The following is a 68,730-nucleotide window of genomic DNA, read 5'->3' as shown; positions in this document are numbered from 1 at the left end:
CTGCTGGGTGTGTGCTGTAGGGTGGTTGGTACTGATTGACACCCATCCCCAGTCCGGCAGCTTTGCCACGTCCTCCTGTGTGGGCTGTGTGCAGGACGAGGCTCCCTGCCACAGCCCTGACGTGGTCTCCCTTCTCTCTGGCAGCATCGTTGCCGCCCAGCGCTCGGATAACGGCTCCTACGTCTGCAAACTCAACGTCTCTGGCGTAGAGGTGGTGTCGGATCCGATCTTGGTGCAGCTGGAAGGTGAGCTGGAGGAGGGCTAGGGCGGATGTACCGGAGAGGTGGAGCACTGTGCCCTGGCTGAGTGAGAGCCCCAGGGACCATGACGCGTGAGCTGTCCTCCAGAAACGGGGAGTCCTGGATGGGAAGGGGCTTGTTGCCAGAGCTGGGCATAGCCCCGGGCAGGAAGTTTGGGGTTGTTGATAGAGCTGTGTTGCCAAGCTCTCTGAATCTCTTGCTTGTGTCTGTGCAGGGCTCCCGCACTTCATCCAACAGCCCGAGAAGCTGAATGTCACCAAGAACAGTCCCTTCAACCTCACGTGCCAAGCCGTGGGCCCACCGGAGCCCGTGGAGATCTACTGGTTTCGCAACAACGTCCAAGTCAACGAGAAGCCCCACATCTCCCCGTCAGTCCTGACCGTGCCAGGTGAGCCCAGCAGCGTCCTTGCCACGACCAGCTGGGACACCTCTGCGTGGCTACTGGGAAGGGCAGGGTGAGAAGGCGTCTTGTGCCATCTCGCAGCCTATCTCCTTGGCTCGCACCTCCTCTTGGGCAGGAGCTGTGCTCCCACGCGCCGTCACCGGGCTGGTGCAGCCTGCTCTGGTTTTGCGCGGCACCGTGCATTGCTGACGCTCGGCCGGAAAGCTCAGCACAGATACATTTCCCAGGAGGTTTGGCGTAAAATACGGCCGTCAAATTGTATACCGTGGGACACGGGCGTCCGGCTTTGCAAAAGAGGTACCCCAGAGGTACCGGTTTGCAAAAATGAGTCCCAGCCTGTTACTGCTCCATCCTCAGCACTGGGAAGATGGCTTTGCCCGGCACTGTCTGTGCCGCTTGTTTGGCAGCCCTGGGGACCGCTCTGCCGGGGATGATCTGGGGGCAGGAACTCCCATCCGACCCTCTCCGGCTGCTGCTGGGAATTTCTTCCTTGCAAGAGGCCGGACGCTCAAACTGCTCTTGCCTAAGCGGGAAGCAGATTTTTCCTCCAGCCTGTGGCTGTGCCAACAAGTACACTGCTGCTCTTACGGGCTGCGTTACTGGTGGTCCCCTCTCAACGTCTCTGGGAGACCTCGGCTTGGCCCCTGCAGCGTGTCTCCGTGCCTGCCCCGTGGAACACAGGGAGAAAAGTCCTTCACGTAACATAAAACCCGTCGTGGTTTTGCTGCGGAGGCAGAAGAGAGGAGGGCTTTCTTGATTTGCTCATGAGGAGAAGGCCACTAGCTAATTAGCAGCCAAACTATAACTGACTCGTCTTGGCGTCCAAAGGCAGGCTTTAAAAGGCAGCGAAAGCCGGAAGAAGTGACTCATTCCTCTTGGATGTTCTTGCATCCGGCTGGCACAGGCTAGGTCGGGTCACTGGAACCGTCCCCCTCCTGGCCCAGGAGCCCCGTCGCAGCGAGAGGCACCGCTGCTGGTGTGAGCAAACGCTCGGCGTGTCCCGCGCACCGTGGCGAGCCGTTCGCCTCGCGGCAGCAGCAGCAAGCGGCGTGCCCGGGAGGTGCCCTGCATCTCCAGTAGAGTCCTTTGCAGGAGATGAAAACCTTGAGCACCGTCGCTGCCCGGGGTCATCTCGCATCGGCCGTGCCAACCCCCTTCACCCCCCCCTCGGGGGAAACAGGCAGCCGTCCGCACTCGGGTATTTCCAGTGGCCCCCAAAAGCCGTCATCCTCCATTATCAGCTGGGACATTTGAGCAATCTGCGAAAAGCAGTCAGTCATCTGATTCGAGCCCTGCTGGTGGGCTCTTCTGCTTTCTGCCTTTCCCTTTTCGAACGCGAAGCAAGTGCTGACTCAGGAGGTTGTGCAACGGCGCCGTGGAAACGTACAGCCCTGCCCGCTGTGCCGCGTCCCGCGCTGACGGCACGCCGGCGCTCGCGGCGCGGAAGGTGGCTGAGCCGGATCGCGGGGGTCACCCCTGGGCAGTCAGCGCAGAAACGCTGCGAAGGGAAGCGATGAGCGCAAAATAAAAGCTCTTCTGTGTTGCTGGAAGAAAAAAAACGAAAAAACAGAGCAACGGCGCAAGAAGGGAAGCCGCAAGGGTTTTCTGTGAGCAGCAGGTGGGGAATTGGTGCGATTTGGGCATTTTGTGCCGGTCCAGTGAGCAGCTCCTTGGTTTTTTCCCTGGCAGGTCTTAATGAAACGGCGCTGTTCAGCTGCGAGGCTCACAACAGGAAAGGGCTGACCGCGTCCAACCCGGGGCAGGTCAATGTGAAAGGTAAGAGGGGACGTGGTACTCGCTTTACCCGTCGACTACATGTGTCCAAGCAGGAGGTTTTTTTCCTGGTGTCCGCACTTCCAAGCACTCATTTTACACGAGCGGAAGGAAATGTTTTTAGGGGCTCCCATACTTATTTTTTCTCATTTTAAACCTGTATTTAAGATCAAGCGGGATGCACGCAGTGGCACGGTGCCCCAGTGCGATTCTGTCATCCCAGTATCGCCGCCGTGGGAGGAAGCACCAAAAAGCACATTTGAAAGCAGAACTGTCGGCCCCAGAGCGGGTTTCGGAAGGGCTGTATCACTCTTTTCCTTCCTTCGCAACCAGGGCGGTGCTCGCGATTTTCCATAGGAAATGGTGAAAATTCTCGACATTCCTGACGGGAGCCGCTCCGGCAATGTGAGGAAGGTGTTCCCCAAAATATGCGATTGCCTCTAAGCAACACAGAGCGCTGTTTCAGCTCACAAATACGGAACGTGTTCAAAACAGCCCCGCAAACGACTTTTTTCTCCTTCCCTCTCCGGTGGTCTGCAGCATCCGCCGTACAGAGCTGAAGGATGCTGCTGCGGCTGCAGCCGGGGCGGTACCTGGGGGTCACACGCAGTTGGACGGAGCCCCAGCAGCTGCCAGGGGGAAGCCGGACGTGCCACCTTTGCGCTTAGGCTGACTGCCCTCGGCTTTTCCCTGCAGGAATACCGTCCGCGCCCAGCAGCGTGCGTGTCCTCAACAGAACAGGTCGTGGTATGGTGATATCCTGGGTGCCAGGCTTCGATGCATTCTCCGCCTTGAAAAGCTGCAGTGTCCAGGTAAGCGTCCATAACCCCTCTTTGCCCCCACAACTCCCCCCGCATGGATGCTCCGAGGCAGGTGGGAATCAGCGTTGCTTGGCATGAAGCGCACGCGTTTGACCGGGCTGTCGGTTTGGGCGAATCGAGTCGGACTTTCCCAGTGGCATTGAAAGGGGAAGCTGGTGTGCTGTCCCACATGCAGCCTGTGGTCCGGCTGACCGGGAAATCTGTGGTGGCACGACGTCGAGGAGTCCCAGTTGAGCAGTGAGCAGAGTCCCCCAGATGCTGGGAGCTGGGGCAGCTGGGGAACTGCCGAGGTGGGCAGGAGGCTTGGGAAGAGCTGCTGGAGACCAGCTTGGTGGTGTCTGCTCACAAAAAGCGACTTCGCTCTTCCCATTGCGAGGGGGGATGGTCGGCAGAAGAGGTCCCACAGTGAGACTGACGCCAGGAGCGTGAAGCAGGCTTTTGTCGGGGGGGGTGGAGGGTGAGGTGGTTGAGTGGGGGCAGAAACAAGGGGCGATGGGAACAAGTGAGCCACCGGCCTGGAAGACCCCATCTGGGGGCTCGTGCCTGTGGAGTGCGCGGGAGCAAGCTGCGAGAATCTCTCCCCCGGGCAAGACAGTCGGGTTGTCATGACTCTTCATGGAGAGATGCCCAGAACTGCTCCAAGTAGCTCTTGGGGACACTTTGTGAGCTTTGAGTTGCTGCAGGCACACGCTTGTCCCTAACTTTTACCTCCTGGTCAAACGCTTCCCAGTCAAGCAGCCTTCCTCGCTGGGGTTTGGAAGTGGAGGTTTCTCTCGGTTCTCCACTCCTTGCAAGCAGCGGGAAGGAGCTGAGGGATTGCCTGTTTCTCCTGGGCAAGTCAGGGAATGCCACCTCCGTAGGTACAGCCCTGCAAGTAGTTCCCACCTGCTCTTTCTGTTTGACATCATTGCTGGATTTCACAGTCCAAGCCCACTGCTTGCTCTCTCGTGGCTATGTTTTTCGTCGTGGCTAACCTATACTGAGAGAGAGGCGATGTTTGAAGCCAGGTAAAAGTGAAAGGAGTTACAGGGAGGAAAGGTACCGGAGCTAATATTAGCGCCGCATCCACTGCTGCCTTCCAGCTGGAGCTCGGGAAGCGGGGTGGAGAGCCAAGGAATTTCCTATGACTTAACGTTCATAGTCTGTCACTAGGAAATAGCCTTTCGAATTGGAAAACAAGGCATGATTTCTGGCAAAAACACAGCTGTGACTAAGCCTTTTTTTTTTCTCCTGTCCCCTTTGATAATCCCCTCGCTTGGGTAGCGTGGCCCACCGACCAAGTGACTCACTCCTGAGCACGCTGGTGCTTAAAAGGGAAGCTGTTGCCGTCACACCCGGCAAGTTCAAGCCGCTTAAATTCGCAAAAAGCCTGATTTTTCAAAAATACATTAGTCTGATGAATTGATATGCCGATGGATTGATATAACTGAGTGCTAGCTGAGCTGGGCTCGATGCTCAGGAGGACAGCCAGTCCCACTGGTGCTTTCAGAAGCGGCTTGCATGTTCATCTGGTTGCCGCTCACCTCCCTCAAAGCATCGAGCGAGGGCTTGGCGATCTTCTCAGCTTTATGAAGCTGAAGGCTATTCTCTTTCATTTTTTTGCTGGTGTTGATGCTAAGACCATCCTGTGCACCCTGAGCTACCCCAGAAGGTATGGTTGTTCCTCAGGCAGAAGGGCAGCTCTCCTGCCACCCCAAAACCATGTAGTGATGGGGTCTGATGAAGTCTGTGCTTGGTCCTGCAACATCTGACGGCGATGAGTCCTGCGGTCTGGAGGCAGGGAGGGAGGCAGGGCTCTGGGTCCTGTTTACAGGCGTAACATTCCTGCCGCGCGTCTCACCCCGCAGGTTGTTGCTGACTAATCCCTCTTTGTGGACTGATTTTTCAATTAAGGTCAAGGAAGCCGTTCCACGAAGCAATGCCTCACTTCTGCTCTTCAACACCTCGGTGCCGCCCCACGTGTATCACATCCAGCAGCTGGGGCCCATGGTGGACTATAACATCCGCGTTTCCTGCGGGAATGAAGTCGGCTGGTCAGCGTTTAGCCCCTGGATAACCGCCAGCACCACCGAGGGAGGTAGGAAATGAGTAGCGAAGAGCGAGAAGGGTTTCCCTACCTCAGTCACACAGCTGTGCTCTGTGCAGGACTCTCTGGATGAGATGCTCGTCCAGGGTCATGGTTGCTTACGGGGTGGAGACATCTCCACTCTGTTGATTGGGGAAAGGAAATTTACCCACGGGTGGTCACCTGCTGGAAATAGTAAAGGCTGGAGGAAATACCGTGTGCTTTCTGGTTGAGCTACAGCTCATTGTCCATCGGCCGCCCATGTCCTTGCACCCATCCACCCGGTTCCACCCACCTTCTTTCTCTTTGATTCCTGCAGCTCCAACCACCCCACCACTGAACGTCACGGTGTCATTCAATGAATCCAGCTCCTCCGTGGAGATCCGATGGGTGAAGCCGCCCCTGGGGAGGATCCACGGGGAACTGCAGGGCTACCACATCTGGTACAGGTGGCAGAACTCCAAGGGGTTGGTAAGTCACCGGGGGATGAAGAAAATGGCTAAAGCTTGGAAAAAAATCCCACCAGGCATCAAACAGAGATGTCTGGTTTGGTCTCGGTGCTTCCAGATATTCTTTCTGAGCTTATTTGTCTGCTCTCTTGTGCTTTCATCTGGGAGTTTTTAATACAAGTAGTCTCTCTCTCGCGCGTGTGGCAATGCCCTAATAAGTCGTTAATATTGTGAAGAAGCCGTTCTGCTGGAAGGAGACAAGAAGTTTGCTACCGTGGCTCCTATTCTCTAAAGTAGAAGTGAGATGCTCCTCCCGGTGTCGACAATCTTTGGTATGGCCTTGGAGGGGCGGTCAAGGTTTGGCAGTATCTCTCGGCACTTTCAGCAATGCAGTCAATCGTAAGGTGTTTGGAAGAATTTGTTTGCTGGGTTTTGAGTCATTCCGTGCTCAGATGGGCTTTATTCCATGCATTAACTCATCTGCAAATCCATGGCAGAGAGTTTCGTGGCTCAAGGAACATTTTGGGGTGGGGAGGCCTGTCCATGGGCGTACGAAGTCATCTGGCACCACCTTGCTTGCCTTTCCCAGGATTTGGGAAGTAGCCTTCAGGCATTTGCTAGGGCGAGGTTGGCCTGACCTCTTGGACGGTCCTCGCTCATCTCAGCTACTGGGCAAAAGAGCATCCCGTCCAGGCTCTGCCAGTGGTGGGGGAGCTCCTGAGTCATTGCACAGATGTATCCAGCTGTCGCCTCTGGGCTGTGGTTTGGTCTTCCTCTGTCCCAGGTCGAAAGCACAGAGAGGCACTGATGGCCTGAACCCGGCGTGGAAAAAGTGACTCACACCCTATTTTTTTTTTTTGTAGGATGCTGCATTTTCTGTTCTCCTTTTGCCCCTCTGAAAAAGAGCATGTATGGATCCAGACTGAATGAAGTCAGGGAAACCATATTACGGTCTTGTGACTAGCCTAGGAAAAAAAAAAAAATGCTGACATATTTGTCGTTTCTCAAGCAGAACGCAAAAAACCCATCCGGTGGGGAGTAAGTTCAGGAGGGAGGTAGCTGTGCAAGGGACCTTGGCTCTTTGCAGACTGAAGGAAGCAGTTGTGTTTGTCGCTGATTTGTTTCGTCACCCTCCGGGTTTTATAGAAGGCAAAAACGTGTGTTGGAGCCAGGCGAGGGCGGGGGCCAGCCTGTCTTTTGATAAGGGCTGCCGCAGAATTAGGAGGCACCATGCCACCCCCAAGGGTCTCCCGAGGTGATGGACGCGGTCTGAAACACAAGAGCAACGTGCTCGCCGTCGAGTAGAGCTCTCGTTTCTCAGAAATAAAGTCTCCGAGTCTTTGGTCCTGGAGAGGCTAAACATGAAATGCCCCAAAATAACCATCGGTTTAACAACCCCAGCACAACAAAGAGGGGGGGGTTGGGGGGGGTGTTCCTGTATTTCTGTGTCAGCAAGGCCACCTGCAGGCCTCTTCTTTCTCCACAACCGGCTTAAAAACTATTTTAGAAACTTCAAAACAAAGTTATTTTATTTTTCCTTCTTAAACCAGCGGTTCTTGTTTGAGCCAAGGCTGCCAGAGCTGGGATGTGAAGAAATTCCCCAACTACCGCAAGACTCATAAAAAAACATTAACTTGGGCAGTTGTGTCCCGCCGGAACGGCTGTCTGTGTGCTCGCGCTCTCCACGGTCTGTTTGATATCAGTTGGGCTCTGTCCTCAGATGACACAGCAGAGCCATCTGCGATACGAAAGGAGCCCGGGGCATTTTTAGGCTGGCGGCAGGGAAAGGATCTTGCCTGCGTTTCTGCCGAGGGATGCTGTGAACGCGAGATGGGAGGAGAGCAGGAGCGCGGGAGCAGAGGCAGCAGCGGGTATCAGCTCACGCCGGGGCTGGGGCGCGTTTCGTATCCATCTCTGTGGCTTTTTGATGACCGTGGACAGAAACCGGTTCCCTCCGAGTGGCTCCAGTTTCCTCCTCCTTGCCCACTGGTCCCCCTGGGCTGCTGCTTTTGCTCAGCCCCGTGACATTCAGCCAGGGTAAGGAGCCGGGATCTGCCGGCTGCAGCAGCCCACCAGATGTTTGGGATGCCGCTGGGCAGCTGTTTTGCAGCTGGGGGTCGGTGAGGAAAGGAAGCAGCAGCGCTGCCGCGGCTGAAGAAGACCAGGAAAACGATAGGGAACTTGCAGGGGAAGACTCCCTTGTGTTTTCACCAAGGGAAAAGGTCTGTGCCATGGGGCACGCCGACTCCTGCCTTGTTACCAGGCGAGGAAACACGCCCTTAAAACTGGAAATATTATTAGCTCGACACAAAACCACGGACCCTTTCCAGATCCCACCCGGCTCTCGCGGGCAGGGCTGTTATTCTCTGCGAATAGCTTGGTGCTGCGCTGCCCGCGGGCTTGGGGAAGCAAAGCGAGGTTTGACAAGGGGACAATTCTCAATCAATCGCCAGGTTTCCGTCCTGCTGTAGGGATGGGCCGCTGTCTCCCCCAGCCCAGGCTTTTCTTCCCTTCACTCTCTCCAGCAGAACGTCTCCGCTGAAGCCCGGCAGAACGCCAGCGTGGCCGTCCTGCCCGTGGTGGCCACCAACGCCACCTGCTCCGTCCGCGTGGCTGCTGTCACCAAGGGGGGAGTGGGACCTTTCAGCAGCCCGGTGGAGGTCTTCATCCCCAGCAGAGGTAAGGAGTTGCCCGTCCCTGCCTGTGCGGCGTGCCTGCAAGGGGGGGGCGATGGGGAAGCGTGCAGGGCGTCCCTCCATCCTCCTTCAGATGCTTTCCCCTATCGGCCAAGAATCTGGGACCTGCAGTGGGCTTTGGTAGCGGGGAGAGACTTGCCCTCCACACGCAGCCTGGGTGCTGGTGCCCTCTTCTCCCGTGTAACCCTTCGGGCTTTGCTGGGTTTGGTTTCACCCCAGTCCCCGGGTGCTGCGGGCTGACTCCTTCGCCGGCTCCATTAATGGGATGTTTTCCTAGGATTAATAACCTCAGCCCCCTCTTCGACTCCAGCCTCTGAGAGCGCAGACTCCTTCATCGTAGCCCTGGGCTTTATCTGCGGGACCGTTGCTGTGGGGTTGCTCCTCTGCTTGTCCGTGGTCATCCAGAAAAGATGCGTGGAAACAAAATACGGGTAAGCCCAAGGCAAGACAGCTTGCAGAGGTGCCCTGAGCTGGGCAAGCCGCAGGCACGTGGGGCACGGGCAGGCAGGGCAGGTGGCCAGCAGTCCCTGCTGGACACAGGGGGAAGGAAGACTTCTGCTCCCAGTACTGGCATCGTTCCCGCAAATGGCATTTCTTTATGCCCACGGTGTATTTTTACGGCAGCGACGGCGCTTCCCCTCCCTTCCTGAGCCCAGCAGTTCACCTTTCACTCACTATTCCTATTTTTAAGGGGAAGTAAACTTGTGCAACTTGGTAGGGGAGGGCGGCCTTGGCGTTTTGACACCGAGGTGAGAGAGCAGAGATGGATAATATCCTGTTTCCTGTGGCCTAGAGAAACCCCTCCTGCCTCATCACGCACCAAACCCGCCTTGGCCCCATGGCGCAGCGTGGCACCAGCCCCGCCGGGCAGACGGACTGCCGCTGGGCTGCATGAGTGGTGTTTTAACGACGTGGATGTTTTCCGCTAGAATAAGCCAACGCTACTCCTCACTAAGTGGCATTTAACTGCCCCGTGCTGCTGGTTTTTGTTAAACAATTGTGGTGCTAAGCAGCTGTTCTTTTAAGCACTATCACTTGGGCGTCCGCTGCCAAACTGGAAATGTGATATAATTAACTCCTTTGGAAGAGCGGGATTGCAGTAAGGGAGCTTATTGAGCTGGTGAAGGAATCCCACCTACTCCGATCTCACATGGCATCACCCCCACCCATCCCGGTTGGGAAACTGGTAGTATGTGAGGATCCCTTTCCGAACTGGTGTGGCGTTGCCACTCTTCCCTTGTGATGGTACCTCCCTGGGAGCTCTTGAGCGCTCGCTGTGGTTTGTGTCTCCCGGAGCTGGACCTCAACACAGTCCCATACCAGAGGGGTTGCACAGCATCTCTCAGCAGCGCGCCCGTCACCACCGTTTCGGGGCCGTGGTGTGAAGCTCCCTTTAGTTTCTTTTTGGCTAAAGGGTGGGGGTTGCACATGCTAACAGCGAGATCGCTTTAGGAGGTGGTAGGTCTGGGCACCATATTCCTACCGGTACAGACTGCGCTGCGAGTAGGAAATGAGTATCCCCTTTCCTCCCCCCAAAAAAAACCTCTGTGACTCACTCCTTGACAGATCAGCCTTCTTTATCAAGCGGCTGTTCTGCTCGGGCGTTGTAAGCAATGGCACCCGTCCAGTAAGAGGGAAATGAAAAAGATTAAGGGGAATGCGCGTTTCCTCCTTCGCTACCGATACCCCTGGTAGCGCCGTGGGCCACCTGCCCCTGCAGCGGCGGTTCCTTCGCTGGGGGAGAAGCAGCAGCACATGGCCCACCGGCGCTCTTTCTGTCCCTCCAGGAACGCTTTCAGCAGGAACGACTCGGAGCTGGCAGTGAACTACACGGCCAAGAAGTCCTACTGCCGCAGAGCCGTTGAACTTACGCGTAAGTGTATTTTTTTATCCCTCGGCGAGGAGGTTGACGGGGATATTGCAGCAGCGATATGTCTGCAGGTGGGAGGTGACCTGAGCTTCTGTTCTCCTCTCCCGCAGTGGGCAGCCTGGGCGTCAGCAGCGAGCTCCAGCAGAAGCTGCAGGACGTTGTTGTGGACAGAAATGCCCTCAGCCTGGGGAAGGTCCTGGGAGAGGGTGAGTGCTGAGGCTGGAAAGCTGGGGATGGACATATGGGGCAGGGGCTGCCCCCGTTGCCTACATCATCCACCAGCTCCAGGCCCAGGGGATGTGGGGGAGATGGTGGGTCGGGATGACCAAGTGCCAGGACCCCTGGGTCCATGTCTTCCTTCCAATGAGACACAAGCCTCCTTGCCGTAGACTTTTGGGGACAAGGTCTCCATCTTAGAGCATTTCGGATCTTAAATGACATAGTGGTGTCCTGAAAGGTGCTGCTCCGGCCTGCGGATAAAGCGCTTGCTTCTTTCCCATGGTGCAGGGGAGTTCGGGTCAGTGATGGAGGGCCATCTCAGCCAGCCCGAAGGTACCCCGCAGAAGGTGGCCGTGAAGACCATGAAGCGTAAGTCATCTCCCTGGCCTCGCAGAGCTTGATGTTGTTTGTCCCGGTGGGTGCCAGCGCTCATGCTGCCCATCTCAGGCGGTGCGCCCTCTGCGTCCTGGCACCGTTTTGCGGGGATGCTGGCCCGTCTGCCACAGCTCCTGCTGCCGGTCAGGAAGGGGCACTCATATCGGATAGCCAAGGACGGCAAAGACATCCTGGTGGTCCCTTCCCCCCTGCCCCACGCAGGAGCTGTGCTGTGAAGGGAGATGGCAGCAGCGATTTCGGGTGTTAAAGCTCTTGGGGTTTTAAACCTCCTCTTTTTTTCTCTGCTTCCCAGTGGATAACTTTTCCCAAAGGGAGATAGAAGAGTTCCTCAGCGAAGCAGCGTGCATGAAGGACTTCGACCATCCCAATGTCATCAAGCTCCTAGGTATGGGCTGTCACTCCTCGCGCTCCAGATGGGATTTGGGGTGGGGAGCCAGACCGGGGACTTCCCCACAAACGTCTGCGGGGGGAGTGTGGTGCCTTTGCCCACAGGACTGTGCAACCTGTCTGTGTTTTCCAGGCGTGTGCATCGAGCTGAGCTCCCAGCAGGTCCCCAAGCCCATGGTGATTCTCCCATTCATGAAATATGGTGACCTGCACAGCTTCCTGCTTCGCTCGCGGCTGGAGATGGCCCCCCAGGTAATGAGCGCAAGGACCAGAGGGCCCTGTGCCTGCGAGGAGCAAGGTGGGACCATGCCTCTTTTGGGGACAAACCTGCCTTTGTTTTTCGAGAACATCAAGAGGACTTGGTTGTAGTCCTGCTTCCTGCCTTTGTAAGGTGGCAGCAGTGGGATCCAGCTCCACGAAAGCCTGCGGGATTCTCACCTTGCCTTCTCCAGGCTGTACGAGTCCAACTATCTCAGCTTCTCCTTGTACACCATCTCCTCTAGCCTCACCTTAGTGCTTCCTCTGGGCTTGCCCCAACACGTCATTGTCTTTCTCCTACTGAGGAGCCCCCAGTGGGACACAGCGTCCAGATGTGGCCTCACCGGTGCCAAATTAAGGGGAAGAATAGCTTCTCCTGACCTGCTGGCTGCACTCTTGCTGATGCGGCCTGCTATGGGTTGGCCTTTGTTGGCACAAGGGCACGCAGCCGAACCACGGTCCGCTTGCTTTACGCCCGAGTCCTTTTCTGCAGAGCTGTTTTCTGGCCAAAAATATTTGATCTGAAGACAGCCAGTGGGGAAGGCAACAAGCAAGCAACGTCTAGTTGCCGGCTGCACTCCGGAGGTGTCGAAGGAGGAGGCGGAGGGGTGAGAAGGGTATCCACCGCTACAGCAAATCACAGCGAGGCAGCGCTCGGTGTTATTTCTAAAACAAGCGTCCCCACATCCGCAGCTTCTGCGGGCTTGTGTTTCGACGCCTTTTGCGGTCTGAGCCTGTTAGCCCAACGGGGATGAGAGGGTCCGCGGTGGCTGCTGCTGTGGGCTCCTTGTACCCTCCCAAGGCTAGTGAGACCGCTAGGGTGTCAGCTGGCAGCCCTGGACACGGAAGCCTTTCAGATCAAACGAAACGTGCCTCCCAAAGGGCTCACCCTGCCTAACCCTCACCTTCCCTTCCCAGTTTGTGCCCCTGCAGACGCTGGTGAAGTTCATGGTCGATATCGCCCTGGGGATGGAGTATCTGAGCAGCCGGCACTTTCTCCACAGGGATTTGGCGGCACGAAACTGCATGTGAGTTTGTTTTCCTTCTGCTTCGTCCTGGATAGATGAACACCAGTGGAAGCCCTGTGGTTTTACAGCACAACTTGGCTTCCTTCAATAAGACCTCCCTCCGTCTCGAGAGACATGGGAAGAGAGCTCAGCCTCAGGTTTCTGCTTCAGAATTTGGCACGCCAAAACTTTTCTACCTTGTCATCCCCGTTTCCACCTGACAGGTTACGGGACGACATGACGGTGTGCGTGGCAGACTTCGGTTTGTCAAAGAAGATTTACAGCGGCGATTACTACCGCCAGGGCCGAATAGCAAAGATGCCAGTCAAGTGGATTGCCATCGAGTCCCTGGCTGACCGCGTCTACACCACCAAGAGCGACGTGGTAGGTCCATGTGGCTGGGTAGCCAGGTGGCAGGAGGCGACAGCGGGGGACCGATCCCTGGGTTGAGTCACCCGCCTTCGCTGCACCGCCGTTACGGCGGTTCTTGTGCCCTGGAAGCGCAAAGCCAGGGGAAGGCTGTCGGTAACAGGACACACTGACCTTTTCCTGCCTGCCCAGTGTCCTGGAAGAGGTTTATTGAGTGGGCCGCTCGCCTCTTCTGTGGCATTGCTTATTATTTCCAATTTTGGGGAGGGCAGGACGGGAGCGACAACTCTTAGCATTGTGTGAGGGCCCCGCGGACGCTGGGCAGTGACCTTTCCACATGAAAAGACTCATTCATTCCTCCTGGAAATGTCCTTTCAGCACGCTTTCCCTTTGTCCTCGCAGTGGGCATTTGGCGTGACCATGTGGGAGATAGCGACCCGAGGCATGACGCCCTACCCGGGGGTGCAGAACCACGAGATCTACGAGTACCTCTTCCACGGGCAGCGCCTGAAAAAGCCCGACGGCTGCTTGGACGAGCTGTGAGTACGGTAACCCTGTCTCGGGGCTGTAAGCGCAGCCCCTCTGCTCTCTCTCTCTGCCCCCAAAACGGCCCGCGCGTCGCTGGCCCGTCGCTGGTGGTTAGGGGTTTCTGGGGAGGGCTGCTCTCTCTGCTCGGGGGGTTCTCGGTTGCTGATGTCCTTTCTTTCATTGAATCAATCATAGAATCATAGGGTTGGAAGGGACCTCTGGAGATCATCTAGTCCAACCACCCTCCCGCCAGAGCAGGGCCACCTTAGAGCCGGTTGCACAGGAACGCCTCCAGGCGGGTTTGGAATGTCTCCAGAGATGGAGACTCCACCACCTCCCTGGGCAGCCTGTGCCAGTGCTCTGCCACCCTCAAGGTAAAGAAGTTCCTCCTCGTGTTTAGGTGGAACTTCTTATACTCGAGTTTGAGCCCGTTACCTCTTGTCCTGTCACTGGGCACCACCAAAAAGAGCCTGGCCCCATCCTCCTGGCACCCTCCCTTTAAGTATTTATAAGCATGGATCAGGTCCCCCCTCAACCGTCTTTTTTCCAGACTAAAGAGACCCAATTCCCTCAGTCTTGCTTCATAAGAGAGGTGTTCCAGTCCCCTAATCATCTTGGTAGCCCCATGCTGCACCCTCTCCAGCAGTTCCCTCTCCTTCTTGACCCGGGGAGCCCAGAACTGGACACAGTACCCCCGGTGAAGTTTTAAGGACACAACAACTGCTTGTGCTGTGGATTTGTGGCTTAGCACTGAAACGTGGCCCGCAAAGCTGCGCATCGCGGCGCGCTTAAACACCGTACCAGTATTCCCGTGCTCCCACCTGCTGCAAACCTGCTTCTCCAAGTGGAGTAAGACAGGTCTGTAGCGGAGAGGGAGTCGCCTTCCGCCTCACCCCCTCCGTTTCTCCCACAGCCTCCGGAAACAACAGTTATTAAAGACTGATATTTTTTTTTTATATATATATTTTTTTTTTTAATGGCAAGGATCTAAACTTTTTTTTTTTTTTTCCTGGTGGGGTTGACAGGTAGGGAGCTTACAGGAAGGCACGTGCAGGTTTGCTCTCAGAGGAAAGCTGGCCAGAATAACAGGCTGGGACAAATTTTAAGCGTCGCACAAAGGAAAACTTCACACCCTTTCGGATTTGCACAATCTCCCGAGTTTTGACGTTCCCCAATAAAAAACCAGATCCCGGAGCAGCATGTCACCCAGGAAGGAAAAAGCATCTTCTTAACTGCAGGCAGACTGGCGCACCGAAATCCCAACCGGCATCCTGGGAGAAAGGGGTGGTTTGCAGGGCTGGCGCAGGCGGCTGATGAGCCGCGCTGTTGGCGGTGGGGCGGTGGCGGGCGGGAAGTGCCGAAGTCAACTCCCTGGTCCTGTGAGGACAGGAGCAGTGCCCTCTGCAGTTTGTGGCCTAGGAGCCAGACTTTTTAGTAATTTATTTATTTATTTTAAGATAGCACATTTTAGCCTGAAAGTCTTGGCTGGTGATGCTCTGCTCTGCCCCACAAAGTGCCCTCTTGTTAGTCAGGGCCCTTCAGCGCCTAAAATCTATTGATCTGGAAAGGGAAAACGTGGGAACCTCAAAAGTGCGTTTCCGAGCAGCTTAGCAAGGGTTTTGTGTTTTTTGTTTTTTTTTTTCTCTGGAGTTTTCTTCCTGAGTTTTACTCTGGTGCCATTCCAGCTGAAAATGCTTAACTCCTCCACGGCTAAGAGCTGCAAATACAAACCCAGCTAAACTAGCAAAGCTGCTCAGAGCGGCACAACGCTCCTACAAAGCCCCTCTCCAACCCCTTGTCCCTGAAGGAAGCAGCAAAGAAACCTTTTAAGGGATCCAGCCCGGGAGAGGGCAGAGGAGAAGGTGCTCACGGGGGGGGAGGCGCTGGGAGTGTCCAGCGTGCCCCGACGTCCCGCCTGGGAACAGGCACCGGGAACAGGCACCGGCAGGAAGGACAAGAGGAGGACTCCACGTCCTGGGAGTAGAACTGGGATGTTCCCGGAGGGGTGATCGCAGGGCTGCAGCTGCTGCCTCTTCCCAACCCCCAGTGAGTGCCAGGCACTGGAAGAGACTTCTAACAGCAGTTTGGGCTGATCCATCCCCGCCGTTGGGCGAACAGCCTGAGCAGAGGGGAGTTGGTTTTGCTTTGTATTAACGCGAAGCGGCTCAGGGCTTGCCCAGTTTGGAGAGGAGCTGGGAATGAGCCCCTGTACGTCCCGTAGCCCAGCGCCTGGGAAGATCCTCCGTCATAACCACGCTCCTCTCCCGATTTCCAGGTACGAAATAATGTCTGCGTGCTGGAGAGCCGACCCCGCCGCCCGCCCGACGTTCTCGCAGCTGAAGGTCCATCTGGAGAAGCTGCTGGAAAACCTGCCTGCCGTCAGGGGATCCGGGGACGTCATCTACATCAACACCAGCCTGCCCGAGGAGAGCCCGGACTCCACCCAGGATTCGGGCTTCCCCCAAGCAGACTCTGATTTGGACCCCGGGGACGTCGCTGAGCCCTGCTCTCCCCGAGCGGAGGCGGCGCTGGTGGCCGTGGATGTCCACCACAATGAACGATGGGGGACGAGGTACGTCCTGGAGGAGCAGCTCGGTGGCCTTGCGGAGGGGGCGTACGTCCCGCTGCTGCCGGACAGGGCGGCCGGCGAGGGCTCGGCGTGGACCCAGGCCAGCACCTTGCCCGCCGGCAGCTCGCTTGCACCCATGCTGCCGGGCGCCCGTAGCTGCGTGGAGGACTCCGAAGTGCCGCTGTGAAAGGGGGAGCCTGCACGGAGCGGGGTGTAAATGGGCTCTGAGAAAAGGACAGAGAGGGTATATTTTAATAAACAGTCGTCGGTTTTATTTCTTCCTGCATGGTTTTCATGGCGGAGTCCGGCCCTTCCCAGGAGCTCTTTCCTGGGCTGAGGGCACGGGGGGGTTGTAATTGAACGCTGTAACTATTTTTCCTGTATTGGGAGGCGTTGGTATTTGAGCTCTCCACGGCCCGCAGGTAAGGGGCAGACCCTGACCCCCCCCCAGGGGTAACAGCACGGCCGGGACGGACGGTGCCGAGGTGTGGGGGCACACGGTGGGCACAGGTGAGCTCCCCTGTGCCACCCCACGTGGGGTTGCCTTCCCACTGTCCAGGCTGCGCCAGCACCAAAAGGCAAGGGTGCATCTGGTCTTCGTGGCCTTTTTTGTTTGTTTGTTTGGTTTTTTTCCCCCACCATTTGTTGTGGCTTTTGTGATGGGCAGCCCTATGGGTGGTCTGGGCCCCTGCGACATAGCCCGCTGGGGGATTTCATGCTGCGAGACATCCCCATCGAAAATTGCAAGCGGAGCCCAAACAGGAGTAGTAGGTGCTTTGAAATCCCCTTTTCCCAGACAGCAGATTTCCGTCTGTCCACGCCGTGCGCTGAGAAAACCATCGGTCCTGTTGAAGCAACCGGGAAACAGGAATCTCTAAGGGGGTCCCGGGAGGGATGGAGCCACCCTGCGATGGCCTGGCCCTTCCCAGCTGCCCCTTTTCCTTTTTGGGGGGATCTCTGCTCTTTCCATACCAGGGGATGCTCTACAGCACCCGGCCGCCCCGCCATCCCCAGCAGATGGAGCCGGGACCCCACGCACCGCCTGGCTGCCTCTCTCCTCCCGTGTTGGGGTGCCGGGCTGGGGAGGGGGTGCAGGAGTTTCGGAGGAATGCAGGGATGAGGAAGCGGTGCTGGGCTGGCTGGGGAGGGGATGCAGGGGCTGGGGAAGGGGTGCAAGGGCTGGGGAAGGGGTGCAGGGGAAGGAGGTGCAGGGGCTGGGGAGAGCTGCAGTGATGGGGAAGGGGTACCGGGTTGGGGAGGGGTGCAAGGGCTGGGGAAGGGGTGCAGAGGAAGGGGATGCAGAGGCTGAGGAAGGAGGGTGCCGGGATGGGGAGGGGGTGCAATGATGGGGAGGGGGTGCAGGGGATGAGGAAGGGGTGCCGGGCTGGGGAAGGGTGCCAGGCTGGGGAGGGGGTGCAGGAAAGGGGGTGTAATGATGGGGAGGGGGTGCAGGGGATGAGGAAGGGGTGCCGGGCTGGGGAAGGTGGTCCCTGCCCAGCCGGAGCGGTGGGCTGGCGGTGGGCTTCTCCACGGTGTTCATTCGTCCTGGCAGCGGCAGAAACAGCTTTTCTGCAAAAAACCAAACCAGACCAAACCAAAACAAAAAAAAAAGAAAAAACCACCCCAAGACACTGCAGGAGAGCGTCGTGCCGGGGCGTTTGCTTTGCGGGGGGCTGCGCAGAGTGGTCCCACGCGTGGCCGGGGGATGCCCGAACTGGGAACCAGCGCTGCCGCGCGTATCCCAAGGGGATGCGGCGGGGGCGGCCGGGATGCCCGCAGCATCATCCCCTGAAAAGGGCCGGCGGCGGGGCGGGGGGACCCGGCTCCCCGGGGCGGGGAAGGTCCACGGGGGGAGCGCGGCCGCGCGTGGGGCGGGGGCGGCGTGGGAGGGAGATCTCGCCCGCAGCCGGGGCGGGGAGAGGCGGCTGCCGGCGCCCGGGAGAGCCCTTCCTCGGCGAACGAGAGCCGCGGCGGCCGCCGGACCATGCCGGGGGCGCGGGGCCGCCTCCCGCTGCTGCTGCTGCTGCCGCCGCTGCTGCTGCTGCTGCTCCCGGCGGCGCCGGCGCCCCAGGTGAGAGGGGGGATCCGGGGGTGGGGGGCTCGGAAAGGCTTTTGGGGGTGGGGGGGTGGGGGGAAAGGTCCCCTCTCCTCTCTCTCTCCCCCCCCGCCCCCCCCTCCGCCGTGCCGGTGCGCGGTGCCTCTGCCCGCCCGGAGCCCGGCTGTGCCGACGGCGCTCCTGCCCCGGCCCCAGCAAACAGGTGGGCAAAGAGCGGGGAGGGCGAAGGGGGAGCTTAAACAGGGTTTAAACCGGGGCCGGGTTCTTCTGGGCTGTGTTTTTCCTTCTTACCCAGCACCTGAAGTCACTACCGAGTACACCGGGGGCGAAGGACCCTCCCGGTTTTATGGGAGAGCGGGGGTTTACTACGCTTCAGCATCCCGCGGGGAGGTCACGCTGGCTCTTGAAGTTAAAACCAGCCCTAACAAAGAGCTGTTTATTAAAGCGAGCTACATGCCAGGCGTCTATTTGCTTTTGCCTCCCTCCCTCTCGGCGTGGGGCACCCCAGAGCTGCCGGCACAGATCGGCTCATCCTCGCCGGCTGCCCACGACCCCCCGAAACCGCACCGAGGGAAGCAGAGGACAGCGCGCCACTTGGGCTGGCTTTTATTTCTTCTCTGTAGACTCTCGGTGGCTATTCGGAAAGGAGAATAACTTCACCGCTGCAGAGCGTGGGGGGAGGGAAGAAACCCCTTGGGCCAGGTGGGCTGGAGCCCAGCAGCTCTGCTCCCTTCCCGGAGCTCCTTTGCCCCCAGCCTCGTGCCACCCAGACCAGACCCTATGTGCTCTCTCCTCCGCGCGCTCTGTGAACCTCTGAGCTCTGAAGCTGGATTGGCTTGGCTTTGCTCAGCCCTTGCTCTTTTTCTTCGGGTTTCAGTCAATTCCGCAGGAAACCTATAATAACGATGCCCGTCTCCTGCGTGAGTCAGTCCTGTGGTAGCGATCGGTTTGCAGGCAGGAGTCCCACCAGTGTTCCTGGCCCCAGCAGAACTCACAAGACAGCTGTTTTCCTCTTATTTTGTAATGTGGAAGTGGGACAGGGTTCTAGCTCCAGCAGGATGAAACATGAGTTATGGCATCTCTCCCAGGGCTAACAAAGTGATTACAGCCCTGCTCGTAGCGCTGTGTTACCCATTTAGATGTAGGAGAGCACGCCTGAGCTGAAGACTTCTTGCACAGGCTAAAAAAAGTCCTGCGTCTGGGTAAATGGGGGAAAAAAATAAAGTCAGATATGCCGGGGGACATCTGATGCTGCAAAGCTCCTGCACGAGCATCCCCTCCGTGGCCGGGGCAGGCTGCGTGCAGCAGGTTGGGTCCCAGCTGGTGTGGCAGTATGGGACCCGAGCGACGTCCCCCAGCTGAGCGGCCACCCCATCCCCGCAGAGCTGCCTCAGCAGGCAGCAGCTCCTGGCCGCCATCCGGCAGATGCAGCAGCTGCTGAAAGGGCAGGAGACGCGCTTCGCCGAGGGCCTCCGCATGATGAAGAGCCGGCTGAGCACCCTGCACGCCTCCCTGGCCAAAGCCACCCCCGAGCCGCCGGCTGGTGAGTCCGTCCTGGGTCCCAGTGGTTGCTTTTGTGGCCTTGGAGGATGCTGGGGTGGGCAGGTCGGGACGCTCAGAGCTGTGACGGGTGGAGGTTTGGGCATCTTCACAGATGGAGACACCTGTTCCCATGTTGGCAATTTGTGCTTGTGACTTCGGGCACTTCTCCAGCCCGGTGAACCACGGGGAAGCTCAAAAGCCCTTAGCTGCAAAGCAGAGAGCTCCTGGCACACCACTAGGGGTGAGTGGGCTGGAAAACCATGTCTCCTGTGCTAGGAGCATGAGAGGGGTGGCAAGAATGCCACCAAACCCCTTGGCAGTGATGCTCAGCATTCCTGCTGGGCTTCAACCGTGGGACTGGATGTTACCGATTGACCTCAGCAGACCAATCTTTGAGGAAAATAGCAGTTAAAGAGGAGGTGTTGGAGGAACTGGGTGAACCACGGCCCAGGTAGAGTTGGGGACAGGAAAGATAAGGTGGTGCTCCCCCAAAGCACCTGCCTGAACACTGACTCCCCCCTCTCCATCCCCCCCACCCCCCACCGTGTTGCTCTTGCAGCCTCCTGCCCTGCCCTGCAAGCCCCTGCGGACGGGAAGAAGTTTGGCACCAAGTATTTGGTGGAGCATGAGGTTCACTTCACCTGTGACCCGGGCTTCCAGCTCCTGGGCTCCAGCACGCGGACGTGCCAGGCCAACGGCAGCTGGACCGGGCAGGAGCCCCGCTGCGCAGGTACTGCTCCGGGCCGCCGCAGCCGCGGTCGTGGGGCTGCTTCGTGCCCGGGATTGCCCGCGGACATCATTTGCAACAGCGGGACGCGACTTGGGTTTATTTAAACATGGAGGATTATTGGGGTTCGCCAAATAGGGAGGTGTCGCAGCTATTGCTGAGTCCCAGCCAACAACCCATGGATGCTGCAGCTCCCACGGCTGTTGCTTTGGGGTTTCTCATCCTCAGGGAAAGTTGGAAATTACAGCTGGAGCCTGACCCGGAGCTCAGCAGCAGGGATGAGGGGGAAAAGCATCCATGCTACAATGGCTCCCTGCCTCGTAGCAAACCTTTGCACTGGGGCAAAGAGGTAACGGGCACAAACTTGAGCACAGGAAGTTCCATCTTAACACGAGGAGGAACTTCTTTCCTCTGAGGGCGGCAGAGCACCGGCACAGCTGCCCAGAGAGTCTCCCACTCTGGAGCCATTCCAAACCCACCTGGACGTGTCCTGTGCCACTGCTGGAGGTGCCCCTGCTCTGGCGGGGGGTGGGACCGGGGGAGCTCCAGAGGTCCCTTCCAACCCTGACCAGTCTGGGATTCTGTGTGGGGCACCGCAAAAGCATGGGAAACAGCCGGTGTCTAAGTTCAGCAAAATAAATGGTTACGATGTGCCGTGGGGTACCAAAGCGCCCCAGTGCACGCGGCAATCCTGTGGCTTGCTTCCCAAAATAAAATAAAATTAAATGGGGCTGCTTTTTTTTTTTTTTCCCCCCCACCCCCAGAGATCAGCGAGTGCTCGAGCAGCCCCTGCCAGAACGGCGGGACGTGCCTGGAGGGGCTGAACCAGTACAAGTGCCTCTGCCCCCAGCAGTGGACTGGGGCCGCCTGCCAGTACCAGGCGCAGACAGGTGGGTGACCCCCCTCGCCGGTGTGGGGGTGACCCGCCACGCTCCAGGCGTATTTCGGCACCTCGCCTCATTTCAAACCCCATCCTGCGGTGTGTGTCCGTGTCCCCCCCCCCCACCCTTTCCTCCTCCTCCAGCTCCCCCTGCCTGGAGCGTCACGGACGACCCGGCGTTCAGCCGCCAGCCCCGCTGCGCCCAAATCGACCGGACCCAGCACTGCAGCTGCGAGCCCGGCTTCCACATGAGCGGCACGGCCGCCAACGGCCTCTGCCAGGGTGAGCCACGAGGAAGGGAGAGGGGAGGGGGGCGGGCACGACGGGGTGGGCTGCGGGGTCTCGGCCGTGCACCCCTTCCCCTCGTCTCTCCGCAGACCTCAATGAGTGCGAGGTGTACAAGCGGGAGGGGGGTCCCCGGCTCTGCGCCCACGCCTGCGTCAACCTCCCCGGCTCCTACCGCTGCGCCTGCCCCAGCGGGTACGTCCTCCTGGGCGACGGCAAGAGCTGCGAAGGTAAGGGGGATGTTGTGGGGGGGGGCTGGGAACCCGCGGGTTTACCGCTTTTTCCCAACTTGCACAATTGCTTTTTTTTACTTCCCCACCCCCACCCCTATTTTTTTTTTTTTTTTTTTTTTTGTCTCCTCCTTGTTCGCAAGCATTTCTGCGTGCAAAAATCTCAGTGGGTTTGCAAAGAGAGGTGGTTCCCACGCCGGGTGCGGAGGGGAGGAAAATGATGGAGGTTCAAGCGCTGGCAAACCTGCGTGATGCTTCGGGGGCCGCATCTCGTGGAAAAAGAGCGCGGGAGCCCCGCTGCCACAATGGAGCTGTCCCCTGTGAACCGGGCAGCCCTGAGAAGAACCACAAACAGCATTAAAAAGCGAGAATTTAGACAGCGAGGGGTCAGCTCGGAGGCCAGCAGCTTTTCTTAAAACAGGGGAGTTGAGGTGCGGGGTTGAGAGCAGAGCAAAGCAAAGAGGCAGCAGGTAGGGATGGTGGGTGGCCAAAACTGCTGGTGTTAAAATCTCCTCCGGAAAAAAAAAAAAAAGAAGTGGTTTTTTTTTTGTGCTATAAAGTGTTGATTATTGCAGTTCGTGTTGAGAAAACTCACGCTTTCTCCTTTTCTGCCCGATTTCTGCGTGTTTCATAGCATCTTGCTAACCCTCCCAGCAAATATCTGCATTGAAAGCTCCCGATTTTATTGTCAGGTATCTTAGTGGTTACGTAGGTGTTTAATAAATAAGAGAGATTGTGTTTTCAAACAGCTTAGCCGCAAGTTAGGAAAATAAGCTGCCCTCCTGCCGTGAGAGCGCTGCCATTAAGCTCGCTGGCCCAGGGCAGAGACTGGGGGAGGAGAGCCGGCGAAGAACGGGATTTTGCCAAAAGGAACCCCTCAGTGGGGTCGGTTTGAGGTCTCCAGTGAGCTCGACCCGCTGCCCGCCCCTCTTTTGCAGACATCGACGAGTGCGCCCTCTCCCAGGATAACTGCACGAGGGGGACCACCTGCATCAACACGGGGGGGGGCTTCCAGTGCGTCAGCCCCCAGTGCCCTCAGACCACCGGCAACGTCACCTACGTCAAAACATCACCCTTGTAAGTGTGGCAGGCTGCAAAACCTGGCCCTGCTTCGGGGGTTTTTTTTTGGGTGCTGGGTCCCAAAAACATATGCCTATGCGCATGGATCCAATGCCACCGAGGGGGAGGGGGGGCACGGATCCTGCATCCCCGGGGTTCCCTGAAAACCTCCCCCCTGCTTTTGCCTCTGCAGCCAGTGCGAGCGCAACCCCTGCCCGATGGAGAGCCGGTCTTGCCACCAAGCACCCAAAACCATCTCCTTCCACTACCTTCCCCTGCCGTCCAACCTGCTGACGCCCACCCCGCTCTTCCGCATGGCCACGGCGGCGGCGCCCGGCCGGCCGGGACCCGACAGCCTGCGCTTCGGCATCGTGGGGGGCAACAACCGCGGCCACTTCGTGATGCAGCGCTCGGACCGGCAGACCGGGGAGCTCATCCTGGTGCAGAGCCTCAAGGGTCCCCAGACCATCCAGGTGGACGTGGACATGTCTGAGTACCTGGATCGCGTCTTCCAGGCCAAGCACGTGTCCAAAATCACCGTCTTTGTCTCTGCCTATGAGTTTTAGGGGAGGCGGCGGCTCGGGCGGCTTCCCTGACGGCGATGGTCCCTGCTCAGCATCCTCCACCCGAAAGCGCTCGCCCTGGAGGCAGGCGTATAATGGGAGCTCCAGGTGACATCCCACGCTGAAGCCTCTCTGCAGCCAACCATCCTCCCCTCTGCGTTGAGGTTTTATTCTGCCCAGGCGGCTTTTACACCCACCTATGTGGGGGAAAAAAACGCAAATGAGGTGCAAAAGAAACGAGGTGCAGGGGTTACCCGCTCGCTGGGGCACGGCAGCGGAGCATCATCCTCACCCAGGGTTCCAGAAGGACGATGTCCTGCAGCCTCAGTGCCTACCCTGCGCAGCAAACAGCGGCGAGAAACCACGGCCCTTATTTCCTTTTTAATTCCTTTTTTTTTTTTTTCTTTAGGAAAGAAGTTAGGCTGGTGCGTACAGGAGGAGGGAGGCTTGTAGTGGCTACCGCTCTCCTCCCCGCTGGCCCGGGCTTGCTTGCACCGATCCCAGCCCTGCCACAAGCACGCCTCCTCTCCCCTCGGGATGCCGAGAAAACCCACAGGAACCCACGGGGAGGGGGCTGGTCTGGCATCTCAATCCCCCAGGATTGACTGGGAGCAGAAAAATCCCCGAACATCCATCCCTGCAAAGAGCTGGCTGGCTCTCGGTGCCCTCCTCGGCAAGCGGGACGTTGCTGCCGGGCGCAGGCGGAGAACGAGCGCTGGTGATGGGCTGGGGCCACCCCGTGCTCCAGCCCATGGGCAGCAGCAGCGCCTTCAACCTCCTAAAATGGGCTGCACGTGTGCATCCCACCACCACCACCACCCTGCGACCTCGCTGGGGGGGGTGGGGTGGGGGGAGCGCTTGGGTTGGGCTCGGTGCTGGCGTCGAGGGAGCTCGAGGTGTGAATATTTCATTTTTCAATCAGCCGCAGCCCCCACCCCGCTGCGTGTGAGCAGCTCCCGGCATAGCTGGGGTTCGGCTGTAACATGTGCCGGAGGGGGACACTCACACACACACTCACGCACCACCACCACCCTCCCCCCCGGTGTTGCACCCTTCCCCGTTGGTACCCATCCCTCGGTGCAGCGCTTGTGCATGTTAACCACAACCCCCCCCTCCCCCATTATGCATGTTTTGTCCATTACGCTGGTTTTAGTACAATTAAACGATGATATAGCCTCTGAGCAGGTGCGGAGCGAAACGCCCGACGCATGCGCGGCCGGTGGGGGGGGGGGGGGGGCACGGTCACCACCCGGACGGAGCTCTCGCGGGGGCAGGGGGGCTCAGGGTCCATGGTTAGCTTTATTTTTTGGCTTTACGTTGCTCGGAAGGGGCTGGCTGGTGGCAGGGCAGCTCATCCCCAAAGCATCCTCTGGAGGTCTCAAGGAAGAGGAGCCGGCTGCTGCCCCCGCCCCCCCAAAAAAAAAAGGCAGCGGGGCAGAGTCCCCTCGGGGTGCACGGTGCGTGCGCTGAGCTGCACCCGCTAAAATCCTTCCCACTCCTTCCGATCCGTGCTCAATCCTTTGGGGGATCGAGCTCCCGGGTTTTTTTAGGGGGTACGGCTTATCTGTGGGAGCCCGGGAGGGGGGCAGGACCTCTCCCCGCAGAACAAGGAGGGACATTCAGTGCCTGCTCCTCGCCGCTGTCGGCACGGGGCTGCTGGAGCCCGGGCACGGCGGATGGAGGATGTTTGGGTTGGCGGACGCTCCGGCTGGACGGCGGAGCTGGGCAGGAAAACGCATCCCGGGGTTGTGCTGGGGGAGGGAAATGAAAACCCGACAGGCTCGCTCCTCCACCCCAGTGCTCGAAAAAAAAAACCAAAACAAAACAAACAAAAATATTTAAAATAAAATGCTTTTTTGAAAGTGTAGCTGCTTTCAAAAGCAGGCGGTGGTGGAGAGGGGTGGCCCGGCTGCAGTGGGAGCGCAGGTGCCTGCGGAGCAGCAGAACTGGGGGTTTCCCACCTTTAGATGGAGGTGGTGGAGATCTGCAAGGAAACCCCCAGCTGCAGGAGGACAAAGCCCAGGGGGACCCTCAGGAGATGTGAAAGGAGCAGCTGGTGGGGTGGCTCAGTGCTGCCTCCATCAAAGGGGGCTGAGATGCCCTCTCCTCTCCCAAGGCAGGAGGACCTCCCTGTCCTGCTGAGGACACCCCATTCATCTCGGGGTAGCATGGAAGGGTGTCACCATGCAGCTGGCCGCCAGCACGGGGAAGGAGAAGGCTTTTTGGACCTGGCTCGGGAAGGCCCCGCAGAAGGTTGTGCTGCAAGAGAAAGTGAGTTGCAATACGGACAGCAGGGGACATGCCCGGTTTTATTTCCGTAGCGTGCACAGGGACGGACGAAGCCTGCCAGGGGGAAACGTCCTTTAAAGCTCTGTGGCATAAGAGCAGAGGGAGAGGCATATGCACCGGCAGATGTACAGGTCTCCACCAAAGGCAACCCAAAGGGTCCCAGGATATGCTGAGAAGAAAAACACATGGAGAAAATATGGTCTGTGGGGGTACGCCTGGGGAAACCCACCCTTACCTCCCCCCCCGGGAGCCTGGGGGTGTCAGCTCAGTGCGGAGCCGGGGCCGCGATCGGAGGACGATGCCGGGCATCATCAGAGGAGGGACAGGGAACGGGTAGGACACACCGCCAGGCTGCCGGAACACTCTGCCGTGCGCCTGCATCCTGGGATGCCCCGAGCAGCAGGCAACGAGGTTTTCCTCGGAGCTACCCGGACCCCGGCCAAGTCGCATTTCATCCAGGAAAGGCAGCAGTTATCCTCGTGAACCCAGTGCTCGGTGCGTGTTTTAAATTAGCGCCTTAGATAAGACAGCAGCGCTGCGGGGCCAGCTGGCCGCGTCCTCGCGCGCCACTGAAAACCGCTGCTGGAAGACAAAAGCCATAACAGGAAAGGAGCTGAGATGAAATGAGAAGGAATATTGGAATATTTAATTTTTTTTTTTTTTTTTTTTTTAGGAAAAGCTGAGACTGGAAGGACAGCTTTGGGGAAAGAAAACAAAGTTAGGAGAAAGAAGGCTACCAAGAGGGCAGCCCCAGAGCCTGTGGTTTGCCGGAGGCACGGTCTGCCCTGCCGTGGTTGCCCAGCCTGGTTGGACGTGCTCCTGCAACGGCCGTTAAGAGTGTTTTAGGGACGTTAAAGAAATCCCTGTGCGTGGGGACGTGCTCCTCCACGTGATGCAGGAGACAAGGCTGGGGACGTGCCAGGAGCAGCTCCCGGTGCCCTACCTCTGCCACCTCTGTCACCCGCTCCTCGCTGCGGCACCTCTGACAGGTGAACGACGCGTTTGATCGTCCTTGCGCTGACAGCACTTCCCGCCCCCCAAGCCTTGCCGGGCTCTGGGAGCCGAAAAACAGGAGCCTGTAAAAGGGTAAGTCCCTGACGGGGCAGAATAGTTTCCGTCTGATGCTTTAACCGGCTAACGAGGCTGGAGACCGGCATTTGGAGCTTCGCACTGGAGGCTTTTCCTCACAGCACGACCCCAAACTGACAACATTTTCCTAATTCCCGAGGCCAGGGCGAACTGGTTTCCCCTCTCCAGGACGGGCTGGCATACCGCCGGCGCCTGCCAAGCTGTGCCCGTCCTCCCAGCCGCTTCTCGCCCTCCTCGAGGGCCAGGACCCGAGCCGGGAAGCTCAGCCGTCTCTCCCAGCATTAGCTGGCTGCAGATCTCCCTTTCAGCCCCAGAAACGTTTAAGGTCGGCTCTTCAGTGTCTGGACTGGGCTGCAAACCTCTGGCCAGCATTTGAGCTGACTAAAGGAGATTTTTTTTTTATTTTTATTTTTTTTTTCCTCCTCCAGCATCTCGCAGACTTCCCGAGCCTGGAATGTGCAGAGAGAGGCTCTTCTGGCCCTGGTAAATACAACTTCTCTTTGGGATAATAATATTTGGGAGCTCAAAAAATAGCTGGTTTGCCTCTGCTCCCCTTCTGCAGGCTGAAGGCAGGCGGTCCCCGGCGCAGCCGGCTCCAGATATGCTCCACGTGCCCCAGGAGGGGTTGGCCGCCCTGCCGGAGCCCCAAAGCCACCGTCTCTCACCCCAAATGGCTGGGGGGTGAGGAGGAAAAGGCTGAAGACCTCGCGCGGAGGTGGCCTTGGAGGGAGGCTACGCGGCGCCCACCGAGGTACAAGGAGAGAAATATGGTGCCTTTGAATCTCCGAGGTCTGTGTGGGAAAGCGCTCCCTCTCCTCTCCACCCCATGAGGGGTGACAAGCCCCTGCCTCAGGGCAGGGGCGAGAGGAGGCAACCAGGGGCTTCACGTCCTGTTTCCTCCTCCTGCTCATCCTCCTCCTTCCACAGTGCGTTCCCGATGGGCCTTTCCCTGCCGAGCATCCAAAGTCCTGAGCATCCCTGCGCTTCTCCTGGCCTCCAGCCTAATGAGATACATCCCTGCAAACAAAAGAATGGTAATCATCTCTTTAACACACAAGAGAACGTCAGGTTATTTTCAACTGCAGGTTAAAATTTGAGTTTTATCACCTAGCTAGAATCCCTGAGAAGTCCACGCTGGGTGCACGGCGCATCCACCACCGCTGCCGTGTCTCCTCCCATCCCACAGATAGGTATCACAGTTCGAATCCTCACCGAAGCAAAAGCACGAGCACACGGACCAAAATACTTATTAATCCTGTTACTGGCTTTAATGAAGAGCTGAACCATGACATTTTTGTTTGTTATGGTTGCTAGGTATGTTGCTACGCTCTCCGCACCAGACCCCAGATCCCAGTATATTTGTGATATCTGAGAGCGCGTACTGGGGAATTTAACCACTATTGCCAAATTTTAGTTACACTTTGGAAAAAAAAAAAAAAAAAAAAAAAGCGCCATTGAGGAGCTTCTCACAAGTGTACCTTTTTCCCTGACAACGCAAACACACGTAAGGATATTTAAACAAACAGCTGCACACTGCTCCTGCCGACACAGTTTTGTTTAAAAAGGATTTTTGCACCTGCACGTGCTGCAAGAAAAGTAGGAGCTGGGCTTTTATTCTGAATTTGAAATCCCTTTTTTCTGTCTGTTGCCTGGGGACCAAGTGCTGAGCCCTCTGGGCCTTGGTTCCCGGGCTGCGCACCTCATTGAGATGCTCACATGCTGATGAGACTAATTAGCCTTAATTAGCCCTAATGGCACTCCCCAGCTCCACCTGAGGCTGTCACCCAAGTCCCTCCCATGTTTTCTGGAGCCCTATTTCAGTCCCGGAGCTGCAGGGTTAGTTTCCAGGCTTGGCTTTGGACTTGCGCGATGATCTGGACCCTTGGTTGAACTTGGCCGTGATCTCCTGCTCTGCTCATCTTGCTCAGGTACTAGCCTGGTGTGTGAGAACGTGGAGAGATAGTGCTCTTTCCTCATGCATGTGAGGCCACGCTTTGCCTCTGTGTAAGGGGAAAAACATCCCTCCCAAATGGGAACCGATGTGGGTGTTCTCTCCTTTTTTTTTTTTTTTAAATTTTATATTTTTTGCTAGGATTGTTGGCACTGGAAAAAGAGAGTCATATGTCCTGAAAAGCCCTGCAAGCCAGGGAGACTAGCCTGTAAAGGAAAATAAGTTGATGTAACTGACTTGGGATTTATCCAGAAAGTTTTGACAAAGTCCCTCAAAAGACAATGTTAAAAGACAAATCGTTAAAATGGTTAGAGAACAACAAACAAGCTTCTCCTGGGGACTATGAACTGCTGAGAGTCAGCAGAACCGGGGCAGGAATAAAAGGCCAGCTCTCAGCGTGCGGAGGTCTAGCAGGTGGGATATGTCCATCTTAGTCCCAGTGTTGTTGTAAACAGACACATAAACTTTATGGAAGCAGCCATGAGCAATGAGGTGACAACATTTGCAGCTGATGCTATTTATTTGCGTTGGACAAGACCGTCCTGAGGTTGAGGGTACTGAACTTGGAGGTGCGGTACTGCAGAAGAGGGTGAAATGCACCGAAAACGTGCACAGAAAGGGGCTACAGAGCAGCGAGAAACACGGGCCTGCGACGGGCTGTAATCCAGCTGAAGGCGCGGGTCAGCCCTGCACCAGTTACAGCACACAGTCAAAATTCTATTAATAGAATTATCAACACAAACTTTACAAGTTTGTGGGGGTTTGTGTGGTATGTTTTTGTCCGTCCCCCCCCCCCGCCCTTGGCTTCAATAATGCTCTTCAGCATTTTGTTCCATCGCTCTGTGAAGGATTTCTTAATGAGTTTTAAATTTTGTGCTTTTAAATAAAAACGACAGTCACTGGAGTGAGGTGAACAAAACTGTATTTTCCCTTAATCTCTTACACTTTTTTTATAGGTTAAGGTTATCTCCTCTTAGCATCTCTAATACTGGGTTTTATCGCTCCCTGGCCGATAACCCTTTCTCTAAGCAACGATTTTATTACCCATTTCGGCTAACGCGCAGGTTTTTCTAGGCCCCTCCTTTTAAGCGCTCCCCAGCTGGAAGAACTGTGTGATGGTGGCCTTTATTTGGAGATGACAACATGTTTTATAACCACAGTGTGGGGGGAAACACCTGTTTTAATTAGAAATGTCGATCTCAGAACTAATTAATTGCCGGGGGCGGGCGGGCGGGCTCGGCGGCCTAACGCTCCCTGAGGCGGGCGGGAGGCCGAGTCCCTCTGGGAGGGGGGGGACGTTGAAGGAAAAGGCAGCGGCGGATTGAGAGAGGGAAGGGCAGGCGGGGACCGGCGGCTGAGGCGGGGACCGGGCTCCGTTCTCGGCTCTCGCGAGGCGGAAGCGGGGCGGGGAAGAGGGAGCGGCCCGGAAGCGCCATAACGGGCGACGTCCGCCATTAGCCGCCGCCATAACGGCCGGCGCGGCGCGCACGTGACGCCAGCCCGCACGCGGCGAGGCGGGGCGCCGCCCCCCACGCCCCCCCCCCCAGCCGCTGGCGCGCGCGCGCGCGCGCGCACGTCGCCCGGGGCCGGGCGGTGGGGCCCGCCGCGCTCTCGCGACGTCACGGCGGCGTGACGGGCGGCGCGCCGCCGCCAATGGGCGGCCTGGGCGGTGCGGTGACGCGGGGGGCCGCCAGCCAACGGCGGCGCGCGGGGGGCGGGGACGGCGGCGGCGGAGGAGGAGGAGCGTGTTGGCGGGCGGCGGCGGCCAGCGCGAGGCGACGCCATCGCGGCCCCGACGGGCGCGGAAGACGCTGCTGCTGCTGCTGCTGCGGTGGTGGCGGCGGCGGCGGTGCGTGCGGGCCGCGGCCGCTGAGCGAGCTGGGGGCGAGCGCCGGGGGTCGCCGCTGCCGCCGTTCTCCTCCGCCGCCGCTGCTGCTGCCGCCGCCGCCGCCATTTTGTGAGAGTGCCTCGAGCGGGCGCCATGTTTGTAAGGAAGAATTAGGGCAGCCATCTCCGGCCACCAGCACCTCCCTTCCCCCGTGTGTGTGTCCTCTCGTTCTCCTGTGCCCCGGGCCTGCTCCTCCGAGCCGCCGCCGCTGCCGCCTCCTTCCTCCTCCTGCCCGCGCGGGGCGGCCGGGCTCAGCCTGTGCAGCCTCGCCCTGCACTGAGTGCCCGTTAGTGTCTCACTAAGTAACCGTGAGTGAAACCTTCATCATCTCTCCTCACTGAGGGACCCGACCCTCCTCCTCACCGAGCCGCCCCCAGAGCGGCTGTGCGCGCCGCCGCCGCCGCCACCTCCTCCTCCTCCCTCCGCACCACGGGCAGCGGCAGTGTCCTGCCTTCCTCCACCTCCCTCCTCCTCACCACACCACAGCCAGCACAATGGCCTTTGAAAGCCTGTTCTCCAAACCCCCAAACCCAGTTCTTGACCCAAACATGCCCGACTCTGACAGGCAACATGCAGGGGACGAAAGGTCGAGTAACATTCTTCTCTCTCTCCGCTTCTCATAATGGTGATACTAGTGGGGTGATGATGATGCTGATAATGATGATGATGATGATGCTGTGTGTTAATGTGCCTAGGGGGTTAACGATGTTTTTGTGGGGGCAGGTCACCTTCAGGCTGGAAGACCGGGGTGAGGACTGGGGTGGTGGTGGTGGAATGCGAGGAGGGGAGGGGGGGGGGTGTCACTGAATTAGAAGTGCATTATTAGCAGGGTTTTATTTTTGGGAATGCATGCCTTTTACATCTTCATTTATTTATTCTGGCTGGGAAGGGGGACTGTTTTCCATTTCTTTCCATAAATTGCACTTTCCAGCGGGTGTCTGTTGAATGTCACCATTGTTCTTTTTCTCCCTTGCCCTGGCGCTGCTAGTCAGGTAGGAAAGGGTGCTTTGAGTTTTGGTGTTTTTTTTTTTTTGTTGTTGTTGTTTTTGTTTATACAAGAATCTCTCAATAGATCCATATTTAACGTCATTTTCTTGCCAGATTACACCTTACACATTTAACTGGATCTTTTTTTATGCAGATTAAGGTCTGACTGACGTTATCTTTGCCACCTCTCAATCCCCATGCGCAGAAAACCAGAGTCCTGTTCCTGGTGAAAGGACCTCTGTTCCTCCCTCCCTTTCTCTCCTGCAGCTGCTGGAAATTCAAATCCTTTCTCCAGGCAGTCCTGGCCTTCCTAACTAGTTCCAAAAATACTATGCCAGGGTGACAGCCACCAGTCCTTCAGTCTCCATCTACTTAGAGCGTTTGTGACACAACTGCAGGAGTTAAAAATGCTGGGGTTTGGCAGCTGGGCTTCGGTCTGTCCTCCCCACACAGCTCCACAACCGTGCTTGGTACTTGCTTCGGATGACTGCAAAACACTGGGGGGAAAAAAGGGCTTGTGAGCGAATGTAACCGTTCCCTCACTGGAGAAAGGGTCACTACTTCTGTGTTACAAATTGGGAAGCGGAGGGCCGCACGAGCTGACTGACTGGTCCAAAAATCGTACAGTGATTTAGTGACAGGTTCAGGGCAGACCCCAGAGCTGTGGATTCTTGTTTTCACCTTCCAGCTTTTAATTGTGAAACAGTGTAAGTTGTGTCATGCTGTATGTTCCAAACAGAGTTCTGTGTAAAAAGCAAACCAGTAATCCACCGGGATTGCTGAAGATAGGGCATAACTACTTACTAAAACTGTGCAGCAGTAGCTGGCAAAGTGTTTTAGAGTTGCTGGAGTTAGTAAGTCTGTGACTTTTTACTGTTTCAGGGATTGAAAATACTTTGTGTCTTAAAGTCCTCCTTGAGGACAAGCCCAAGTTACCCACTGTTCTGCTGGAAGCATAGTTTTTCTAACTTGGAGTTACTCATGCGATGTTGACAAGTAGAGTTCCTCTAACCAGCTGTTCTCACCAGTATGCCTGTTGTTACACTGGTAAATTACGAAATAGAATAAGTAAGTACTAACTAATAGTCCAATGTACTTTTAATGCAGGTTAATTTATAAGCATTGCTTTGTAATGTTTTACTTTCGGAAGAGCAGAAGACTCTTAACAGTAAACACGTTTACCTGTTAATACTTTTTGTAAGCAAGACTTTTATAAAACTTCTGCTCCCCTCTGATCCGAGACATCTACAGTAAAGTATATTCTTAATACATTGAGAGCATTGTTAAAAAAAAAAAAAGAAGCCCCAGATATAAGTCTTTGTATTATATTAGGTCTGCAAATGTAATCCTGTCAAAATGTTATATTTTAAATTTTATAAAAATTTCCCTACCAGCTAGTGACTGGGAAGGCCTAAAGTGAAGGGTATTTCTGTCCACAGAAAACATGGTTGACCCACCAAGGGGAGGGGGCAGCACAGCTTTAACTCCAAATATTTTTTAGTACTGAATTGGTTTTGTCCAGTCTCTGTTGTAGTCAGTTGAAAAGCCAGTTTGAAGTTACATAGAGAAGATGCAAGTACCTGGTATACTAGTTTTCTGAGTTACCTTCAATTGGAGTCTCACTGTAATACTAGTTTGGTATTTTAAAATTAAAATGTCTAGTTTTAATACGTTTTATCTTGCAATCATTTTTTTTACGGCATTGGTAGCTCGGTAGGACTAGTTTGGTGTAGGTACAGCCCATAATAGGAAGCTACTGAAATCCTTGCACAGATAATTGATAGCATTTCTGTTAACGTTTAGTTAGTTTGGTTTTGAACTGACTATAGAATTATAAAGAAGTTGGTTAGTGTTTTTGAGCAGTAGAAAATAGTAAAAAAACCTTGTCTGTCCAAACTTAGAATATTCAAAGTTGGAAGATTTTTTTTTAATCCAAAGTCTTTGTTTTCTTGGTTTATAGATGGGGCACCTGATTAAGTGAGGAAGGTTTTTCATTCTTTAAATATTTTCAGTTAACTCACGGTGGAGACCTTCTCTTTGGTGAAGTATTCGAGACTTCGTACACACAGATAAAAGGTGTCTCTTTAAAGTTTTTCCTGTAAGGTTAGGTTTTATTAAGGATTACTACTTATGTAGGTAATCTTTGATAGGGTAAGAAGTCTGAGGCAGGGTGCAGGCAAACTCAGTTACAGCAAATAAATCCACAAAAGCAAAATCCTCTTGGGGTGTACACAAACACAGCTCCCCCTTGCCATCAGGAAGGCGAGACTGTCTTGGAAAGAGGAGCATAACTCTCAGAAAGGAGCCCCAGTATATAAACGGCCGTATGTGCAAATTATCGCTCTCTAATGGAGGTCAGCAAGGTCTGATTACTCACGATAGCCTGTGGTTGCCGTTACCATCATCTACGGGACTGGGTGCTTCATGTTTTTCTTAAACTATTTTGTAGGTGTTTTCCTACCTCTATATCATGCTGTAGATGAACGTATGTGCCTAAGAGAAGAACTAAACGCTTGTCACAAATATAAAAGAATTCAGTCCTCGTGCAGGCTTCTGTGGACTTTGATTTTCTGACTAATAGTGAGCTGTTACAGGCATGAGAAGGACTTGTTTGCTGCAGTTGCTTCTGCATTTGAAATTGGTGCCAGATTTACAATTGCCAGGAACTTCAGAAAATAACTTGGAGTTCATTGTTTTTTTTTTTTTTTTTTTTTAAATTGCAAACGTTAGGTTGGTACTGATACTTTGTGTTGGCGCTCTGTGCTTTACTGTCATCTAATCTCCAGACCTGGAGATTTCTTACACCATTATCTGCTGTAAAAATAGCAGTGTCCTAATGATAGGTCTGAAAATTGAGATGGTAACTCCCAGATCACGGAGGTGCAAGTAATGCCTCTGTAACCAGCATGGTCTTGCAAGTTGCATTTCAAGTGTAAGTATCAGGCCCCTTTTTATGTGCTCATAGTACAATAAGGGAATTATACATCAGAGAGAGCTCTCCGACAGACACCTGAGTGGCCTGTGAACTTTCTTTAGAAAGTTGTCCCTATTTTTACAGAGGGTGTTTGGAAATGCCACTTCAAAGCTGGGCTTGTCTGTTGCATTTCGGGTTCCTTTTCCTGGGAACCACGGTAATCCTCATTCTACACTTTTTCATTGTCTATTTGATACAATTTTTACATTTTAAGAGGAAGTTGGTACAGTTGCTTTCTTATTCAAGATAAACTAATTTCAGTTTTCGGAAGCGTAGCTGAAGTGTTTGATTATGCAAGTCTGCCCACTTCTAGCTGTGGTGCTGCTCTGCCAAAGCCTCTCCTTCGCCAGGTATGTGTGTCTGGTGCACGTCCAGACGATCTGGGTGAATAGAGACTTCACCCAGTCACCCCTTTGGTTTTATTTTATTTTCCCAGTTTCCTCTTCCAGCTGTCTTAGGAATTGCCTGCTCCCTTTCCATGTACCAGTTTTGCGCTCCTGTCCTCGGCCAGCATGATTTACACTCTGCTGCTCGTAACAGGTCTGTCTGGTTCACTGTAATGGAGACCTGCTCTGCTAAATTACAGCCGGTGGCAAGTAAAGGGGAGAATGCAAGTGGTGGGTTGTGACCAAGATGAGTAACAGCAAATTGAAATCTGCATTATATACCTTAGTTGTACGTTTTCTCCGTTACTGCTTAGTCAACGTGATATTGCAAGCGGCTTTGCCTGTGTCTTGTCTCGATCCGGGTGGCTCCTCGGCTGCGTGAAGCACCATAGCGTTACAAGATGAGGGAAGCATTTGTGGAGCAGGAGGGCTAAAGATGTCTAATCCGCAGCTGCTGTTGTCCGGCCCGACTGCTGTCCCAGTCTCCCTTGCCGTAAGGCTTCCATCAATCTTTAGTTAAACTTGATGACTTCGATGCATCTCTTTTATTCTACCTGGTGCTTTAATACCCTCTGCCCACATGTGCATAGTTTGGTTTGAAAATACTTACTTATAGCTGTTTTTAGAGATTATTTTCTTTCGGCAGTAGTGAATCACCAAAGAATGTGTTCATGTTCAGTTGAAGTTGTTTGTGATCACTGAATGCAGCCTTGTAGTGATTTATTGTTTTTGAGCATGATTTCAAAACTTGCTTTGACATTAAGAAACTAGGAAGCAAAGAGATAATCACTCCCAAATATGCCCTTTGGGCAAACAACGCGGGCTTGCCATCCAGCAAACGTTGCAGGAGTGGCAAAAACGCAGCTGGCTGACATAGCTGTTACTCCGTGTCCTCCTGGGGAGGAGGAGGTGGCCTGTGTGAATTTCTGTAATTTTTTTTCTACAGTATTAAACCCCAGAGACTGGAGATGGTTCAGTGGCAGGGTGAGAAAGTAGGCTTTCCAAAAGTTGCTTGTTGGCCTCCAGTACCGCCACAGGAAGCTATTTTTTTGGCATGCCTCACTGCTGTCGTTCTCACTTCCTTCCCTCATTTTATGGGAACACAGTATCTGTTAAAGCCAGCCCTGCGGACAAAAGCTAAACAGAGGTTAAAACCCCCAAGCAGTCGGGTCTGTAAGTTTTCATGATGCAGTTTCTCCGCCTGGCTGTGGATTAAAATAACTTCACGTTTGCAGAGTGGTCAAAACTAACGGGCAACTGAAAAGGACCGTAAGTGACCTGCATAACATCGTCAAAGAAGCCAGTGCCAGTTCTGGTTAGACGCTGACTTGTGTTAACTGCAACACCACCTTCTAGTTTTTGTACTTCTTTTCCTAATTCCTTAATAAAATCTGTAGTGTAGCAGTGAGCTAGGACAAATTCATCTAGTGAATTTTTGCCTCTAAGGTCTTACTTTTGACATGTCGTTTTCATGTCATCTAGTTGTGTCTGAGGAGTTGTGCTCTTCATAATTTTGTAAAAACAAAACCTGACCCGTGAGAGTATTGCGGGTTCATCGTGTGTTAGCAAACGGGACAGAAAGTAAGCATGTAACGACGAGAAGTGTACATCCGTGCAGTCACGAGTGCTGCGTAGCACCATGTTTTTCTAGATGCATTGGATGTGGAAAATATGTGCAGGAGGGTTATTTGGAGCAGCAGGAATGTATGAGAAGCTAGAATGGAGGGGCTGAGGCAGAAAACTAGTTTGGGATACTAAGGAAAACATGCCCCAAGGAAATTAAGGAGGAGGAATATCCAGGAGGGGATGTAAGGCTTTTTCACTAAATGAGTCTCGACTGGTGTCAAAAACACTCAGGTAGGTTCCCATCAGTTTAAGCTCTCTCCCCTGCATTATATGTCCTTATCACAGATATTCAAAGCTCAGCAGAACAGGTGTATGATGCTCTTATCAGCCCCTGTAAATTAAGGGCTGTTAACGTATTGCTTCTATATGAGAAGATGAGGTTTTGGACATCCTGGATATTTTCTGATAACCTGTATCTTCTAGAACTAATTGCAGAACACATAGGTTAAAGGTTTAACCGTGCACTCACTTTAGGAAGAAACAGATTTCATTTTATTTTTGGACAGTAATACTCAGTTATCGCCAGAAATTAGTAGCTTCTTAAAAATAATTACTTAATGTGTTAGAGTTCTGCTCATGTATGAAGTTTGCATTCTTGTTATTGTGTCCTTTCTCTACAGCAAATCTCTCTGTACAAGAAGTAAAAGGGAGATGTTTGCAGCCTTTAATGTTTATCTGCTATATAGTTTTTCTATTCTTGGTAATGCTTTCAGACGCTCTTGGCTATTGACATTCTCTTTAAGGCTTATCCTAATAAATCGAGTCAAAAGCATCATATCGTGTAAAAAAAAAAAAAAATTAAGAGACCTTTCCACACCTGTGAATCAAACCTACCAAAAACGGACTTAACAAAAAATAATATTTAGTGATAGAGATTCACGTTTTGGTTGTACAAGTTCATTAATGTAAGTTCTTAAATATACAGAAGTATGATTCTTGTGTAGCAACTGCTGTAGCTGCAGGTATTCTAAGTACTTGTGTCAAGAAGGTTGGAAAAAACAGTTCCGCAGGGAAAACCCTTTTAGTTATCTTAAAATATTTCATAGCTACAATCGTCAGTGTACTGAGAAAATGCATCTCGGTTTTGTATCTTGGACTTAAGGAGCTTGAGTTGTAAATCTCCTTTGGACATAAAGAACGCTATTTTTAAAAATGGCTTGGACTAAAGGTAAGTTAAAGCCGAGTTTGAATGTCAGAAATTAAACTGTAAACACTAAAGTAATGGTGAGTTACTTTAAGCGTGGATTTCTATTTTCCCTAACCAAACATTTGCATAACTGCTGTTTCATGCTCTCACCAGACTGATTCTTCCTGAAAAATAATTTGGCTTCTGTGCCTTTCTAAGCCATTTTGGACACGCTCTAGAGATACGCTTGGGCCAGTGGAAGCGCTTTATGGTTTTGTTTTCACATAGCCATCAAGCTCTGAGTATCTGGAGATTGTGGAAAAGGGAGTGATCCGTCACCGATTTTACTTCTTTCTCTCGCATTTGGAGACGAACTGAGGTTTTTTTGTGCGTACCTAGCCTTTGTGCAGCGGCTGATAGGAAAGATCACGGCCAGCATGCTGCCCTTTGCTTCGTTAGGATTTGTTTAGCTTGTGGAGTCCAGGTGATGTTACTTCATTTTGCTTCTCCTGTGTTCTGGATTGCAAGACGGCATTTGCTGTCCCATGGGTTATGAGGAAATAGTAGTACCATACGGCAACTTGTTTTAATAATTTAATTTATCCAGGGCTCTTTTTTGATGGAGTTCCAGTAGGTCAGGCAGTGCTAGCCAAATACCTCTAAGCAACTTAAACTGGGTATTTAATGAATATGCTTTTGTTTCTCTTCCAAAAGGACTTTAAACGCACTAGGATGGGAAAGGCTTGGTAATGCTAGCTGAGATCACTGGTGAGAGGTGGATTAACCTCTCCTGCTGTTTTCTGTGCCAGAATTTTATGCTGCAGGTCTGCGCTCTAATAGGTCAGGGATTAATTTCTGTTAATCTGAAGATGCATCAGATTTAGTTCAGCCTTTGCAAATACGAATATAGAATCCAAGAAAATAACACATGGCAAAAGTTAAAAATTGCCAGTGTTTGTTCCTTCAGCACAGCACAGAGGCTGTCTTTTTGACTCCCAGGGTATGCGTTGTGGAGGCATCGTAAACTGTTCCCCCCATGGCTTGTTGGCATTATTTCAGCGAAGGTTGTTTTTGTGGTGTGTTGTTTTGTGGGGTAGGGTAATTGAAAGAGCAGTGTATCTTGAAAAAGACGCCAAATTATACTTCCTTGCTTTTCTAGATCAAGAAAATGTTGGGGTTTGTGTTTCGGGCATTTCCAGCAATACTAGAAGCGTACTAAGATATTCTGTAAGCGAGAAGCTGTACTTTGCAAAACAGAAGTTCGTATTTTCTCTTGTTAGATCAGTGTTCTGACTTGTTTGTTGTAGATACCGCCAATGGGAAAGCAACCTAAGACTCGGACCCGTTTCCTAGAAAATCATCTGCTCGCTGTGTTTTTTCCAGACCACATCTGTTTGTTGACTTCTATTACTCATAGTGGAAAAGGAGGTAGTCTTGGTTCACATCGCTGAAAGCCCTTCCCAAAGCTGCTTGCTATAGCCAACTCTGGAATAAATTTAGGAACTGAACTTCTAAAAGTGGTAGGTTCTGCACTCGCTCTCTAGCATACAGCTCCAGTCTGGATTTTAAATGGAGGAAAAAAAAAAAAGGCGCATATAAAATGGAAGGCAATTTCTGCCCTATCACTTCCTTTAAACTTTCTTTGAAGTACAATTAAATTATTTCCAAGAAATTATACTTTGTTACCGTTATATTTTCAAATCATATTTATCCAGTGTTTTGGGGTTTTTTTAAAACACCTTCTTGAAGTTCAGTGCTTGGAAAATTCTTGAATGTTGTGGAAAGAATTTAGGTATTCGGGGATTAGAGGACTTTTGTAATCTTACCTTTGAAATGCAATCCAGAGGGTAGTATTACTGAGATTCTGCCTGATTGTTTTACCTAGAAAGTTATTCAAGTCCTGGCTGCGTCCCAGAAGTGTAAATACATGACAGCAGTTCCCAAAGGAACTGGTAACTGGTAAATACCTTATTTCCCAAAGAGCATTTTCAGTAGGCATTTTACTTAAGAGGATATTTTAATTGAGAAGATGTTCTTGAAAGCGTGAGTTTAGCTCACGTTGTCAAAAGGTGAAATATTCTTTTTTCTAATAGCTGCAAGTATTTCATAAATTCTGCTTCATAAAATTCTGCTTCAACAGCTGTCTGCGTCAGCAAGTCCTGAACGTTCAATCGCTACCTGCCATGAACTTTCCTTTACTTCCCATCAACGTGAATCTTGGTCTTTAAATGACACCACCTTCTAATCAGCAGAACCTTCTAATCAGATTAAATCTTTTTATGCCAATTTTTTAATATTTTGACATTTGAAAGCTTCTTATGAACTTTCCTTTTCAGTCTTGCTATTTCATGCTACTTAGCAAAACAAAACTATCTTCAGTACTTGTCTAGATGATTATTTTCTCCCATATTCCAGAGTATTTATTTCAATCACTGGATAGACTAGCCGCCTTTGCGCATTGCTTAGCAATCTTCTTTGAGTCCCTTACTCAATCATGTAATACGGCAAAGCCTCTTCATGAGGCTGGGACGTATAGAACTTGTCTTTACATGGTTGCAGTGGACTTCACGAGATGATAGGAGAGTGTCACAGTTGATGTAGATAATGGATCCCACCAACAGTTGAGAATTAAAGGTGAAAAGGTGGTACCTTGAAATTGATGGATTTCCTTAGTTTTTCTCCAAAGCCTTTATGCAAGTTGATAATCTGAATGTGGAGGTTTTTTTTCCTTACATTTTTTGGTGGGTTATTAATCTATAATCATATGCTTTTTGTTTGATTTGTTGTTTTTGTTTATTTTTATTTTTTGTTTTGTGTTCTTTTTTGCATTGTTGCTTAAAAGCATTTAGTTCTAAGAAGTTTCAGGACACGAGGTGACAATACAGCAGTCATCTCATCTCCCCTTTCCTTCTCCCTGGCATATCCATTCACTCCTGTTACAAAAAGTCAGAATTTTGGGTTGCTTGTAACTTCTTAACCACTGTTTTTTGTTTTTTTTTTTTTTTTTTTTACTGTGAAGTCTCAGGTCTTGCGCTTCCCAGTGAGTTCTTTCCCCTTCCCGCTATTCACAGTCCCTTGAAGTAGACTGAGTTGGTCATCAGGTTAGCTAATACATTGTGAATACAGGACTGAAGTGGGCAAATTGTAAGGCAGTTTAGTATAGCCTAATTACTACTGCTGTCCTTATACTGCCCCCAGCACTAGTTTGGTCTTGGGTTAGGGGTTTTTGGTTTTTTGTTGTTGTTGTTTTTAAATATGGTTTCTAGTCTTCTCCATCTGCTGAATCTGGTACATTCACAGAGTGAGGGTTTCATACACCATAGGACTGATGGCATTTTTAAGCAATCTCCATGTGAAAATTCAGGACTGGGTTTCTGTAAGGTTCCACGATGCCTGTAAAGGCTGAATTCCTAAAGCAGTGGTAATGCAGCAATAATTATAGAGAGCCAATTAGAAATGTTTAAAAGCAGTAAATTCTTCCGCAAACCCTGGCAGATACCAGATAGTAGAAGGGGAGTTGAGATTGCTTCAGCAGTATGCCTGAAATAGGGATGAGAAATAGGTTAGCTGGTGTTTTGTTGAAATGTTTCATGGCAAAATATTTTCAGGGTGGTTGTTGTTTGGGTCAGGAGATAAAACTTTATGTAAAGTCTTACGTAATCATAGCCACTTGTTTGCCACTACTGATGAAGATAAGCAGGAAGCCTTTCTGTTACTTAGTGTACAAGCACTTAAAATGTTACATTTTGTGTTAGGTTTTTTTTTTTTTTTAATCATCTTTTGGTGTTATTCCAATTTGAAGACTTCCGAGAGTCGCGTTCGTATGCAGAAGTTACATTCGCATGCATATTGTTCCATTTACAGTATTTATTGATGTATGAAACAACGCTCTACAAATGTCAATGTTACAAATTTTAAAAAGAAAAAAAAATATCCTGGGTAGCTTAGAAAAATTACATCATCAGATGTTTGATTTCTGTCTGTTTTTAGGTTCTAGCAAATGAAATTCACACGTTAACTACACCTTTGTTGTCAACTACTACTAATTTCTTTTGCAGGATCCACTTAAGCACTAAATTAATTCTCCTTTTTCAAATTGCTCATGACTTTGGCCATTACACCCTAGATACTACACACCCGTCTTTAGTTCCAGGAGCTGGTGTGTTGAAGGAAACATGTTTGGTTTACTATGCATTGTTTTTCCTGCAGTGCCCAACTGCTTGTTTTCGTTATTGCTACTCTTTAACTGTATGGTTTTCAGGGACCTTTAATTGTCTCTAATTTTGACCACATCAGTTCTGCAAACACGGCAACATAAAGGCATGTAATAGCATTGTAGTAGAAGTACTTTATTACTAGAAATGATTAAACTATCTCTTCAGTTTGAAATGTGTCTAAGGGCAACAGAGCGCTGTATACTGAAGCAGTTGGGGTTTTTTTGTCTAGGTTGGAGAAAACTATGTAAGAAGAGAAGATCTTTGTTCTGAGAACTAAAAAAAATACATAGTTTTAAAACTTTTGTAAATTTTGCAGTACAATTCAAGGACATTTAATGGCTCGCATTCCATTTTTGTTTAGCTTTAAAGAAAATTCTGAAATCCTGTTAGTTCTTGGGGTGTTACATGTATTTAAAAAATGTATGCACGCGTATAAAAATATAACTGGTGGAAAGAAATGCTGGGTGTGTTGTTTTTTTATTGTACTGTTGGACAGGTGAAATGGATAATAACATGTAATTTTATTGTACTGATTGTTTTCCTCCTACAGAGAAGATGGAGAGCTAGAAGATGGTGAAATAGATGATGCAGCGTATGAAGATGTGAAAGAACATGGTTCAAAAGGTGATGATAAACAGAAAAATGAAAAAGGACATAGAAAATCACGGAAGAAACGCAAAAAAGAAAAAGAAAAGAAAAAATCAAAAAGGAGAAGACGGGATAAGCATAAGGTTAGGAAATACAAACCAAAATATTGGAGGTGCTTATTTTAATTCTAGGTTTCCAGGTTTAGCCGAGGATCCAGGGAATTGGAGAAGAAATCTAAAATTATTTTATTGCTATTTAGGCAGTCTTTGGAGCGGATTTTTTTGAGACTCCTGTCTTACCAATGCATTTCAATATTAAGGAATTTGTCTAAATAGACTTTTGACACATGGAAGTGCATATTCACGCATTTCAGTGACAGTTTATGTGGGATAAGAGACAATAAATCATTAAGTGATCCAGCCATAGCACATTTCAAATGGTACTTTGGAAACTTGTTAGCTTTGCCTAAATGCATTTTCATAAACTTGGTTTTCTTCTGTTTATATTTAAAAGAAATACAAAATCAGACTGTGGGTATAACTGTGTTACTTGTGATACAAGTATCACAATTGGATGTGTATTTATTTCAATATTTCATTTAATAGCAGTTTACAAAATATTGACATTTATGAGCATGTTACTCTTTGCTGTTGTCAATGGTTGTGGTAGTTCTGACATGAAAAGCCGAAGCCTTAAACCACTTCTTAAACTCTTTAAATCTTAAGTGGCCATTTAAGTTAAGCACTGGCCACTGACAATGGTAATGAGAGCCGGACCATAGAGAGTGAGACTTTTTTAGGATAAGAAGCAAAATGTAAATTTACAATATTGCTTTTTGTGCTAATTATCATAGTTACGGAAAGAAAAGATTTCAGGCTAGTTTAGTGAATTCTTTAGTAAAGTTAATTAAGATGTTTCTAATATATATTTTAATCAACTTCAATAAATGAAAGAGATGCACAAAATTTTAGCCTGGAAAATTAAACCTGATGGTAATTCTCCAAGAATCACAGAAATGCAGTATTCTCGTATGGTTTCCCCTCTAAATTTTCTGCGAAACAACATATAAAACACTTGTAATGCAGTAATGCTGAGTTTTCTCTAAGCAGAAAATGACAGGATGCTAATGATTTCTGTGGTCATATGCAAGTTTCTAGCCATCTCCCAGATTTGTTAGCCTTCCAGCAGCGTCCCTGCGATGTTGCAAAGAAGCAGGGGCTCAGAGAGACCCATAGGAAGCTGATATAACCCAGAGAAACCACATAGCCCTCAATATTTACATTGTGAAGCCTCATCGGATCAGATCTCTTCCTCTGATTAAAAAGAGTGGGTCATCAAAGAGCGTGCTTTCTTTAGCTTCCCCCAGAAACAGAGGCTTGTGAGAGATAAGAAAATATTTTCATTTATTGGCCTAATGCTTCCTTTAAGTATATATATAGCAGACCCATTATACAGGGAATTATATAAAAATGTCTAAGCGCGCTATTTTCTTCTTTTTTTTTCAGCATAACTCCCCTTCCAGTGATGACAGTTCAGACTACAGCCATGATTCTGATATTGAGCGTACAGAGAGACCACATAAAAAGAGTAGCAGCTCTTCATACAGAGATTATGATTCTTCATTCAGTCAGGTAGTATTTATTTAAACTGATTTCTCATGTCTTTATTTAGGTGGTGTTTAAAAAATGCAAACATAAATGATGCCATTTTTGAAGGCTGAGTTGATCACGGTGCCTATTCTCACAGATTTCAGGAAACTCATCTAGTTCTTATCTCCTCGGGTAGATTTCCAAATGTAAAGCATTATCTGTGGCATGAACGTAGGTGGTGTAAACAAGCCTCGTGCTATTTTTTCCTCCAGCAGGCAACAATTAAGATATCTTTATTATTGCCTGCATTGGACTTAGACGGTACCAAGAGGAAGCAGCTCATGGAAAGCGATGTATAAATGGCTGAGAGTTGATTCTGCTTTCTGATAGTTCAGTTTGTCCTGGCTTTTCTCAGCCAGGACAGCTCCACAGCCCTCCTGAGTCCACTGGGTGAAATAGAACGCGTTCTCTAAAGCTGCGATAGAGCAGCCATAGGCTTGATCTGGTACTTCAGAGGAGAGGAGACTTTCCCTTTTAGCCTGAAACCATTCCAGAAACTTCTAAGCCAGCCGAATTTATTAACAAACTGAAGAAATGGGAGGGGTCTGCAGAAATGGGAGAAGGGACAGTGCTCGTTTAGGAGTGGCCATGAGCAGTATTTCATGCTGACTGACAGAGGCAGGGCAGATTGCATCATCTGCGTCCAAAATCGTCACAATCTGAGATCATGAAGGGGAAAAAAAATATTTTAATCATAGTTCCCCTAAGTAGCATTTAGAACACTTAGAAATGCATATGTTAAAATGTTTTGTCTACCTCAATGCAAAGTTTCCTGGTGTATAGATGCTGATGCTGTACTTTTTTATCTTTTTTCCAATTTTGATGCCTTCATAATCAAAAGTAGTAATGTTTACTGAATAACTGATTTTCACTGTATATTATTGATGCTTGTTTGTGCAAATCTGGTAGACGGCATGACAATAAAACAGCGTAAAAACAATTGGTTTTGTAGAGGAATATGGAGGGGTGTTTTTTGAAATACTGATTTGCTTCTAAACAATGCAATCCCTTTCATACAGCATGGACACGTATCAGGAAATTACATGAGTTCACAGAAAATGCAGCATAAAAAAAATATAAAAAGTAAGGAGTATGACGACTATAGTCATTACAGTGATGAAAACTTTGGTAATTATAATGAGGAAGAAAAGGATGAAGATTTTGCTGATCAGCTTAAACAATACAGGCAAGCTAAGGAGACCTCCAGTTCTGATTTAGGACCTCCATTCCCAAAAGAACCAGTGAAAAAACAGGGGATGAAAGGCATCCAGAAAGGTAAGATGATTTTAGTGATTAACTGTAGTAATGGATGGTGGCAGCAGTTGTATCGTGCATCATTTCAGGATGTTTGTATTGAGAGCTGAACGAAGAAAGCTGCCAGTGGCGGCTTTCCTATGAGTTTGCAATCTCCCATCAGTAAGTGATAATGCTCTTCACCGTAAAGGAATAATATCGTATGGTCGCACTGATGCATATATTGAAGAAAAAGATCAAATGTTGGGTAACGTGTACGTAGTAAATAAATAAAACCCTATTAAAACCCCAAGATTTTTGTTGTGTAACTGCTTGAGTAAGAAATCATAGGGCTGTAAAGTGACTTTCTGGTGGTAGTTTATGAAAGTCTGAAATGGGACTTGTTTGGGGGAAGGAATGTAAATATGTCAATTCCAAAATCTAATTCAGCACCTCCCCCCCGAAAAAATTAAATTAAGTACCAAGAAATTTTCATAGGTGCCTGAATACTTGTATTAGTATGCCCCACAAGTATGCTAGTATTCTTTTATTTTTATTTTTCTTTTCACGACTTCTCTTGCATTCAAAGCTGGGCTGATTATAAATGCTGGTGAGAAAGTGTTCCTCTTAAGCAATGTATTCCTGAAAGAGTCCTGCCGCCCTTATATCATGCCTTATATAAGCCAAGTTATGCAAGCATTCTTATTTGCACCTTCACTTGGTGTCTGATGGTTTCCTTACCATTGTAGTGCAGCTCATTGGGCCAGCGTACATCTCCGGCCTCTGTATTAGGAAGGGACTTCTGACTCCCCGGTCGTCTTGTATCCCTGCATGCTGACGTGGGGTGTGGAGGCGGTGCGTACCATTGCCGGAGACAGGCTGATCTGCCGTCTAGAAATGCTTAACTTGTTCTCATCCCTTTTTCTATGAGATCAAGTCCTCATTTCAGAACCTGTTGATTCAGTTTGCAAAGTTTTCTCCCTTTAATCATTGCTAAAAGTTTGTCTCCCAGGCAAAAATTGAGCAGGGTTTTGTATGACAATATGAATACCTTACTAGTTCTCCGGAAGACAATGTGTGTTATACAAAGGTAGCGAACTGTCTTTCATTTACTACAGTGAAGGTTTATTGTATCCTGTCTTGGTTCACAATAAAATAAATTGACAAAAGGTTGGCAGAATCTTTTTAGCTGAGACAAAAATGGCTTGTCACGTGCTGCTTGGTAATACTGCTTCAAAATCTCTTGTCTGCAAGTCATCTGAGATGAAGTCAAGTCAATTTTCACTGGAATCAGCCTCGCTGTCACGGGGTAGCTGCCACCTGAAGCGGGTGTGATGTCTGCAGAACTTTAAGTGGTTTTCTTTGGTTTTAAATTGATGAGAAAGCAGATACTCTGTCTCAATGGTTTTAGTTGAGACCATGACTCCCAGCATGCTGCTGGCTTCTAATTAGTCTTGAGGCTTCCAAACAGTTACCATTAAACATTTTTAAATTAAAGCTGTTCTGTCATATTTCTTAGGTTACGATCTCAGGTTTCTTGCGTGTTGTGACAATGAAACACGCGCACACACACCCCTGGGCGCCAGTTGTACTGGTTAGCTCTGTGTTCAGAAAGTGGCCAAATGGCACAAAATATTTCAAGTATTTGGGCTGGTTAGAAATAACATGCCTGCAGTTCAAAGCGTGAGAAGCTGCTTTGAACAAGATTAATTTTGTATTCAGTTTGTCAGTCTACTATTGATTTGAAGAGCTTTTGGAAGAGCAGGCAGTTGCACAGAATTACAATTGGCTGGCATAGTTGTACTCGCCAACTCGTGTTTCAAGATGGTATTTAGGAATTCGGACTGCAAAAAGGTAGATACTTAATTGGTTAGATTTGTCGGTATTCGATGTCACTAATATTTTTTCTTACTTTCTGAGGTCATTTAACGAGGTCGTTGCTGTTTTTCAGGTATCTCTCAAAGAGGTAATAATTACAATGTTGGTCGAGGGCGTGGAATGCAAAAGAAATTGAAGCGTAAAGATCGTGGTAGGGGAAGAGGGGGCAATAAAGGATCTGATGGCTTTCATGAGGTACGTGGAATTAAAGCCTAATTCCTAATGTAGTAGTTCCAAAAGACTGAGTGCTTTGCTTTAACAGCAGAGTGTTTAAAATACATATCTTTAAACTTTTTTCTCTTATCTAGAAAATTACTAGATTTTTCCAGCACTTGGTGTACAAAGTATAATTGATAACTTAAGGTAATACATAATTTTCTTGTTTTTCTTGGAAATATGAAAAACTAGCAGAAAGTGGTTTATGAGCTTTGGTTTTGAATGGTTTTGAACTTCAGTGTTAACTATCTGAAATAAGTTATTTTGCTACTACTGGTTCACCTCAGATTTTTCAGCTAAAAAAATGGATGCCTCCATAGCTTTTGCCAGTTTTTGTCTGAATTCTGAAGAATTCTCCTTCTCTTTCCATAGCTGTGACCGTGGAAATGGAAATACACGTTACCGTGGTTTTCATTTAGTAATTCTTTGCCCAGGAATTAGAGGAAACATAGCGTTCAGTATTGCCACGGTATTTGTAAATTTCTCACTCCAATCTTCATTTAAATGAAAAACACTACAAAATTGGTGATTAACGGATCAAATCCATCCACGGCTAAAAACCGTTACTGAAACCAAATCATATTTAGGTCTGTATCCTGCGACTAAAATGTCTGTGGTTCTCCTCCCTCCTGCACTCAAGAGTGCACCCGGCTGGCTTCTCGCTGACGCGGTGGTGCCTAATTCAGCCACGTTAATTTTCCCCCGTGTTCTCCAGCTGGCCTAACTCTCTAGGGCTCCTGGGTGGTCCCAATAATCAGATGTTCCTTTCCCTGCCCTGCATGTGGTAGGGAAAAGGGCAGCCGTTTGATCTGTCAGGACGATGCCTCGTTTATAGCACTCCTCCCTCCCGTTGCTGTAGAGCGTGCCCTGTCCTCCAGTGCTGTCTCCCAAGCCGTGGGGAAGGGTGGAGGCGAGGAGGCAGCTGCAGGCAGGTCCCAGCAGGGCTGGGAGGCAGAAAACAAAAAGCTGGGCTTCTGGCTACAGCGAAATAATGAATTCTGCCAGGCAGATGCTGAGCTGTGTGGTGCGGTGGGGTAACCACTGAGACTGCCGAGCCGTACGGCGACATCCCGGGGATTCTCAGGGACGCGGTGGGAGCATTTCAACCTTCCTTGGGCCATTGTTTCAAGTGCTCTGTGGTGTGGGATGGTCACCGATTTGCAGTGCCTCCAGAGAGACTTGGAGCATCGTGTTTATGTGGTATTTGCTTTAACCTTGAAAAGGATCAATTACTACATTCAAAGCTGCTTTGTCTGAAGCAGCTGAGATTTCTCTGGATTTAATGTGTTGAGAGTAGAAAATGGATCTTGACTGATCCAGGAGTGGCGTTTCTAGCTCAAAGATTTCTGCTCCTCAACGTCAACAAAATCCGCTAATCAGCGTTAATGTTTTGTGACATTGCTTAATCTGCCGAGCAAAACGAGACTGGGCACTTGATGCGCTGATGCTCGTGTGTGCTCACAGAGCAGTGTGATGACTGGGGAGACCCACATCCATTCTGTTTCAGAAGTTCTTACTCAGCAGTCAGATCCCTGCTCTTTTTTGTGAAAATGGGAAATCGGAAAAGCCTGTTTCCCTCTGTGATCAGATCAGTAGGCAACCACCTAGCACTGCAAAGAAGACCTTTGTTTCTACCTTCTGTTGCAGTGTCACACACAGCAGTTCATTAAAGGTCACCTACTTCCATGACTTCACTAGCTCTGCTAGGCCCCTCTCCTGGACTCTCTAGTTAGATGAGTTTACTGCAGTTTCTTTTGTTTTTCTCAAGTGCAGGTGCCATATGGGAATCAAATCATAAGAGGGAACAATTATTTGCCTCACCAGGTACATAATAATTCTTACGTGTTAGGTCATGATTGAATTGCGCTTCCTCTCTGCTTTGCCTCATGGTGTAAGCAAACCGGTTATTTTTCTTCTAATGGGAGAAAAAATAAGATCGATAATCTGGAGATAACAATTGCATGAGAAGCACGTAGAGAGGAAGCATGGCAGAGTACAGCCTTGTGGCTAAGGTGGGGGTCTGGAAGCCTGGGCGATTACTTAACTCCTGGCTGTCTGCAGAGGTGGCCTTAATTGGGGGCGGTGGGCGCTGACTTAGCGGGTGCATTGTCAAATGAAGTGTGAGATACTCTGTCCATTCAGTGAAGTTATTTGTGTCTGTTGTATTGTAAGAAGTTTCTGGTTTGGCTGCATTTATAAAAAAGACTCTGTATTAAAGCAGCTAAGAACAAAGTATGTGTATTTACCTTTACTTTGAGCTGTGGGCATAATCGTTTTAAGAACTTAAATCATGGTGTAGTTAATCACACTTCGGGGTAACTAGTGCACCAAGTATGCTCTAATATTTTTGTAACTGCGCTTAGTAAGTAAACACCAGTAGGATGTTCATTTTTCTTACAGGACGGCAAACCAGTGAAGAAATGGGTTAATATGAGTCAGGAGTTCATAAATCAGCACACAGTGGAACACAAAGGCAAACAAATTTGTAAATATTTCCTTGAAGGGAGGTGTATTAAGGTAATTATGCACTGTGTCTGTTGTTCTGCTGCTTTGCTGTGAGGAAGGGGAGAAGATGCACTGTGCTTTTTTACTTCAGCTGATGCCAAGAAAACTTGTATGTTGAAACTCAGTGTTTTGATTTCTAATGTTTTGCGAATTTATAGAAAAAGGCCAACGGAAGTACTTGTGGAAAAAGATCTGCTTCTGTTACACATTTTTAATTATAACATTCTACTAAAATTGTTGTGTTTGCTTATTAATATATACAGTAAAATAATCTGTGATAGTATCATAAATTTACGGTGACAATGTATCGTGTAAATATATAAATCTTACAAGTATGGAATCTGTAACTAGCTAATGATTTCAGAATCTATGAGATTATTTCTCTTTTATGTGCTACTGCTGATTTTGAAACATTGAAGGAATTGCTTAATTATGCTAAATTATTTCTCTCTCTAAAGTAAAAAGCGGGGTTGTAGTAATAGCGTAGAAGAATTCCCTACCAAAGAATCATCTTCCTTCAGCCATCAAATGGAAGGCAGCAGAAAGAAGAGAATGCTATTCAGAGCAGTCAGCTGTCAAGCAAAAGCCCTAGCAAGACAGTCTCTTATTACATAAAAAAACAAAAACAAAAACCCATTGCTTCATTTTGAAGCTTATGCCGCTGTGGAGTTGAATCCTCTGATGTCAGACTAGTTCAGTCAGTTATAAAACACACTTAAAAACCGCATGCTTCTTGAATAAGTGAGTGCGTCATTTGTATTTGGTTCCTGTGTGTATTTAGAGATAGAACATTTTCTGTTTCTTTTTCAAATGGTCAAAGTAAAGGTGAAAATTAGTATGTTTTTTTCCAAACCAGGGGGGAATTGAAAACAGTGCGTTTGTGACTGCCTTTATATATTTTAGTATGTCATGCTCAGTTAAGATGAGTATTTGCTGCCACCTTCAGTTTTAAAACAAGTGGCTGAAAGAGCACTTGGTGTATTTTTCATGAAAATTGATTAAAAAAAATGCAAAAAAACCTCTTCAGCAAAGTAATCTTAATGTATAATGTGATATGGTTGATATAAACTTGGTATTACTTGGACTCTATTTTTTGTACGTGGAAGAGTCATAACACTTCACATGTTGGGCTTTTTTAAATTCTCCCACATACTCTTAAAGCAGCATTGGGTTTTCTGATAAAGTGCATAATTGTTTATATGGAAAATAATTTCAGTAAAGTACTTGTTTGAATGACTTTTTAATGCTAATTGCTAGCTGGAGACAGAGAAGAGAACTGGTGCTGTAAGACCAGCTTGTATTCTCTGACGGCTGCGTATATTCTTTCTATCCCCTATTCAGGAATTGTGTCTCTGTTCAGGCCCCCCCTATTTACATTTTTTTTTAAGGACATGTTTATAATGCAGTTACGTGTTAGTAAAGATAAAAAGTTTAAATTCAGCTAAGGAGGATGTTTTTCTTTACATATGAAATGGAATTACTCAGCGTTTCAGATCGATAATGTTTTTTCTTGTTATTTATAGGGAGAGCAGTGTAAATTTGATCATGATGCAGAGATTGAAAAGAAGAAGGAGATCTGCAAGTTTTACATACAGGGTTACTGCACCAAAGGAGAGAACTGCATTTATTTGCACAATATCCTTAAAAAAAAAAAAAAAATACAACCAACAAACCAACAACTTGAATTAAACTGAAAATTTGTATTTATTCTTAATTGATGTAAGTGATTTTTGGGGACAGCTATTTCTTTTTTTAAGAGACCGTGCCAAAGACTATGTAGATTTACTCCCGAGAAGTTGTTTTTCCCCTCAAATAGTTAGGAGAAAATATGTATAAAATACCGGTTTGTTTTCAGTTTTAAGGATTTTAAACTGTTTTAAACTTCAAGTTAGATGCATTTGTCCACATACTTTTAAACCCCTGATCTGTTCTTGTTTGTTTTAAAAAGACTTGTGTTTTATTTTGGAATTGAGACCTTCGTGTTTTTAATCACAGTTTTAGAATAGAGTCAAAAATAATGTTAAGGCCACAGTAATGTAATTATTAGTAGAATGTTAAATGGAACTAGGAGGTAAGTTGGTTATTAGCTTTCAAAATTCTTAAGATACTGCTTTGGAAAGATTAAATACTGGCAGAGAATTGAAGGACAGTTGACAGCTGAATTTTGTAAACTTGCCGAACAGCGCAAACTAGAAATCAGCCTTTGTTAGGAATCCTTAATACGTTGCTTACATGAATTCCCTTGCAAGTTCTACCATACAGGAGCAAAATGCTATCAAGGAGATAAGTGCAAATTTTCTCATGCTCCACTGACTGCAGAAACAAAAGAGCTGTTGGATAAGGTGAGCAATTCATAGTCTGTAAACACGAGGTTTGTTGCTAGAAAGAATAGGGGGGAGGTTGCTAGAAATTTCTGTGGGATTCTTAGGGAGTGTGATGTTAAGCTCTCCTTTTGCTCTTCAGCATGGTAAGTCTGTGGTCCTACCAGGAATTCCCCTTGCCATCAGTTATTCAGTTATTTTTCAGCCGTATCAGACAAGTTTATTTTCACACCTCAAATTTCTGCCCGTGAACTTTCTTTTGCGTCCCTTTCTGTGGAAATCTTCACGTACTCTGTAACAAGAAGTGTGGCTTTTGTATTGTCTACCTTTAGCTGCCTAGAAGTTAGATACCGTCTGACTTACTTCTGCACTCGGGGTGGGGAAAGAAATGAGGTGCCTCCTCTGAATGATTCATGAAATCTTGACCTTTGTGTTAAGTAGGATATTCGTGTCTCTCTCCAGTTACTCTGCAACAGGCCTTAACAGAAAAGTGTCCTGAATTTAACACTAGAAACATTATGAATCTTAGAGAAAGTCCTTCAATTTCTGTAACTTAAAATTACTGTTTGAAGGACATGGACTTGTGTGAAATTGTCCTTTCCTGACAACAGAAATAGTTTTCTTCCTGGCTGTGAATTGGTGTCCTGTGGAACAAGTAATAATAGATTTATAATTCGTCTGAGTTTGATGTCAATATATAGTAGTATTGTAGCAGGTAATTATATTTAACTGGAAAGGGCAAGACTGAACTGAATTGCACATACTGCAAAATTAATGAAGCGTTTGCTACGTTCTCTGTTGTAGGTTTTGAATACTGAGGAGGAACCACAAAATGAAGATGAGAAAGAACTGGAGGAACTCAGAAAGCGTGGCATAGTTCCTCTCCCTAAGCCACCACCAGGTGTTGGACTTCTGCCAACCCCGCCAGAGCAATACGCGTTTTCCGAGTCTGATATAGAAAATTATCAAGATCCCTCAGGAGATTATAAGAAAATTCCATCTCTCTTTGAAATAGTTGTGAAGCCTACTGTGGATTTAGCACACAAAATTGGAAAAAAGTAGGTTTTAGAATTTTGTGTAGAACTCTCCTTAAAACATGGCTGCATAAATATTTAAACAATTCTCTCTGTTTCTGTCAGGAGTATATGCTTCTGAGTATGTTGCTAATTCAATGATCTGTCGAATACTGGCTATCATAATTGTTTACTTATTTAATGCTTTCCATAGAAGAGATCTTACTGAGCCTTGACCTTCCAGAAGGCCGCTTCATTGGTTCTTGTTTTGGCTCTGTACCTGCCTTGCCTATCTCCATTTGCAGGTTGACCAAAGTTCATTCTCTTCTAAACTCTTTGTACTTAGCTTTTTCTTGACCGAAGCCAGTTGGTGCTCCCGATGAAGACTGTTGGCCTCGGAATGTTTAAAACTCTTAGTTGTAGCAAATGTCTGGTTCTGCATGTGCTAGTATTGAAAAAAATGTTCTACTTCCAGACAAGCTCTGTCGTGTGTAATGTATATAGTTACTCTCTTTGAAAATTATTTTGCTGCTTTCAGATTTTTGTCCAGCTTAAGATCAAATAGTTATGAACAGACATCTGTAAGAGTGAGGAGGGGGAGGAGATGGCTGATAGACTGTTAATCTTTGTAGGTGCAAAGTTTGATTCGCTAATTTTCTTTTGCCTACAGGCCACCAACCTTCTATAACAGCGGATCACCACCAAGACCACCTTTTCAGGGAAATGACCCACATTCTCAGCATATGTATAATCCAGGTTCAAGTCCAGGGCCAGGACCTGGCATGTCACAAGGACATAATGGGCCGCCAATGCACCCAGGTTCTCCTGGACATCATCCGTGCACAGGGCCTCAAGGCCCAGGAATGCCGCAGAGTCCTCCTATGCAGGGCGTTCCACCAGGCTTTCTTGGACCGCAGAACCAGGCTGGTATGCCTATGCAAGGACAGCAAGGTGGTCCGCCTCTCACACCACCGGGTCTCGGTGGATCTTACAATGCCCCAGGAGTTCAAGGACATATGGTGAATATGCCAAGAGAGAATCATTGTCCTCCGGGGCCCCAATACCAGCAGATGCCTGGTGAACGGCAGCCGAATATGAATTACGAGCCGATTCAGAACCCAGCTGATTTCTATGACAATTACTATTCTCATCAAGCTGTACATAACTTCCAGCCAGCTAATAATTCTGGTGGTAAGGACATTTAAAAGTTGCTCTTCCTTGATAAGGCGCTTTGCAGTTGTGCGGTATTAAAACACCATGGCTCCAAAGCTGAGCAGTTGAAAGAACTTTGGCTAGAAAGCCAAACCTTCTGGAATGTCTTCAGTGTATAGGCTTTATCAGCCGACGCTTTCCAGTCGTGTAATAGAAGTCACATTAGTTTTGCTTGATTATGTTTTATCTCCTCTGCTGTAAAAGCTTGTATAAGATAGCTGCTAACTGTTTTTTTTTTTTTTTTGTACTGCAGATGGAACATGGCATGGAGAATTTACAGATCACCAGGCTCATCTCATGGCTCAAGAGTCACATCAAGGTGGAAGCGAGTCAGACTGCATGAGTAGCCATATGGGCCATAAACCAGCCATTAATGTACCGGATTTTCTTCCGGCAATGCAGAAAGCCCTTTATGTAAGACTTAGTCAAAAGCATCAAAGAGATGGAGACTCTGTCAGCAGCCAGGGTCAGAGGGCAATGAGCAAAGATGAAGGTAAAGATAATTTTGAGAGTTCTAAACATACTTATTGACCATGTATTAGCCTGGAACGAATCGGTTGATTCGGATTTTCATCACGTTACCATTCACGGTCACTGTGAAAGTGCAAGCACCAACTCAAATCATATTTGCAGCTGAATATACTTGTTTTCCTTCCCACCTTGTTCTAGGATATTAGTATAGGCTTAGTTGCTGCGTTCCGGTTCCAAGTAGCAAGATCTGTGGATAATTTTTTTGCTATAGTTTGTACTTTTAAAAGGTTCTGTCGTTGATAACTCGATTACTTCTTAAAATCTCTGACTGAAACATAAAGGTTACTATTTCTAACTGCCAGTACAGCAAGTGCTGCTTACTCAGTTGTGCCTCTTGATCTTTTCTGCATATTCCGTTTCTCTAGAGGAGTATTTTTTTCCTCTGTGATACCTGAAATTTCCGGTGTTTAGTCTGAGTGTCTCTTCTGTAACCTGGACAATGGAGAGCAGTAAGCCTGCAGACCAGATTCAGCCACACAGAGTACGTTTGTCCCTTGGCCTGCTCCCTGCTGCACCCTTTTCTGAGGCTGCCAGGTTATGTGACCAGAAATGCATCTTCTGTGTGACCGAAAGGCAGTTGCTGTATCAAGTGTTTTTGAGAACATTGCCAGTAAAATTCTGATCAAACGATGAGTTCTGGAGATGCAGCCCTTCAGGCTACATACAAAACCAGAGTGACCTAGACTAATCTACTCTGAACTGAAGGCTTCACCAGTGCTTTAGAGTGACTGGTCCTCCCATCTAGAGGGCTATCGGGAAGCAGTGTAATGGAAAAATGTTCCTCTTAGCTGCCTCCCACAACATGTCACTCCCTGTTGTTGAATATTTGTGGGGTATCAGAAGCACTGAGGAAACACGCGTTATTGTGCATTAGATACTGGGGATGATGGTGGGCTTCGTCTCCATTTCTCGTTTTACTGAGCCAGAATAGACTACCGGTCTCCTTCCGTGAGTAGGCAAGTTTCGGATGTGGACCTGGGCACACAGCTGTGTTGATAAGGCTTTCCAGTAAATTGCAGAAGGTAGTTGAGGATTTGTCCTTTTAAATTACATATTCTTATTTCTTCCTTTCTGAATCTTAACCTCTCCCCAAAACCTTGTGATTTGGGTTGTAATGAAGCAGAAGATTCCACTTTTGTAATTTATCTGTTTTTAAGACTGCTGTAAGGTGCCATTTTACTTTTTGTTCTAACTGTCCCACAATGAAGGTCGTTTTCATCAAGACTCAGATTTTAAATGTTTTCTTTAATAAGTACTGGTAGAAATAATTGTTTGAAAGTAGGTTATTTTCCCAGATAATTATCGACAGAGAGATATGTGGAGAGAATACTCCCAAACTCTGCTGCATCTCAACTAGCTACAGGGTTTTTTTTAAGTCAGTTCTTCATTTAAACTGATTTTTGTCATTTTAGATTGTAGTTGTTTTCATACAGGGAGTGATGACTTAATCTCAGGTCCTCTCAGTTTGATTACCCTTTATATGAGTAAATGTGTTGTATTCTCTGGTGATCATTTGCTTGAATAATTTTTTTTTTTTTTTTCAGATGACAATGTCAACTGGTATTCCAGTAGTGAAGAGGAAGAGGGGAGCAGTGTTAAATCAATACTAAAAACCTTAAAGAAACAAAGCGAAAATTTTAGGAATCGGCAACAACATTCCACAGACCCCCACATGCTTGGTATTCCCACTGATCCGAGGCTGGCAAAAGAAAAAGGCGCAGGGCCTCAGGCTGCTGACCCGAGACTTCGGGCCTCTCCGAGGTCCAACCCCAGAAAGCCTTCAGAATCCGCATCCTTGGACCCACGGCTTGTACGAGATCCCAGGATGCACAAGGTCAGTGAGGGTGGTCACGCCAGCTCGTCCCTTGGGGGAGCAAAGCTAGATTTACACCACGCGCACGCTGGAGTTAAAGTCAAGCAAAAAGGGATGGATGATGATGAAGACGACTCAGAAAGAGAACTGAGAGAACGAGCTTTTCTGATACCGTTGGAACCTTTGCCTGGTGTAACGTTGAGGGATCCCCGATCTCAGCTTAGGCAGTTCAGCCACATTAAAATGGATGTCACCCTGATGAAGCCAAACTTTGCTAAGCATATTGTATGGGCGCCTGAGGACTTGCTCCCAATACCTTTGCCTAAGCCTGACCCCGTCTCTTCAATCAATTTACCTCTTCCTCCTCTCATTGCTGACCAGAGACTTAATAAACTGCGGAATTTGAAAAACGATCCCCATCCAAATGCAATGCCAGCTGACCCCCGACTAGCTGCAAAGGCGAAAAACAACTTAACGGGCAGGAGCGGCTATTTGGATCCATCTACAGATTCGCATGCCAGTAGCTCAAGCAAATTAGGAGATCCTCGCTTACAAAAAAACGTCGATCCCAGACTCCACAGACTGTCGAGTGCAGATACGCATCACGGAGCTGCAAAGGATTCACACCCTCAAAAGTTTGACCCCCGCCTCGCCAGATCCGCTGCTGGCTCATCGCAGCCCTCGGAAGCTGCGACTGCTAAACCTGACCCAGATGCTCTGCCTCCATACGCACCCAAGTTATCCTCAAGCGGTGTTAGGCTGGGAACTCCAGGCTCGATACTGAGCGGTATTAGTTTGTACGATCCGAGAGATCACAGCTCCTCATTGGACACAGCTCCAGCTAGTTCAGGAGAGAACGGAGAGAACCAGAAAAAAAGTATTTTGAAAAATTCTGGTAAAAATGAACCCGGTCTCTCAGAAGATCCATCGCTGCAGAAGGCTGCCTCGAACGTGGAAAAGAATACGGAAGGATCAGCAGAAGCTACTTCAGATAAAGCAAATAGCACCAGTAAATCTCAGGCTAAACACTCCAGCGCTGCACCTGCGGTCCATAATCTTCCTATCCAAGCTTTATCGGGATTAATCAGACCGCAGTACAGCGACCCGAGGCAGGTTAGACAGCCTGGACAGGTAACTCAAACACAGGATAATGATCCGAATGGGGAATCAGATGATAAGTCGTTAAAAGATGTTTTCAAGACTTTTGATCCAACTGCTTCACCGTTTTGTTAGCAATTGATTTTAAGTCTTTTTACTGTTGTGAATATTGCAGTTTTCTGCTGTTTTGTAACTGGTTTACCTCTTTGCTTTATTTATTTTTAAATTATAATTATCAACACTTTTCAGCTGCTAATCTCAGAACCACATGCAGTTATACAGTATGCTATAGTGTTTGCAAAGCTGTGGTATTTTCTATATAATACTTTTCCAATTTCAGGGAGACTAATAATTGACATGTAGAAAAAACCCCCATGTATCGTGTTAGAGCTGATAAAAGCACTTTCATTGTAAATAAGTCATTAAGAAAGTCCGAAGACCTGTATATGTGAGCTGTCTCTTTCATAAACAACATTTAGATATGATTGCCACATTTGTATGATTGTATAGATACAAGCAATATTATGTACATTACTGTGAGAGACACTGACAAGGATTGTCTGATGCATCAAGCCAAACCTACTAACTGATTTACCTACGTAAATGATTTAAAAGGAAAACGTTGATCCTCCTTTTCAGATCAGTTGATGTAAGACGTTGACAGTTTTTATTCATGCAGTCAATATTCTTAGTGTAAAAGAGACCTATATCGCATATTGAGGATTAAAAATGTCATATCTTTTAAAAGTATTTTATTCTATGCTGTATATAGAAGAAATTGTGAAGTACATAACTAGAAGAAAGTTACTGTTAAAAGTGGAGAATACCTAAGTTGTCTAATACAAAAAAGGGTTTTTATTTAATTTTTTCACGCATACACAATTCTGATTAGTGCTATAAGTTACATTGTGGTGTTCATGTATTTCAATGTATTTTTGTATTCAGCTGCTTAATTTGTATTGCTTTTTTTGTATTGATGTAACTGCAGTACTTGTATTCATGGTGTCTTTATGACATTTTTAACAAAAAAATTAAAAAGGGTACAGTTAAAGTCTGGTAATGACTGTGATGTTGACATGTTGGCAGCTAGTTCAGCGTTGGCGAAAGAGCAGTGGGGGTGTCTGAAGGACGAAGGTGACTAAAACTGCTGGTTTTAGTGCAGTCACTACACCGCTTTACAGTCAGATGGTAGCGGGTTTTTAAACTAACCTTGTACTCAATCCAAATGGAGTTAGCTTGCTGCGTGGTTCCAAGATCAGACTGCTGATTTGGAGAGAGTCGTCATTGTTCTCTTACTACAATTACCAGCATCGCTATGAGAAATGTCATGCATGTTCTTTAATTTCTGAAGATGTTGCATGCCGAGAGCACAACTGTCCTCAAAGCCTCTCTTGTTTTGCCTTTTGGGTTGTTTTTTATATAGAGGAAATGTAGTCATACCTAGGTAGCTACGTTTACAATAAAAATTTGCCGTCTGCTCAATTGCCATCTGGTTCCCGCCCACTTGGAATGTTTCTTTGCATTAAGTCTTTTCCTTGGTGGACCTTTTCCTCTTTGTTTCTGTCTGTTGGCCCAAGTAACGCTTGTGGCTGGTACAGTATAGTGTTTGTCACAAATGCCGAGGTTTTGGTTTCTTGTGGCCTTGAGACAAACAGGCGAGAGCATACAAGTGTCTTGCATTGATGAGCAGAGCTTGGATGAGCTGAGGGAAGCTGCTGATTTCTACGTGTGCAAAACACAGCAGAGGAGACATCTCTGAAGGCAATAATGGTTTCAATTTGCCTTCCTAATTTCCCAGAGTATAAATTGTATTAATTTTAGGATATTTTGAGTTGCGCTTACTCCATATAATTGAAAACTAGGTAACAGACATGAAAGTTGGTAGTTATTTTGGATTAATCCGTTAGTCCTACATAATTACTTCTTATTACTTCTTCATCTGGTGTCAAGGTTGGCTGTTCAAGAACTTCATCAAAGAAACAAGCCAGCAGAATTGGACAGTAGGGAAAAATCTAAATGGTTTGGAAATAGCACGTGGATTGATAAGGGAACAAAGAGAGAAAGTGACAGTATTGAAGCCAAATGCGTGGTTTCACATTTAGATGTGGAAAGTACTTGTAGGATGCGCAGCTCTAACCTGATGTCACAACTTGTTGTAGGGTGGTGATGATGTCATCACTGAATTGGATTCTCTGTGGTTTTTTGAAAGTACTTGAAAGATAAAGAGTCAAAGGAAAAGCTTTAATACCAAGAGCAAAATGACGTGCCTTACAATTGAGAATTGAAGGATCTCGGGTGGTTTGCCATCAGTCCTGTTACGGACCCACTTTGGAGTTGCAGGGTGTGTTCTGGTAGGGGGATGCAGAGTGCTGACTTCTAACCTTGGAGATACACTGTCATCTCAGTATCTTTAATACTATACAGGTCTGTATTTCGGATAAGAAGGGGTACAAAGTAAGGAGAAAACGTTATTTGGAAGGGTTCAGCTAGTCCTTGCAGCCTGTTGTCTCCATGTGTAACCACCTCCTTCCTTCTTCCCAGATCCATCCGTGCCCAGCCAGCAGGTCCCCGTCGGCCTCCCCAGGTACAGCGCGAGGGTCTGTGGGGTGCTGCTCGGCTCCTCCATCCACCTGTGTTTGCTGGTTTATTCGTTGCAGATTTCTTCCCCGAGTCTACGCTTGCTCTGGTGTGCCCGCTGCTACTGCGCTCTCTCGAAACGTGGAGGAGATTCACTGCTACAGTGCAAGTACCAAACTACCTGGTACGGGAAAGGTGCTGGGGCTGTCAGAGGGGGCAGGACGGTGTGTGCAGGGACAGTCTTGCCACACCGAGGTGGGCTGGAATGGGCTGCAGCCGCCAAGCAAGTCAAACCTGATCTGCTGTGCGGATTGATTCTGTCTTTCGCAGGGGAGGTTTGTTCCTGTCTCTTCTGCAAGTGCAGTACGATGGCACGGAGCAGCGTTTTCCTTGGGCACTTGCAACTCGTGCCCCTCAGACTGTGAAGCACGGGTGTGGAGAGCGGTAACAGGAGCAGCTGGTATCGTTGGTCCTGGATACTCTGGAATCCCGTGGCTGTGAGGTGGGTGATCATCAGCGCTGAATGTTTTACTCTGGGTAAAAGAGAGTCCTGGGGTTGAGAGGGACTTGGGGAGAAAAGTCTCATTTCTCTGAAGGCTGCAGGATCTGCTGAGTCAGGGGTAGCAGGTGAGACAAAATGCTTCCCACTCCTGCTAGCCCTGGAGATGCGGGAGAGTAAAATGTTTGTCTCTGGTCTTGTCCATTCTGCGCTTCAGAAAGACTGAACATTGCTAGATCACCACCTGGTGTTTGCTGCCCCATGATAAAAATACTTGTAGGGAGATTTCTAGCCTTCCTAGGTAGCCTGTTCTAATATTTGTCTACCATGATGAAAAGATTTTGACATGAATCCTTCATACTGCAAAGTAAATAAATTTATTCTTGCAAAGTAGAGAATACTTAATTACACTCCTGTTTTGCATTTCAAAAGTCGGTGGTCCTATCCCTTACTCTTCCTTCTCATTCAGTTCTTCTTTTCTCCAGCTTTTGTAGTAGTGCCTTTTTCATGTTACCCTCTGAGTTCATATTTTGTGTATGAACTCCACCCTGTACACTGGCTCTTCTGCAGGATTAGATATTTCTGGCTGACCTTCCTGTGCAGCATTTCGGATTGTTACCCTTAGAAGAAAAGGTGAGGGTTGCTAAAAGGGTGATAGTTGCAAAGCGGTTTGATAGTGTGCTAAAGATCAGGGCCTGAGAAAGACCTCCCAGCTCTGAGAGTTTCTTGTGCAGGAGATGAGCAGTTCAGTCATTTACAGAACCCCCTGATCCCTACCTCCAGCCAGATTTGCTGGTGCTGCTACGAGTGCGTTTCTGCATCCTTCTGTTCACATCTTGGATGAATAACTGACAGTTATTGAAAGAAATATAATGAAGGTACTTCATCAAATGCTGTCTTCCCTGTAGCAGTGTTTGCCAAAGGAAAGGAAAAAATGCCTGACCGACTATATAAGAGCCAGAGTTGGCTCACAGCCGGACGGGGGCATGCATGATACGAATAAAAAGAATTGTAGCTCTGCTTGGTAGCCATCGATTCAAGTAATGGTTTCAGAATGATTACTGTGCCAGGTAACAAAGATCGGTGAATGATATTTTACTGAACAGAAAACTCTGTTTTCCCTTTGACTGGGTCTTAAAGCTCTTCCCCGACTCCTGTGCCCTCTGGGGCTCGGTATCACATCTTATTGCTCAATTTCAAATGCCACCTGGACAAGAGGCCTCTTAGGAAATACACTAGCGTGTGGCATCATTTTATTCTTCTTTGTTCAGTCGCCAAAAGGAAGCAGTGTCTCTGCAGAGTGGAATTTGCCACAGCAGCAGCGGCCAGCACACAAAAGCCTTTTCAGGACTCTCAGTCCTCCTGCAAGAGCAGCTCTAGCAGAAGAGGTGTGAGCTGGGAGGAGTGCAGCACGGGCTGCGTTCTTTCTGCTGAGGCCAGTTAGCGAAGCAGTTCCCCTTCAGCAGAACCTGTGTTTACAGGTGGCTGTCCATAATTGTATGTCCTTTAATAGGTTTTGGACGCTTGGGGGTATACTTGATCTGAGGTGATTGTTCTTGCACTATAGCCGTCAAGGTGGGTTCAGCCCTTGCCCGAGTCTTGCGGAGCCCTAATTCATCCCTGTCTGAGTTTAAAGACTCCTTGGCTCTGTGCCACAACAGGTTTTTTCTCCAATGCATACAAAAAGCAGCTACTTCTTCTTCTTCAGAGTCAGGTGGGGGCTGTTGCAAACCCTGTTAGACAACATATTTGCATGCTTTAATATACTGTTGTATACATTAACTCGTTTAAAGTATCTTAAATTATGTAAAGGTCTGAAAGTATCAATTGAATCTGACTAATGTGGCATCTCTACCTGATAACGCTTAAAAAATGCTTAAAAGTGCTTAAAAACCTGCTTACAGAGAGATAAAAGGAATGCAGTATAGTTAATTTATTGATAAGCAGGGAAATTTCCAAAGGGAAAAAGCCAGGTCATAAAGGACTTTGTAATCTAAACAATCAAGATAAAAGAATGACTAGTTGCTTCAAGCTGACGTCAGCAAAGTAAAAAATGGACATATATAGTCTGTTTTTAACAGTATGGGCAATTAACCACAGGAGGAGCTTTTCCAGCTTTGTGGCTGATTGTTCATCAAGTAGGATTCTAGTCAAAGCTGTGTCTCTTTCAAAAAGATGCTCTGGAGCTTAGCAGAAGTTGTAGGATTATATAGGAGGCTAAGGCACACAATGAAAAACTGCATCGGTGGAGAGTCTGGTTGTATCTGCACTTGTTTTCTGAGTGCTTTCAGATAACGTCTGCTCTCACAAACTATTTACAGTTGGATCAATCAGCCATTGGCAGCTGCAAGGGAAGCTCTTGGGAGTTTTGATCAAAGCTGATCTTGAGACAGCATAAAGGCTAAGACTGACATGGACTGTTTCCAAATATGCTGCTGCTCTCCTATCCAAAAATGAAATGGGAAACGGATCAGCTAAAGATGACTTCAGAGTTGGTAGCACTTAGAGAGCAGATTCAATGCCTGGAAAGATGCATACTGGGCTTTGGAAACAAGACAGAAAGGCATAAAATAAAAACATCACAGTAAGAATCTCTACCCCGAGCTGGAGACAACAGAGGTCCCACGGCAGCCGGCTGTCACCTCCCATAAACCAGGCTTGGCTGTAGGAGCTCCCACAGCGTGGGCTCACCTTGCAAAACCTATTTGATGCCATCAGCGTTAACTTACTTTGACGCATGCTGACTCAGCTGCCTTCAGAACATGCAAAACTGCTTGAATTAGGTTCTGCGCGTTGCTCACAAGCAGCTCAGAAGAGGACTTGCTCTCTGCGGTGACTGCTTTTACCCTTAAAAGACATTTTAAAGGCTTTTACTGGAAGAGCATCAGACGGCGTGCCTCCCCTCTGTGGCCAGAACTCTGTCAGTTACTCTCAAACCGGACGATTGTCCCCTGGACTATCAGAGCAGTTTTCCATAGATGCAGGCAAACCAGGGGAGGAAAGGGCTGTTTACAGCAACAGAAAGAGGAGAGGGAGCTCCCAGAATTGTAACTGAACAGGGCTACGTGCTGATCCAACAAGGACATCTGGAGACCACCGTGCACATCTCTTTGAGAAGGGGGCCACCAGCCTTGGGAGAGATTGTCCTTGACGCCGGCAACTCACCTGGCCACGATGCCGAGCTGGCTGCTGATGGTGTGGGTCTGCTCTGCCGCGCACAGTAGCTCTGCGGAGCATCTCTTGTCGAGGCAGTGCTTCGCAACGATGTGGCCAAATTTAACAAACACCTGCCCATCGGAAGCCATTTGCCTCGCGCAGGCAACAAGCTGGTCCTTGCTCTAAAACAAAATAGAAATACATGTGTTTGGGAAGAGAAGGAGGAAAAAGACCACTTTCCTGCAAGATGAGGGCATCCAGGAAGCCCAGAAACAAGGAAACAAGGAAAGGACTAGATGCCAGGTTCACATCTGGTCAGGAGAAAGTAATTTCTGTTGCTTTGCATAAATGCAGCTGGTGGCACTCTTACAAGAGCGGAGTAATGCAGGGGTTTCAGCAGGCACTGGGCAGCCCCGTCACTGGCTTTGACTGTGCTTTTAAGGAAAAAATATTGTCTTTATGCTTATAAAGCACTGGGGTGGAGGGGATGAAACACTCCATACCGTGATGGGGCCCTTTTTCCTCAGGAACTGAGTCATGTGAAGCATCCTTGTTGCCATGTCCTTGGTGACCTGGGACATCTTGCTGGCACCACCCTGCCATGTGTCACTGTTTTCTCTCTCGTGCTTCGCAGGGTCGCTGGCAAGGGAGACGCTGGGAGGACCGTTCTGGTGCTGTCGAGACAATAACTGAACAGATTTGAAGTCTGGAGTGTGCAGACGCACTGATGCTGAGAATTCTCCACCTGTGTGTTTCTGAAGCAGTTTTTGGTGAGTAAAGGAGATGGGAGAGCTGCCTGCCACCTTGCTGGGTCTGCTCTGCCTTCCCAACCAGCCCTTCTCTCCTGTCCCCTACACAGTGGGATTATCAAATCCCAATGACCTGTGCCATCATCTTCTGGAGCTATCTCCAAACGGGCGGTAGCTGTCATGTGAGCTGACAGCACCCGTGGTTGAGAAGTACGATTAAGTGCTGTAAACCACTCTGCTGAGTGATCTGGATTGTGTACTGAAGCCTTTGCCAGCTGCTGACAACCAACGGCAGTTGTTGTGCGAGTGGAGTTGCTGGTACTCCCAAAGGGTGCTTGTAGGGAGGTGAGGAGCTAGGTAGTGTTTCAGGGGAGGGAGAGCAGTACAGCTCTCTGCTCCTCAGAAACAGGGTTTTGGAAATGGGTTTATTTATGCAAGAGTGTCCATCGGATCAGATATCCATAACTCGGCTGAATAGGGCAGCCAGCAACCTGATCTAACTTTGAAGGTGGCCAGGGAGTTGGACTATTGACCTCCAGAAGTCCCAGCCAGCATCACTTACCTTAATGCTCCATGGCGTAGGTAACAGGGCTGACTGTCAGCCCTGACCATCACCCTGAAGTAAGAGTTGATAGGGGAAAAAGCTACTGTACCATTTCAGGTGCCTCCCTGGCAGCTCCACTTCTTTGTCCGCTCCTGCTCGGGCAAGTTTCTGCTGACTTGGTGTGGCTCAGAGCATCAAGCTCTCGGGCTGGGAAGAGCTTGGCTGTGCTGTTGCTTTGTCTTGGAAAACAAAGGTCCCCCGTGTTCTGCAAGTGTTGTCTCATGAGCTGCAGGATGTGTCCACTGATGCCCGGGACAGCCCGCAGCTGCGTGACAAGGTAGTGCGCCTTTGCTGACCAGTACCAGACAATACTGTCCAGGTGGAGATGGCCTTTGTCCTGGTGGCTCTCGAAGACCTGGCTGGCACTGCTCACTGCGTCAGATGTGAGGACCAGGAGGTGGTCTGCGATGGAGAGCAGGTTTGCCTGCGATTGCAGTTGAGCGCTGGCCTCCAGAACGTCTTGGAGGGTGGTTTTGACCCACTGAACATTGGCCATTAGCCGTCTTGCCTTCTCTTCGAAGGCCCCTTTTCTCCTCTCCCTGTCCTCTTGAGAGAGGGGGGACAAGGCTGGTCCAACAACATCGCGGATGACCTGCAGGTGTTCAGTGTTGACCTTCTCCAGGTGGAGCAATAGTACCTTGGCCCTGAGGGCCAAGTCTCTCTGCAGAAGCTCAAAGCGAATGTACAAGCTGGCAGTAGACAGTGGGGAGACTGAGAGGGTATTGGAGGCATCCAGCAGTGCTTCCACTAGCACCTTTATCTCCTGGCTGAGCACTACAATTTCACTGCGACCACAGTCTTCAGGGCAGGACAAGTAAGAAAGCCGGGCGGCCTCTTGCAGCCTCAGGGAGTTCTCAGACACAGCAGCCAAGAGGTTCTGTGAGCAAAGCTTGTTCTTCACAGCGTTCCTCAGCTCCCTCAGGAACAGGACATCCCTGCCTATGAACCGATCCACAGCGCCCAACAGGACATGCATGCTGACAGCCCACTGGATACAGTGCAGCTCCACGCTGGCCTTTCCCACCCTGCAGGAGCCCTCAAAAGATGCTGCTTTCTCAAGTAACACTTTGGTGTTCATCTGAGCACGTGAAAACTTGGCTTGAACCTGTAGAAAGCTTTCCCACACATTGGGGGAAATGGGATTTCCCTTACTACAGGCCATGCTTGCAATGTCTCCTGCTAACTGAACCGCTCCTGTTAAACCCATCATGGTCTCGTCCAAAGCCTGTTTGCCGCTCAGAAAGTCAGCAGACAAGATAAAGCCAAATACTTGCTGAGACAGACTATACCAAGAGCCTGCCGCGGCTGCCAGGCACTCTTTGGTCTCGCAGATCCTTTCAGAGAGCGTGAGTGCCATTTGGAGAAGTCTGTCTGGACAACGAAGCTGCCTTGGGGCTGTTTCCCTGGCCAGGCTAATAACACATGGTGTCAGTAATACAATCTTCTGGTACTGCCCCAGCGTCTCCGTCTGGGGAGACTCAGCAATGGGCAGTGCTTCCTTTGCCGCATCGATACAGCCGTTGGAGAGTTCAAGCAAGGCGGAGCACGCAGCATTGACAGCTGCCATATCGTGGGCTCTTGTTGCTGCTAGGAGAGCTGTAATGACAGGGTGCAGATCTCCTTTCTTCGGCGTGACATCCAGGTGTAAGTTTCCTGCTTGTGGAGACAGGTGACTTAAGATGCCTTCTTGCAACGCAGCCTCATCCGTAATGGTTTTTAGCCCGGCATGCGACGGGCTGCGTTCAAGCGCCTTTGCAACGTAAGTGTTTCGCACTTGTTCTCGGAGAGGGCTGAGGATGTCTGGGTGGTTGGACCCATCCAGCCCCTCTTGGACATGGTGAGCAGTATCCATCAGGCAGCTCGCTGCCTTTGAAAAGACATCCCTAGTTTGGAGGCAGGAGAATCTCTCTGGAAAAAGGGCTGTGACCACTTTTAGCTCAAGGATGGAGTTGGCCAGTTGCTCAACCCAAACCAGCAAGCCATTCCTGAATATGGGGTCTGTGGCTCTGTCCACGTACCTGGTGGTAGCCTCAACCACCCACCGAGCCCAACTGATGAGGTGAGTTGCATGCCAAGAGAGCCTCTCAGGGTCCTGACTTTCCAGGGCCTTTTCACACCATTCCCTGTGCTTGGCCATTTCCTGGACAGACAGCCTAAGGAATTCACGCATGCTGACCATCTCCTCAAAATATCGCAAGAGGCTTTCTGTTGTTCCAGCCCACGCACGATACAAGGACTGCAGTTGCTCAGCAGCTCTCATCTGGGCTGTATTTCTGCTCATTTCTGTAAGCAGTGGAGGGACACTGGCAAGCAGTCTCTTCAAATACTCTACCCACTCTCCAATTTGTCTAGCACTTTGGGTTTTGGTGCACCTGGCCAGAACAAAATCTGCCACTCTGAGCATCTGCTGGGCATGTGTGAAGAAGGTGGCAGTGAGGGGCTGAAGCTTCTTTAAAAATCCTCCTTGTCCTGCTGGAAAACACCCTGTACCAGCAAGGCTAAGGGCATCTTCAACTAAATGCTTCAGGGGCTCCTTACCCTCAAAGAAGGTCTCAAGGATTTGGCACAGAGTAGCTGTGAGCACTGCCTGGTCGAGAGCCTCTACCTCCTCTCTCATGGTGTGACATTCCTTCTCCAGACTGCTTTCTCCCCAGCTTTGCTTTGGCCATCCTTCCTGCTGGCTTGCATGGCTGCAGATGCTCTTCCTCAGCTGTAGCAGAACCCAGCAATGTTTCGCCAGATCCAGCTTCAGATCTGACCTGGATGAATCTGCTAGAAGCATGCAGTAGAAAATGACTGCTTCCACGTGAGCGCTGAACTCGCTGTCGGAGAGGTGCACTGGGTCTGGGTAAGAGAGGAGTGCCAGCAGCCTGCTCACGTGCTGGGAGAAGGTCCCATTTCTCTCCCATGGCTCCTTGCTGCCCGTATTGTTGATGAGCAGGGAAGTGAGCTCTTTGATAGTCCTCTCCGTCAGCTGGAAAGCATAGTCTTTGGAGAGGTTGACTTGCTGATCCCAGGAGTGTTTAAGATCGCTGTGCTTGGCTGCATGGAGCAAAGGAACGCACTTCTGAAGGAGCTGCAAAGTTTGGGCCAAGCTCTTCTGCCGAGGACAGTCTCTGAGTTCCTCGAGGCGCTTTGCTGTC

The 68,730-nt window shown here is 49.3% G+C and overlaps 3 protein-coding genes across 3 annotated transcripts in view; all 3 read left to right on the top strand.

Annotated features, from left to right (window-relative positions):
* Positions 1 to 16,341, top strand: part of MERTK (MER proto-oncogene, tyrosine kinase) — a gene marked incomplete at its 5' end in the record, with an annotated part of 20,595 nt that extends 4,254 nt beyond the window's left edge. Inside the window, 17 exons of the mRNA XM_082481409.1 lie at positions 145 to 245; positions 475 to 648; positions 2,353 to 2,439; positions 3,133 to 3,248; positions 5,151 to 5,334; positions 5,642 to 5,793; positions 8,297 to 8,450; positions 8,745 to 8,898; positions 10,255 to 10,340; positions 10,448 to 10,543; positions 10,845 to 10,925; positions 11,245 to 11,337; positions 11,473 to 11,591; positions 12,516 to 12,625; positions 12,829 to 12,988; positions 13,376 to 13,512; positions 15,777 to 16,341. Of these exons, the coding sequence (XP_082337535.1) occupies positions 145 to 245; positions 475 to 648; positions 2,353 to 2,439; positions 3,133 to 3,248; positions 5,151 to 5,334; positions 5,642 to 5,793; positions 8,297 to 8,450; positions 8,745 to 8,898; positions 10,255 to 10,340; positions 10,448 to 10,543; positions 10,845 to 10,925; positions 11,245 to 11,337; positions 11,473 to 11,591; positions 12,516 to 12,625; positions 12,829 to 12,988; positions 13,376 to 13,512; positions 15,777 to 16,257 (2,485 nt within the window). The 3' untranslated portion in view covers positions 16,258 to 16,341. The remainder of the gene's footprint in view (positions 1 to 144; positions 246 to 474; positions 649 to 2,352; positions 2,440 to 3,132; positions 3,249 to 5,150; positions 5,335 to 5,641; positions 5,794 to 8,296; positions 8,451 to 8,744; positions 8,899 to 10,254; positions 10,341 to 10,447; positions 10,544 to 10,844; positions 10,926 to 11,244; positions 11,338 to 11,472; positions 11,592 to 12,515; positions 12,626 to 12,828; positions 12,989 to 13,375; positions 13,513 to 15,776) is intronic.
* A 1,671-nt stretch (positions 16,342 to 18,012) lies between these two features.
* FBLN7 (fibulin 7) lies at positions 18,013 to 23,644 on the top strand. The gene is made up of 8 exons (XM_082481631.1): positions 18,013 to 18,141; positions 19,510 to 19,669; positions 20,228 to 20,398; positions 21,160 to 21,285; positions 21,420 to 21,557; positions 21,653 to 21,790; positions 22,729 to 22,867; positions 23,043 to 23,644. Exons 1-8 carry the CDS (start codon positions 18,055 to 18,057, stop codon positions 23,413 to 23,415), a joined length of 1,332 nt encoding a protein of 443 aa, XP_082337757.1. The 5' UTR covers positions 18,013 to 18,054; the 3' UTR covers positions 23,416 to 23,644.
* Positions 23,645 to 30,590: 6,946 nt separating this feature from the next.
* Positions 30,591 to 59,490, top strand: ZC3H6 (zinc finger CCCH-type containing 6). The gene is made up of 12 exons (XM_082481083.1): positions 30,591 to 31,215; positions 42,496 to 42,676; positions 44,039 to 44,164; positions 45,202 to 45,457; positions 47,367 to 47,488; positions 49,910 to 50,026; positions 51,538 to 51,651; positions 52,249 to 52,356; positions 53,140 to 53,393; positions 54,019 to 54,539; positions 54,814 to 55,053; positions 56,636 to 59,490. The coding sequence occupies exons 1-12, from the start codon at positions 31,124 to 31,126 to the stop codon at positions 58,135 to 58,137; spliced, it is 3,633 nt and encodes a 1,210-aa protein (XP_082337209.1). The 5' UTR covers positions 30,591 to 31,123; the 3' UTR covers positions 58,138 to 59,490.
* Positions 59,491 to 68,730: the final 9,240 nt, after the last annotated feature.

Source organism: Vanellus vanellus (assembly GCF_965231255.1).
Source record: "Vanellus vanellus genome assembly, chromosome: 3".
Classification (NCBI taxonomy): domain Eukaryota; kingdom Metazoa; phylum Chordata; class Aves; order Charadriiformes; family Charadriidae; genus Vanellus; species Vanellus vanellus.
This window is presented reverse-complemented; position numbering and strand designations above follow the sequence as displayed.

Excerpts from the sequence above, each read along its gene's own strand:
- ZC3H6 (XM_082481083.1), top strand. The coding sequence starts at position 31,124 with ATGGCCTTTGAAAGCCTGTTCTCCAAACCCCCAAACCCAGTTCTTGAC. Across the intron at positions 45,458-47,366 it reads GATGAAAGGCATCCAGAAAG|GTATCTCTCAAAGAGGTAAT; the intron begins GTAAGATGATTT and ends GCTGTTTTTCAG. Across the intron at positions 51,652-52,248 it reads ACTGCATTTATTTGCACAAT|GAATTCCCTTGCAAGTTCTA; the intron begins ATCCTTAAAAAA and ends CGTTGCTTACAT.
- FBLN7 (XM_082481631.1), top strand. The coding sequence starts at position 18,055 with ATGCCGGGGGCGCGGGGCCGCCTCCCGCTGCTGCTGCTGCTGCCGCCG. Across the intron at positions 21,558-21,652 it reads CGCCAACGGCCTCTGCCAGG|ACCTCAATGAGTGCGAGGTG; the intron begins GTGAGCCACGAG and ends GTCTCTCCGCAG. Across the intron at positions 21,791-22,728 it reads CGACGGCAAGAGCTGCGAAG|ACATCGACGAGTGCGCCCTC; the intron begins GTAAGGGGGATG and ends CCTCTTTTGCAG.